The following is a 72,089-nucleotide window of genomic DNA, read 5'->3' on the forward strand; positions in this document are numbered from 1 at the left end:
CCCCCCCCCCCGGTGGTGCTTAACCCTAACCCCCCGGGTGGTGACACTAGGAGTAATCCATTTATTGGTGGCAGGCTTTGACAGTTCCATGTAACTCATTTGTTTAAAGGGAACCAGAGATGAACGTTTCACACAAAATAAACATATCAGTTGATAGCTTGTAAAGAATAAATGCTCTACCTGATAATTTTGCCGCTCTGGTGTGCCTTTTTTAGTGTTTTTTATCCATTATTGCTCCAGGAAAAATCAAATATGGCCGCCGGCTCATATCCCTTCTCCTTCTGGGTTATCAGTTGTTCTGGATGTGCTGTCTAGGCTATATGAGACTATGCTGCTATCTAGGCTAAATGCAGCCTTTCATCTATGTGCTTTCATTTTGGTATGATATCTGCCTGTAGGAAGTGTCTCTCATAGGAATGAAACTGCCGTTATTATCAGTATCTAGTGCACACAGAGCACACAGGGATCATATTACAGCCACAGAGCTTCTCTCTCAGGAGCAGCAGCCTCTCCCATATCATCACAGCTCTCAGTATGCAAAGCAGGAAATCTAAGCCAGGAGAGGGGAAGGCTTGGGCTTGAAAAGACTACACAGAAGAGTGACTCAGCTATAATGATTCCAGGTCAAACCTCGACTGAATAGTCGGTGGATTCTTATCACAGTTGCTAATAGACTAATTAAGCAGATAACAATGAAACTAAAAGCAGGGTAGGTGTTTACTGTCATGTTCCCACTGATAAATGTAATAAAATACATGAGGGTGCTTCATCTCTGGTTCTCTTTAAAGCTAGGCATATGCCTTCAAGATGCAGCATACAGTTTTAAGAAGTAGTAAACAAGCAATAGCTACCTCATATTTATTATTTACCACCTTGCTGCATGCTCACTCAATATTAGATGAGATCATATCTTGGCAGAGATCTAATGTCTAATGTGCCTCACAGGCGCTAGCTTTGTACTGCTCACACAGCACTATAAGGCTATGAAGCCCTGTTCTCATGCTGATCCTGCCTTTAGCCCCCCCCCCCCACACACTTACCCTTTTCCCAGCTCCGTAGTCTGCTTGATCTTACAGACAATGCCATTAAGCATTGATTAAGGAGGCCTATTTTTTTTTATATATTTACATTAGATTAGATGTATATATGAAATGTTATGTTTAAAGGCCCGTAGAAACACTCTCAACCAAACCGCATTTATTGTCGTCTGATTGTGGTCTGATGAACAACAATCAGGCATGTGTATATGTGACAAAGAACAAGTCGACCCACTGATAACAGGCGGTTTGCCCAATCCATCCGGCAGATTGACTCACATGACTGTTGGGCTGATATCATGCAGTTGGCCACATGTGTTGGTGTTTTTTTTAATGCAGCTATGTTGTGCAGTTTTTTGCTTCGCTTGCGCACACAGTATTTAAATGAGCTGGTCATTTAGTTGGCTGATGTGCAGAAAATACATGTCATGTCAATGGTTTGTTGTGGTGTTGGTCATGTTGCAGTGTTGGTCGTGCACTTTGTTGGACTTGTGTACAAGCCTTAAAGCGGAATGAAACCCAGCATTTCTACTTTACTCTAAGGCCTGGTGCACACCAGAGGAGTTTTTCTGAGCGTTTTGAGTTTTGAAATCTGCTGCTAATGTTATCCTATGTGTCTGTGCACACTGGAGCAATGAGGTTTTATAAAAAAAACCATAGCATTACATTGGGAAGAGCTTTTAGAGGTTTCGCATGGAACCACTGAAAAAGCAGACAGGCACTGCCATGGTTAAATTCACACACAGGGTCATCCATGCGAAATCGTATGCGAATTCGCTGTAAAATTTGCATACAACCGCATGCGATTTCGCTCCTGCATGCGAATTCGTCCGCAGAGAATTGGTGGCAATTCCGCACCGCACTAGTGGAAATGCACCCTTACACTCCAAAGTTGGCAGCATCTGTAGAACACACTGGGCTTGATTCACAAAAGAGTGCTAATTGTTAGCACGGGGGTTTTCACGCGAATTTTAGCGATAAACAATAACGGTTTTCGCGCGCAAACGCAAATTTGTACGCGAAAACGATTTCAAGCGGAAATTTGCGTTTGCGGGTGAAAACCGTTAGCGTTTAGCGAGAAAATTTGCAATTGCGCACAATGCGAAAATTCGCGCGAAAACGGCCGTGCTAACAGTTAGCACTCTTTTGTGAATCAAGCCCTCTGTCTAGCATAATACCAAGTGGAAAAAAAAATCTAATAACTGACAGTATATTCGTCCTGCCAACTAGAAGATGCAAAAACACCAAATTGCACAAACAACTGTGAAGAAATCTCTTCTTGAAAAAACTGAATATGAATCTTTATGAAGTGAGTGAGTCAGGCAATACATGAAAGTATTTTAAAACAGATAACAGGAACAGCCATGCTCAAAACTGTTTATATAATGCTGACAGTTGTAACCAACCAAAATTACAATGTCAGGTTAAAGCAAATCATTGTGAGGGAAAAATGAACCCCTCTTTAAATGGAGATACCATAATCACCACTAGGAGAGTGTCAGGCTAATGATTCCAGACAAAATGCAACTGTAAGAAATGAGGAAAAAACTGACAATAATGATTTTTTAAGTTATACATTCTTTTAGTTATTAGAGTTTTGACAGGAATTGGGTAGTCAATAGAATACAACACCAATGCTTCCCTCTTCAAGTAACCACTTTCCAAAGAAGCTGAGAAGATCTGTAAAATTAACTCTTTCACTCTGCATGTCATTTGTTGCATTTTACAATCTGCTTTGAATTACAAATCGCAAAATGCAAGGATGCTGGATCTAGAACATAAATCACAAGTATCCATTAGAACGATGCTTTTGCATCACAAACATTAGTCCTGCTGCATCTTTAGAAAGTTTGTGCTTGTGTAGAAAGTATAGGAGCGCAGGAAAATCGTATCGTATAGCAAACTCTTTGCTCCAGCAACTTCATTTTCTTTTTACCTCACTTTGTTTTCCTCTCCTCTATCAGGAACCACACATGGAATTGTGCCATGCGACCCATTCCAAACGTGTGATAATTGCATCGCTAAGTGCACAGTATTAATAGAGAAAGTTGTAATTGCAGTGCGTTTACAATGCTGATCATGATTTTCAGTGTGAAACTGTGAAAACTTCTGTCTATAACGAGGTGACAATGGATAATAATATTTCCCTCTCTGTCAAATATGTTACCTCATAAGAGCAGCAATATTTTAATATTTTAAGCAAACCCGTCTCACTAATATTTTACCTCATAAGAATTAAAGAGAGATATGAACATGAAGAAAATGCCACTGTGCTTTACTGTATATTTCTATACAAGAGGTGAGGAGAAAACAACATGTGCAAATGCCTGTTTTTAAAGCAAACACTTCTTTCCCTATATATTACTTCATTAAAGGAAAGACATTATCATGTTAGGCCCATCAACCTGAAAAATAAATGGCTTTGACCAAATAAAACGCATAGGTGGTTAAGATTATTTCTGTTCATGACGTCAAACACTTAAAGTAAATGGGTAGCTGGAAAAAAAAACAGATACTTGCCTAAGGAGAAGGAAGGCTCTGGGTCCTTTAGATCCTTTAGCTCTGGGTCCTTTCACGGTCCTCGAACTCCAGGGCTGACTCCCTCGGAAGCAGCATTCAACCATTTGGTGAAATACCGCTCTCTGCTGCTGCAGGAGGCTTCGGAAAGTCTTTGGGAGCCTGTGTTCTCCCAAAGATGGGAGGGTCCATACTGCGCCTGTGCTATCATGCTCTTTCTCGCTCTCACACATGTGCAGTATTGAGCCGCCCGTCTTCGGGAGCACTTCCGAAGCCTCCGTGATGGGGGAGCAAGCGCTGCAACGAGGGTGAACTTAGGTAAGTATCTGTTTGTTGTCTTATTTTTTAAATTCCTATTAACTTTAAAGGACAACTGTAAACAGTGTGAAACACTGCCTCAATATGTGTATTTTCTGGTGAAATGCTGCCACATTACCATTGTTTTCTGGTGAAACGCTGCTGCATTGCGATTATTTTCTGGTGAACCGTTGCCACATTACGAATGTTTTCCTGTGAAACACTGCCGCAATATGTGTATTTTCTGGTGAAACGCTGCCGCATTACGATTATTTTCTAATGAAACGATGCTGCATTACGATTATTTTCTGGTGAAAAGCTGCCGCATTATGATTATTTTCATGGGGGGTGCCACGGGGGAAGGAGGCACAGGTTTTCTCGCCTCGAGTGATAAAATGCCAAGAAGCACCCCTAACTGTAAGGAGATATGGAGGCTGACATATTTTTTACCTTTAAACAATACCTGTTGCCTGGCTGTCCTGCTGCTCCTCTGCCTCTAATTAGCCATAGACCCTGAACAAGTATGCAGCAGATCAGGTTTTTCTGACATTATTGTCAGATCTGACAAGATTAGCCCATTGCTTGTTGCTGGTGTTATTCAGACACTAGTGCAGATCATTGTGGGCTGGTCATGATTTGAGAAAGGACCTATCATGGCCCGAAACGCCTGTGCGTCATCCTTGTGTACAAACCCACATATGGATTTTAAATTCTTTTAATTGAGCAACAATAAAGAAATTACTTTGATGGTGCGGATCATATGGAGCAGACCGCGATCTATCCAGCAGTCCTTCGCGATCTACTGGTAGATCACGATTGACGCATCGGGCAGTCCTGTCTTAAAGAGGACCTAAACTTAAGCATAGGAGTGTAGGAAAACACAGAAAAACTATCCCTGTTTGTTTAACAGGCTGTATAATTCTCCTTATCAAGAGGTAAATAAATCACTGTCATTTGAGCTGACACCTCTGCCTGGACTGTGCAATTCAGAGGCTTTATACACAGGAGGTTTAACCCCCCTGGCATTCTATTAAGATCGCCAGGGAGGCAGCGCAGCGCTATTTTTTAATATTTTTATTTCTATCATGAGGCTAGCCTAGCGCTAGCTACATGATGCCCCCCTCCCTTCCGCATCCCGCCCACCCCTCCGATCGCCGCCGGCGCTATTACCCATAAGGAAATCCCGTTCTGAACGGGATTTCCTTTAGGGCTTCCCCCGTTGCCATGACGACGATCGTCATCGACGTCGTGACATCATCCGGAGTCCCGATCCACCCTTCAGCACTGCCTGCCACTGATTGGCCAGGCTGCGCAGAGGTCTCGGGAGGGGGGGGACATCGGTGGCGAGCGGCGGCGATCGTCCACAACACGCAGCAAGCAAAGTGCTTGCTGCGTGTTTTAAAAAAAAAAATATGAAAATCGGCCCAGCGGGGCCTGAGCGGCGCCCTCCGGCGGTAATGGACGTAATAACTCGTCCATACCGCTAAGGAGGTTAAAGTGAACCAAGCACCATTTTTAGCACTCAGGGAATCTCAATAGCAAATGAAAAATGCATGCCAACAATATGTCCCATTTTTAAAATAAACTTCCATTTTACCTTTATTGTACACTTAAAGTTTAGCACTTAAGTTTTATTAGCCTATTTTAGCAGGCCTGAGGTCCAGCCAGTCAGCAGAGATTTCAGGCAGCTAAGGACTTAATTAATTGTTTTATTGTACTCATTAGCAAGAAGTAAACAATACCTTTTCATCAAAAGAGCAGGTGGGTAATTAGGACAAATTATTCAAAGAGCTTATCTAGTGGGAATGTGTGAAGATAGCATCTTTGACTTTTGTAAATAAGGAAGGCAAAAAGAAGAGGGGGGAACATGGCAGCTCCTATAGCAATTACAAGCCAGCAGAATTTCCAGTGAAAGAAAGGGTGCTTAGTTCCCTTTAACCCTTCATGTGCTCTCAGCAAACAAGGAAGTAACAGTTCAGCACCATCTCTAAATAGATCTGTAACAAAGAAATGTGGTTTTTTTTTCTGTAGAGGATATTATGATGTTGCTTCTGTTTTAGGGCAGAGAGCAAGTCCTGGGTTTAGGTCCGCTTTAAGAATATAATGTGGCATCTCAAGCAAGGTATGAAATAACAGGTAGTTTTAACCACATAACGACCGCCTAACACCGATAGGCGTCGGCAGGTCGAAGTGGTGTTTCCATGGAAACGCCCGCTTGTTCGAGCAGCCGTTGTTCCATGTCAGTTCACAGAGGGTGTCTCCGTGAACAGCCTGCGAGCCTCCGATCGCGGCTCGCAGGCTAATTGTAAATACGCGGGGAAGAAATCCCCACTGTTTACATCGTACGGCGCTGCTGCACAGCAGCGCCATAAAGGAGATCGGCCATCCTCGGCCTCTGAATGGCCGGAGATAGCCGGCATCTGATAGGCTGAAGCCTATCAGAGGCGGCGCAGGATGGATCGCCGTCCTACTATGCCGCTCACAGCAACGACGGGAGGGAGGGAAAGGGTGCAAGCTTGAAAATCGCTGCGGAGGGGGGCTTTGAGGAGCCCCCCCCCCCGCACTCGGCCACACAAAAAAGGGGGGAAGTCTGGTCGCCCTGCCTCACTGCTGATCTGTGCTGTAGGCTGGAGAGCCCACGCACCACAGATAGCACAAAACAGCCCGGTCCTTAAGTGGTTCAAGTTGAAGGGTGGAATGATAGCAAGACCAGCAAGTCTACTTATGTTTATTGGCAAATACATATATACAGTTAGTCCCCAATTAACTAAGATAGGGACTGTAGGTTTATTCTTAACCTGACTCTGTCCATACGCCAAATGCCATCTATGCCATCTTTGCACCCATACCTCCTCTATGCCCCCCCCCCCCCTTCTGTGCCTCCAGTGTCACCCTCTGTCACCTCTGTTCCCCTGTGCCTTCAGTGATCCCATCTGTCCCCCTGCTCCATCAGTGTACTGCAGGAAAATGCCATTTTATTGGTTTAAAAAACATTTTTGCTATGTTTAAAATTGATTTTCTCAAAATCTGCATGTTCTTTCTAAAAACATATTTTTCACTTGCTCCTAAAGAATCAATTATCACATTTTCAGGCTGGGCGTATCGGCATATATTGAAGTCACACAGCATCAGCCAAGCATCTGCTAAGTGACCATGTAGCAAGGCATACAGTGCAATCATTAATTTGATATATGTCTGGGAGAACAATTCTTAGACAATGGCATGTTCTTTGTCCTTGTCATATCTGATAGATTACATATGTTTAGAATAAAATTAATAACATAATAGAAGATTGTGTGGGCGTATACATGAGAACGGGTACTACTGTCTTCAGTTACAGAAATAAGTAGAAACGTATAATTGTTAAACTTCTGAAATCAACAAGCCCAACTCTGGCAAACAAACGTAATTCTGTGCAAAATTGACTGGACTGAAAAATAAATTTTCCTTACAATAGACAGTCTGACTCTATTCTGTATGGCATTTGAATCCAATCTTTACAGCATAAAGAAAGGTGAGCATTGGTAAAATCTGCTTTAGTATCAGAAATGTGACAAAACCATAGCTCCTTTTGCATGTTCTGTTTAACCCATTGTGATGGTGAGGGATGAGACAAAAAGACAATTCCCCTCCCTGCCAGAAATGCCCTTCACACAGGAGTGTCTTCTATGGTTTATTATTGGTTTGTAAAGATAAAATTTACAAAATATTGACCCGCACACACACAAATCTATCTTTTCATACAACTAGTTATGTGACCATACAAATTCTAGTGAACAAATGATCAACTTCTTAACATCAAACTCTTGGGAAGCCACCATCTAACCTACCAGCTGTTGTATTCTAAGGCAAGTTTAGAAGGCTTAGTTAATGGAAAAGTATGTTTTTGGCTCGGGAGAAAACATGCAAACACGGGGAGAACATGCAAATTCTGTGTTCTAGCATTATGGGTGAGAGTGCTATCCATCATGTCACCCACTACACCATGATTCTGGTGGTGATACAATACAAAGCTACACACTTATAGGTCATGTACCACAGTCCTTTGAAAATCTTTCATGCCCTATCTACATAAATGTGACCTCAGTCCATCTATTTTCCGTTATTAAACAACCGAAAAATCAATTAGTGGGCCTTACTTTTAGGTAAAAGTACATTCCAACCAATCTGTTTTTTTTTTTAATCTAACATTTAATGTATTTATACAAAATACTGGCTTTAGCTGCCCAGAATTGAAGCCTCCCAGCCTGTCCTACACTTATACATCTGTCCTACACATATTAATTCTACCCCTCCAACCACCACCCCTATCGTTTCCTCTGATCCTCCAATACCCAATGCCCGTCTGCTCTTCCCTTTCCCACTCTCTAAACTGTTCTATGCCCAAAAGGGCACATATGTGATAGTTAGTCTTAAAGCACATTCAAGACACACTGGGTCATATTCTATTGCTGAACTCGCCAGCGCTAAGTGCTGGCGAGCTCTTAAATTAGGCGATCCTAATCCAATTTATCTTAAAAAGCCCCCCCCCCCTTCCCCCACGGAAAATAACTTGCTTGGGCTATATTATCACCCGGCGAGTTCTTTTCACACTATCCAATTACATTTTGCAGGTCTCTGGGAAGCAATACTTCCCGGCAGACGTAAGCGTTAGCTTAGACCTGCAAGGAGCAGATCTAAACATGCTAACTCACGTTGTCGCAGCTGTGCCAGTCTCCCTGTAGTAATTAACATAGCCCCGAATAACCTCCGCGCAAGTGCCACTCAGTAATTACAGTGTACTCTCACTGTAATTACTGTGTATCCGAGCCCCGGCAAAGCATCTTTGAAGCTCCTGCCGGGTCTCCCCATTGGTCCACTGTCTGGACCATTTTTATTGGCTCAGAAACTGGACCAATGGGGAGCCCAGGCAGGAGTGCATTTTCATAATTTGTTAATTTGCACTATTTAGGATGTTACCCTTCACATTTCTAAAACATAACTGAATAAATACTGTAGCTACACGTGAAATAGGAGAGAATACCACACAGGTATAGATACACAGGTACAGATATAGCCACCACTACAGGTCTCCTGATGCTACAAGTATTTTTGAGGTTACTGCTGGTTAGCGATACAGTGGCTCTTTGATTAGTGGCACGTATTACAGAGACACTGACCAAACTGAATGAGCAAAAGCATATGAAAGCGGACCCAAACCAAACATTTTTTTAATTCAAAATATTTAGTTGCACCACTCTGAAACATACAAAGATAAATAAACACTCCTTCAAGCCTATGAGCATTTCAGTGCATGCTTTTCACCTTTCTCTTTTCATAACTAGGGTTATACAAGTGGCAGCCATTAGCAATTCCTCCTTTGCCGGACACCACCTACTCCACCTGTCTGCCAGATTCTGTCCCGGCAATATGAAAGGAAGGGAGGAGTTCCTCCAATAAATGTAAAATATTTTATATTTGTCATCATGCAGCTGAAAAAAGGCTGCTATTTATTATTATAATTTAGAAAATAGATTTTATTTCTGAAATCTTGTATTTTTAATTTGGGTCCACTTTAAAGAGAATCTGTATTGTTAAAATCGCACAAAAGTAAACATACCAGTGCGTTAGGGGACATCTCCTATTACCCTCTGTCACAATTTCGCCGCTCCCCGCCGCATTAAAAGTGGTTAAAAACAGTTTTAAAAAGTTTGTTTATAAACAAACAAAATGGCCACCAAAACAGGAAGTCAGTTGATGTACAGCATGTCTACACATAGAAAATACATCCATACACAAGCATGCTGTATACACCCTTACTTTTGTATCTCAAGAGATCATTGTGTGTTTCTTTCCCCCTTCTGCTCTCATGCACTGAAGTTTCAGGCTGCTTGTTTCTTCCTGCAAACAGCTTTGCCCTTGTCTGTAATCCTCAGTATGTGAAAGCCCAGCCAGCTCAGAGGACGATTTATCCAGCTTGTAAAAGATAAGAGAGAAGAGAGAATCTGCCATAATCTAAATAACACACAGGCAGTGTGCAGAGAGTGGCCTGGAGGGGGAGATTCATCACAGAACCACAACACTGAAGAACTTGGCAGCCTTCCAGACACAGGCCGACAAGTCTGACAGGGGAAAGATATATTGATTTATTACAGAGACTGTTATAGTAGAAAGTGCTGCAGTGAGCCAGAACACATTAGAATAGCTTTTGGAACTTGTAGGATGATAAAAAACAGGATGCAATTTTTGTTACGGAGTCTCTTTAAGCATTGCATGGCGTCTCTGAGTCTCTGAACAGCTGAAAAACATTGGGCTTGTGCCTTCTCGTTATGGACAACACATTCCATATCTTTCACTCAGCAACCCTGAACAAGCCTCTCTGACTACAGAGGGTGTGGTGGACCGTAATAATTCTCTTTCAAAGAGTTTGAGTAATTCAGCTATTTCTCCCGAGCTAGAAAACATCTCCCTGCACATGTGTTCTCTCCTGATGCATGTTATGCTCTACTTCTTGACCAGCATGATTTCAGCTTGTGTTAGCTCATATATGTCCTGTCATCTCCCCAGTCTCAGCTGGAAATGACACTCCTCTGGAGGGAGGGAGGAAGTGCTGCCCTCTTTACGGAGCAAATTAATCACAGTATTTCAGTCTGCCCAACAGCTGTGCATAACTTCATCTCATCTGTACACAGAGCATCTGCTAAGGTAGGTAGCTTCATAACATAAACAGATTAGATACGTTATTTGTTTTAAGCCATTATCCCTTAATTTACATAGTTTCATAAAAATCTGTTTGGTCGAGTAGATGATTCAATTATTTACTTTTTCCATTCTGCATTTTTCCAGCCTATTGTTGACAATAGCTCTCTGCTTGTCTATTACTATCCTACATCTCTTTCCTGTTTCATTTATTTTTACAATGCTATGTGGCTACGATCAGAGTTTTCGTTGCGGGGCAATGTAACAGACACATAGTAACGAGGAACGTTGCACTGTAATGTGAAACCTATGCAACATTAACAGTGCAGTAACAGCGGTGCGATCTCACAGAGTTTACAGTGAAGCATACTTTTCATTGACTATATGCTTCACTGCATGTGAGGCAATGGACGTATAATGTATGACGAGACTTTTCCATTCCGTTGCGCTCCTGTTTTTACAGGGAACGCAATGCAACTCTCACTGTGAATGTAGCCTAAAAGACTGGGAACACAACAGAAGGATGAATGTTTGCCTAATTTCTGGTCACTGTTAGCTGCCGGACATTTCTCATTTAGACCCAAAATAGGTCATCCAAGAAGTCCAAAGATCACCAGTTTTCATATTTGCATTAAGGCAAGGAAAGGATGATTTCTGCAGCTAGGGACATAAATTGAGGTTAATTTATTTTTGGATGACAACATTTTGCTGAATGATGGGTTTCTTTGTGACAGATGCTACAGATTTTCATCTATTCAGAGTTAATTTTAACAACTTCACTGAGCAGTTAATACATTGGCAAAGCTAAAATCCTAACGTGTGTGTATCACGGCCAACTATAATGAACGATGACCACAGGCTGATAGAAATATTACTGCTAGTTTTATTTAATGCAGTGTCTTGTTAAGAAAAAAAAAACATTCAGAGGCCCATAACTCCACTTTCCCAAACGTAAAAAAAATTTCATCAAATCACTTTCATATAGTTCAAGCATTATAAAGGGGAATTCTACCATAAACCTAGGTGGGCTCTGCACAAGTCTTTTTTTTTTTTTTTTAGATGAATGTTAAAATTGATCTTTATATATCGTTCATCCAGCTAAATATTTCTGAAAAATTCAGCAAGCTGGAGTTGTTTTTTTTTGTTTGTTTTGTTTTGACTTTTTTTTAGCCTTAGCAGTAAACTATGTCTTTCTGTTGCGATGTGTTTTCATGATCCTTTGCATATATTGCATACAGTAGTACATTGTGGAAACGTTTTCAGTAAAAACATATCAGCTGTTTGTTGTGTTAAAGCTCATTGTGATTGATTCAGTGTAAACCAGACCTTACTCAACACCTGTATTGACTAGAAGCAAACTTTAACATTCCTATCTTCCAATTTCTATAAGGGCTCTTTTACACAGGAGGCTGAGCTGCATGCTTGTCAGACATTTCAGCCTTTTGTCTGATCGCCACTGAGCACTCTCTGGCTGCAGCATAATGGGAACATTTGTAACCAGGATTCCAGCCACCCCCCCCCGCAAGAAATCATATCATATCACAGCTTTGGCCACACTGAGCTGTGACATCATGTGAGGGATGCCTCTCCACTACCTGTGCAGAGTGCTAGAAAGCATCCAGATGATGTAAAGGAGCAGCAGACAGGCAGGGAATTTGCCACCTGCAGGTGTCCATGTGCCTTAAGGTGCGTACACACATGCGACTATAGTCGTTTGTAACGATCGTTCCCCGATCTTTACCAACGACGATCGTTACAAAAAACGAACCACCGACTATTAAGGCAAACGACGAACGAGCCAAATCGCTACAAAAGAAAGTTCTGTCTCGGCGGATTTTAACCAACGACGATCGTTACAAAAAACGAACCACCGACTATTAAGGCAAACGACGAACGAGCCAAATCGCTACAAAAGAAAGTTCTGTCTCGGCGGATTTTAACCAACGACGATCGTTTGCAAAAGTAGTACATCGTTGGAAACGATCGTTCGTACTAGGCTTGACATGCGCATTTCACTATTTCTCCATGGAACTTCTCATTTTTATGCGCAGGCGCAATAGTTGCTTTCTGTGATGTAACGTTCGTTCTAACGATCAGATCGTTACACACATTTTAAAACTACCTTTACTTAGGTCGTTCTTTCATCAATTAAAAGTTCGTTCGTCGTTCTTAACGAACGATCGTTGTCGCATGTGTGTACGTAGCATTAGAAGCACAGTGGAATGCTAATGTTTTATATGCGCATAAAAACAAGGTAATCAAGCTGAAATAAATGTTTCAATTAATCCAATGTATTAGAAAACAGAAGAAACAAACAAAAAAATAATAATTTGGGCATCTCTCTCTCCCTGCCATTGAGCAGCTCTCTCTCCCTGGCCGTACCCCCTGCCGCTCCCCCGCCTCCCTGCATGCTTTGAGAGACGCACTGTCTCTCATTGCAGCATCGTGACCTATAGGTCACAAAAGTGATAGTGAGCCACTGCAGCCCACAGGAGCGGCGGGGAGCGGAGGTTTTTGCAGCTATCTGATCCACTCAGCCCCGCGGATCAGGTAGTCTTCTTTTTTTTTTTTTTTTTTAGCTCACCTCGGGTTCTATTTAAGACTTTTTTGTTCTCCAACCTTACCAGTATAGCTTTGCACTTCATGTTATTGTCCTGCTGCGCCCAGCATGGGCAGTGGAGAGGTAGCCACTGCATTGAGTCACCTCTGAGTGTGGGCGAGGCTACATTTGGATGAGACTCGGTGGGTTTTTTTTTGCTGCTGGGTAACTGCACCGCATGTGGTTAGAAAGAATGCCCATCCAGCTGCATTGATTTGAAGCTTGAAGATGCTAGGTTGCTGACAGATGGGAACCTGAACTGCCAGACAAGCACACAGTTCTGCCTCCCATCTGAAAGAGGCCTAAAATAGAGTGACCAGACGTCCCGGATTGCCCGGGACACGTCCCGGATTCGGGGTCCGCTGTCCCAGGTTTAATGAGGTCCCGGGAAACGTCCCGCTTTCAGCAGCGGGACGTCCCGGCCTCGGGACTCTGGCCACTCTCTCCTCAATGAACTGGCAGCGGCGTCTATAGACGCCGTGCCAGTTCATTGCCTGCAGCCCCGCTCCAGCCTCCTCTTCCGGTGTCTGTTTCCGACACCGGCAGGTGAGCAGGGCTACGGCAAGATGGCTGCCGAAGCCCTGTACTGGAGACCTATTTGTGTCTCCAATACAGGGCTTCGGGCGCCATCTTGCCGTAGCCCTGTCAGCGCGGGAGAGAAGAGCAGGAGGAACAAGACGGGTCCGGGACGGAGCAGCGCGCCAGAGGCCGGACACTTCTGCCAGGTGAGTAAATCATTGCTTTCTTTTCCAGGTGAAATGTTTGCCCGCATTAGGTTTCTTTTCCAGGTGAAATGTTTGCCCGCATTGTTTCTTTTCTAGCGAAATGTTTGCCCGCATTGCGTTTCTTTTCTAGCGAAATGTTTGCCCGCATTGTGTCTTTTCTAGCGAAATGTTTGCCCGCATTGTTTCTTTTCTGGTGAAATGTTTGCCCGCATTGTTTCTTTTCTAGCGAAATGTTTGCCCGCATTGCGTATTCTTTTCTAGCGAAATGTTTGCCCGCATTGTTTCTTTTCTAGCGAAATGTTTGCCCGCATTGTTTCTTTTCTGGTGAAATGTTTGCCCGCATTGTTTCTTTTCTAGCAAAATGTTTGCCCGCATTGTTTCTTTTCTGGTGAAATGTTTGCCCGCATTGTTTCTTTTCTAGCAAAATGTTTGCCCACATTGTTTCTTTTCTGGTGAAATGTTTGCCCGCATTGCGTTTCTTTCCTGGGGAAATGTTTGCCTGCATTGTTTCTTTTCTAGCGAAATGTTTGCCCGCATTGTTTCTTTTCTAGCGAAATGTTTGCCCGCATTGCGTTTCTTTTCTGGTGAAATGTTTGCCCGCATTGTTTCTTTTCTAGCGAAATGTTTGCCCGCAGTGCGTTTCTTTTCTAGCGAAATGTTTGCCCGCATTGCGTTTCTTTTCTGGTGAAATGTTTGCCCGCATTGTTTCTTTTCTAGCGAAATGTTTGCCCGCAGTGCGTTTCTTTTCTGGTGAAATGTTTGCCCGCATTGTTTCTTTTCTAGCGAAATGTTTGCCCGCAGTGCGTTTCTTTTCTAGCGAAATATTTGCCCGCAGTGCGTTTCTTTTCTGGTGAAATGTTTGCCCGCATTGCGTTTATTTTGTACCGACATGTTGCCCGCATTGCGTTTATTTTGTACTGACATGTTGCCCGCATTGCGGTTATTTTGTGCTGACATGTTGCCTATTGCGTTTATTTTCTGGTGTCCGGGGTAACTGTTACTACATTTATTATTTAATGGTCATAGATGGCTATGTTTGCTGCTCTGTGGTTACGGTATACTATTAGCATCACACAGTTTCTGCACACCCATGATGCAAAGTCTCGTTTGTCCACATCATGGCGTAAACACTGCTTTCTTCTTTCTGCCTCGCTGTTACATCATTACGTTAGCTCCGCCCATACAATGTCATGGCCACACCCATTTTTTCGGCGCGGCAACCCCCCCCCCCCAGTCTTCGCCGCTGCGCGCTCAGTCCTCCCCACTTTTCGACGCGGCGCACACGCGCCCCGCCCCCCCCCCCCCACGCCCCCCTCCCCGTCCCAGGTTGGACCCACAAAAATATGGTCACTCTACCTAAAAGTCTCAAAATATTGCACCACATCTCACACATGCTCTGTTGTTGATGCACTGTATCAGAGCCGCCAACAGGGCAGGACTGCCAGTTGTCAGTTATGGGCCCTGCAGTGACTGGGGCCCGGCCCTCTCTCTGCTGAGTAACATACATTTAACTGTTTCTAGGCTCCAGCAGTGTGTACTGAAAAGGAAAAACAAAGTATAATGATCACCTTTCATTCGGAAAACATGTAAATGCATTATGACTGTTGAGTCCAGCTGGGGATACCGTGTTCAACATGAATATCCAAAAAGCATCTCTTTGTAACAGAAGACGGTCCCTATCCCCCCCCCCCCCCCCCCCCTCCCCCTCTCCTGGGTGGTGGTAGCTGTTCATTTACCATCCCACTCAGGATGTGGGTTTGATGCTGCTGTTCAATTACCATCCTTCTCAGGGTGCGGGTTTGATGCTACACACTTTCAGCATAAGAGTGCAGCAATATGCTGGGCAGTTCTCCCGGTGCATTTGAACTGTGGAAATGGGGGGGAAATTAGCACACTGATGACACAGATAATTGATTTCTTATTGCTTCCTTGTAAATGACATATTATTACTGGGTAGTATGTTAATGGATTCTAGTTTTTATATAAGTTTTGTTTCACTGTGGTGACATTATCTGTACTGTGCCTTGACAAAGTGGACCCTGCGTGGCCCTGAAAAGATCGTTGGCAATATGATCGGATGTGTATGGTGATGGAACAATAAATGCAAGTTCCTTAAAGGGAACCTAAACTGAGAAGGTTATTGATTTTTCCTTTTAAAATAATACCATTTGCCTGACTCTCCTGCTGATCCCGTGTCTCTAATAATTTCAGCCACAACCCCTGAACAAGCATGCAGATCAGGTGCTCTGACTGAAGCCAGACTGGATTAGCTGCATGCTTGTTTCAGGTCTGTGATTCAGCCACTACTGCAGCCAAAGAGATCAGCAGAACTGCCAGGCAACTGGTATTGTTTAAAAGGAAACATCCATATCCCTCTCAGTTTAGGTTCCCTTTAAGAGTGTTACTTGCTGGTAGTAGCTGCCTCTCCTCTTTTCCTCTGTCCTCCTGCCTTCTCCTGTTTTGTTCAGTATCCAGTGACTGACATCTACTGCCCTCCCTGCACCATCAACTTCCTCTGTGAGAACTCCTGTGATCAGATCCAGGAGCCGTTCCTTCAGTGGGTGAGCCAGCCAGAATACTGAGCCTTTTCTTTATGCTGCCAGAGTGAGAGGTAGCACCATGATGTTTGAAGTAATGTAATGCCTGGTCAAACCCAGCAAACACACAAATATGAAAGGGGCTATTTTTTCCTGTGCTTCAGAGGAAAAGGTGGGGAAAGGGAGAGAGAGCTAAAAGATGTGTGGCAGCCCAGTGGAGAGTAAAATGTAATAATATACCCAGTGGGACATATGCCACACTTAAAAGGAAACTCTTGGCACCATTGCTCCTGGCATATGAGGAAATTGAGACATCTCACTAACTTATGTTGTGGATAGCCATAAAATATTCGCTAGGAACTTGGCCTCCGAATGCTATATTTAAAGTGAACCTGAGCTGAAAATAAAGTGATGACATAAGGAGTTCTATCTATCCTCCTACTCCTGAAAATGTTTTAGAAACCCACAGTTTTATTTTCTGTTTAAGAGTTGAAAAAGTAGAATGGCACAGTCTTTTATACAGTCTGACACAAAACTATATACATTAACTATTTCATTTTTTATCTATCCCCAGTGCGCAGAAGCTATTTTGTACGTGAAAGAGTTTTATGGCTGTAATGCCTTATCAATGAGGATAATGCAATAGTCTGACTAGGTTCCGAGAAGATAGAAACTGTCACTTGCATGCCTGAATGTTTAAAATTTTCAGGCAGAAAGAGAAGAAAAGGAACACAGCCTAGTTATATGTATGCTTGGTACTGTACATACTGTACATGTTTATCTCACCATGTCGTATGCCAGCTCAGGTACCCTTCAAGGGAGGTTAAAGAGACCTTTTTTTTAAAGTTCCCATGGAGATAACTGAACCTTGCAGTTGGGAGTATGGGATAGTTCCTGGTGGTTGTGAATACAACCGCTGAGGTTCTGGAATGAGAGATACCAGGAGCCCAATGGTGCAGCATCGTTAGATGAGGTGGATGATAAATAGACTAGTAAATTATACTCACAAGGGTGGGTTGCACTCTTGCAACCACCGACAGAGCCTATGGGAAATGAACCATTTCCGTTCAGTAACCCAGATTGGCTAGGCAGGTACTGGTCGGTCGCTCTCCTTAGGTATTTTGACATGTAGTGTACAAGATACTACCCCAAAGAGTTGGACTATAGCTAAAAGACTTGTAGGAGGAGCCCAGAATTTATTTTGACTTTAATCATATAATGTAAAAGTAATTATATCTTACCTCCACCAATGAACAAACCACATAGGTAGAAATAATTTTAATGATGCACAACAAAGACAACGCTTTTCACGGGCAGTGGCCCGCTTTCTCGGGTCAATAAAAAGTTCCTAAGTGGGGAGCGGTTGCGAGTATGGGCACCTCTTTTAGATGTTTAGAAGAGGCACACACACTTGCAACCGCTGCTGACTTAGGCACTTTTTATTGACCTGAGGAAACGGGCCAGAATCCGTGAAATGCATTTGAACCTTGCAGTTACTCTTCCATCAGTCTCATACAGATGAAGCATAGCACCAGCATGCTACAGACAAGGAGTGGGGGAAGCAGGAAGTTTGGGCTCTGCCATAGGCTTTATGCTCACTATTTGTAGACACGATTTGCATAACGATTTGCATAACGAGTGGCTATTTATCGAGCATCAGGAAGGAGGTTTGCAGCGGAGGGGCATGGTTAAGGTTAGGCAGTAGGAAGGGGAATTTTGAGGTTAGGCGTCAAGGGGTGGTTAGGGTCAGGCACTGGAGGGGGTACGGTTCTGTGAGAGAGTAGATTTAGGTTTAGTTGTAGTAAAATATTGGTAATATTTCGCTATTTCTTTGCACCCGAAATTCCTGATGCCTTTATTTCGCATACATGGGAGTGGGAGCAGTCTGTCACTGAGCAGGGTTAGGAGTTTACACAGAGTGCATGACAGTCTGCCATGAGGGGTCCTAATACCCTAATGAAAGGCTAACTCATTTGATTAGCTCTGCCCACGATTTCTACTTTTTGCTAAGAAGTCATGAAAGAAGGATAGTTTGGTTTAACTGTAACATCACTGTAAAACATGAGCAACGCAATAAAAACATTCCTACTGACAGTTTTAATATTCTTACCATGCACATAAAATTAGCAGTTTGTTGGCCAGAACAATAAACATTCATAATCAACTGTATGCAGAAAATTCCTCTAGTGGACCTAAAACTCTGCACTACATGGCTAGATGTTTGAAGTGAAGACATATGCTCAGAAATGTGTTCCTAATATAAACGCATGTAAGCATGCAGAATAATCTTACATTTTTAACATTATACTTGTTCAGAAATATGCATTTTGGCTGCTTATCAAGAAACTGATTATGTGATTTACTAACAGAGAAGTGTACTACCTTTCTTCACTGTTAATATCCAGTTATGAGCGGAGGAGCTCACGTTTTTCCAATATATTCTCTAAAATAATACCATATTTGTTGTCGACACAAGAATACTTCTCTTAAGATCATTTAACTGCCCTATAATTCTCCTTTGGTAAATCACACTTATAATCAAATGTTTAAAGAAAATCCAGAGATAGTTTGCTATTTTAAACCAAACTCAGTGACAAGCTATTAAGACCAATTTGTTCCTGTGTAATTCCACAAACTCCAACGAAATAAGCAAATCCATATGTGCAAACGCTATAGCGTAATTTACTATAGTATGTTTTTATTCATATTCCACTTAAGCTAATTTATTCAGACAGGAAATGCCCTTCATTATGCTCTAGATATAGGTGAATATGGATTCCCTGTGCTAAATGACAATGAAACACTTACATAATTTGTTTATACTAGTAAATCACCATGTATGGAGTCCTGGTTTAATGATATTAAAATAATTAATAGAAATATGTGGAAGAATTTAGCACACACACAAGAGGGAACATTTCAGATTCAAATATAAAATACTCTGTTTAGATGCCAAACTTTAAGCACCATGAGACACGCTGCCGCCTACAAAAACATGACTTTGAATAGATGCATCATGATTTGAGTTTGAGAGGTGAAACCTACATGACAATTTTGTTGTTTAATAGATTTCAGCAGGAAATCTATTGGAAATCGGTCAAACGACAGCGTTGCACTGCAACACTATGGGCCATCGATCTATTGCCACTCCTGCCCCGTCCCTAATCAATGGAGAGTTTCCATCCTGTCCGAACGATAGTTTTGATTGATTTTTAGTCTCAGTTGATCTTAATTATGATCAATCGGACATGTTTGGGATAGATTTCTGGCAGAATCGATTAGAGAGACTGAATCTGCAGGGAATTGAACTAAAAAACTGGTAAGTGTGTGGCTACCTTAACAAGATATATGTTATGTAAGTTTAACTTATTCTAAACAACACGACTATCCAGTTACAAATGTGAAAAAAAAATCTAAACAGTCAAATAACAGAGCAATGTTTACAGTGGCTTGCAAAAGTATTCGGCCCCCTTGAAGTTTTCCACATTTTGTCATATTACTGCCACAAACATGAAACAATTTTAATCAATGAGGCATGTATCATCATTATTTTGCAAAGGAGAGCACTAATTGATGATCTGAGGACTTAAAATCCCCCCCCCCCCAAAAAAAATGGCTGTCAATTAACATCAGGCCTAGGTTCCAGACAGCGGTCGTGCAGCCCACTTTGTGTCCAAAGTCCAAAGTGCCACGTACAAAGTGTCACGTGCAAAGTGCCACTTGCAAACACGTGCAAAGTGCCACGTGCAAAGTGCCACGTGCAAACACGTGCAAAGTGCCACGTGCAAACACGTGCAAAGTGCAAAGTGCCACGTGCAAAGTGCCACGTGCAAAGTGCAAAGTGCAAAGTGCCACGTGCAAACACGTGCAAAGTGCAAAGTGCCACGCGCAAACACGTGCGAAGTGCCACGTGCAAAGTAGCACGTGGCACTTTGCACGTGGCACTTTGCATGTGTTTGCACGTGGCACTTTGCACGTGTTTGCACTTTGCACGTGTTTGCACTTTGCACGTGTTTGCACTTTGCACGTGTCACTTTGCACGTGGCACTTTGAACTTTGCACGTGTTTGCACGTGTCACTTTGCACTTTGCACGTGGCACTTTGCACGTGTTTGCACATGGCACTTTGCATGTGTTTGCACGTGGCACTTTGCACGTGGCACTTTGTACGTGTTTGCACATGGCACATTGCACTTTGCATGTGGCACTTTGCACTTTGCACATTTGCCTCAAGCCTCTGATTGGCTCAATGAGGTCAAGTGGTGCCGGCCTGGGTTCCCCTCTGTGATTGGTTGCTAGGGCTTCTGCTGGGAGCCCTCTGATTGGCTCCAGGATGTCATCACCTTAGTTACAGTATTTCAGATCCGGATACTCGCAGATATCCGGATTATGCACCCAACTATCCGCAGATAGCTATCCGGATTTGGGCCCAGCTATCTGGAATCTGGATCCGGTCGGATAGGCCTAAAAAGTTTGGATATCCGGGTTACCCGGATATCTGGAATCCGGATGAGCAGCCCTGATGAAGAGAAACAAGTAAAAATGAAGAAGGCGAGGATCCTCAAGTAGCAATCAGGAGGTAGCAGTTGGTACGTAAAGAAATTTAGTGAAAACATTGAGCACATGAAATAAACATAGAGAACTATTATTTACTAGTAGACCTAGGCCCGTTTAAAACTACCTAAGTACTTGATGTAGGTGGTGCGGAGCTGAAGACCTAGAGAACTGGTGAGGGATTCAGAAGTGGTTTGGGGAATATTTGGGCATAGTAATTCAGACTTATCTAGGTTTAGTTTGAGGCCAGAGATATTAGAAAATGATTTAATGATAGATAATAGGGATTGAATGGACGTGTGTGGGGATGAAAGGGTAAGGATGACGTCGTCTGCAAAAAGACTAGTTTTATAATTATGTTGTCCTATTTTAACACCCTGTATATTTGTTGAGCGTTGAATAGTGTTGGCTAGAGGCTCCATTACCAGGGCGAATAGGGCCGGGGACAAAGGGCAGCCCTGCCTAGTACCTCGTTCAATGTGTATCGGGGGGTTGAGAGCTGAGGGGAGTTTTAAAGTGGCTAAGGGTGAGGAGTATAAATTGCTGATCAGGTTGGAGAATTTTCCCTCAATTCCGAACTTTTGGAGCGTGGCTAGAATAAAGGGCCAACTAATGGTGTCAAAAGCCTTTTCCATGTCTAAGGCAAGTAAGGCTTTGGGCATCTTTTTGGAGTTAACATAGTGAAGAATAGAGAGAATTTTTCTGACATTGTCGGATGCCTGACATGAGGGAATAAACCCCACCTGATCTTTGTGGACTATGGAAGGGAGGAATTTATTTAACCTGGCGGCCAGTAAGGAGGTGAGAAACTTATAGTCTAAGTTGAGTAGGGAGATAGGACGATAATTTTTAATTAGTAATGAGTCTCTGCCAGATTTAGGGATTAGGGTTATAGGGGCTTGGAGAAATTCCAAAGGGGGTTGCGCTCCCTTCATTAAGGAATTAAAAGATTTGGTCAAAGGCTGGACTAATTTGTCTGCATATTTTTTGTAATACAGGGAGCTATAGCCGTCCTGGGGCCTTGCCTGCTTTAAGATTTTTAATGGCTTTGAGTACTTCTTGCTCCGAGAAAGGAATGCTTAACAATTGGTTATCAGCAGAGGATAGGAATGGGAGAGGGTGCTCATTAAGAAATTGTTCTGTATTGGAGTAAGGGGAGGTGTTATTAGAGTCAGCATAGAGGTTTTGATAGTATTTCTGAAATGTTTGGGCTATGGAATCTGGATTTGATGTGATTTTACCTGAGTGATCTCTTTTTGTTGATATTTTGTTGATATTTTGCTGGAGACGTAGCTTCCTGGCTAGCCAGGTGTTGGGTTTGTTAAGCTGGCAAATGGCTTTAGCTTTCGTCCATCTAAAAGCTCTTTCAGTTTGGGCTGAAAGCAGTATATCTAATTGAGATCAGCTATTGTTTTTTTAAGATATAAGGATGGCCTCTGGCATTAATATGTGGAAGGGATATGATTTTATGCTCAATATTTTGGATGGCCAGAGATTTGGCTCTTTTGGCTTTAGATGCTGTTCTAATTAGGAGTCCTCTTATGGCTGCCTTATGGGCTAACCATATAGAGGCAGAAGAAGCTTGATTATTGTCATTAATTTCAAAATACTCGCCAATAGCTGCATGTACCTGAAAAGCTATGTCGTCCCTAAGTAGAAGAAATTCATTGAGTCTCCACGGGGTCTGGAAAACATTGGGGAGAATGGAAGTAAAGGTAGTCAGAGCAACATCGTGGTCAGAACAAGAGCATGTCACATGGCGAGCATAGGCCAGTTGGGGCAGGAGTGAAGAGGTAGCTAGAATCATATCAATACGGGCATACGAGTTACTGTATGAGCTGGGGAATAAAAGGTGTAACCCCTAGAATTATGGTTGCATTCTCTCCCAAGGTGTCTGCCAAAGAGTGAATAGAAAGGATATCTTTAAGGAGCGTAATGGTTTTGCGGGAGGTGGAATTGAAGTGGGGTTTGGATCTGTCCACGATGTTGCTCATAACCGCATTAAGATCGAACGTCCATATCAAAGTATCAAAAGACAATACCAGGAGTTTGTTACAGAGGGTTTGTAGAGTATCAAATACTTGCTCAGAAGGAGCATAAAGGTTAACAAGGCACATTTTTTTGTTCATTAAAAGTCCCTCTAGGATAAGAAATCTCCCCATGGAGTCAGCGTAGTGGTTAGTGACTGTGATGGGGAAATTATTATGGAGGAGAATAGCAAATCCTCTGTTTTTTATCGTCCGAGGACAGAAAGGTTCTATTGTATGACTTATGGAAGAATTTGGGGGCTGAGTTTTTGGTAAAGTGGGTTTCTTGAAGGCATATCACTTCGGGGGAGTGTCTAAAGTAATCTGTGAATGCCTTTTTCCTCTTGGTGGGACTATTCAAACCCCTGGCATTATGAGATATCATGCTAAATGTTTGCATTGGGAATATCAAGGAAGTGCTAATAAGAGAGCAATAACATCATAACATTGAAAAATCTCAAAAATAGGCAGACCTGTGAATAATGGTAGAAACATTAAACCATAAAAAACCTTAAAACAACATAAGAGTTTTCTAGCAACATGCCAGGAATAGTAAGCCAATCAGGATAACCGCACATATTAGTTGTGAGGGAATCCGGATGAGCAGTTGAGGCAGCAACATAGATTCGGGGTAACAGGCCTGTAGTAGAAGGCTGAAAGAATATATGAAAAACCATATGACTGGACCATGTCAGCCTATGGGAAACTTGGTCAGGAGAGTAACCCAAGAGGGGGAAGAGGGGTGAAGACAACCTGGGCAGTTCAGGATGGTTAGATAAAGCAGGTTGGGGAGAAGATGCCTGGTTGTCTGCAGTCCCGCTCTTCTGTCAAGAAAAGAGGTTCCCAGGTCTGGGCATGTGAGAATAGTATGTCCAGATTACTGATTCGAGGTCGAGGGACTATTGGAGGGGACCTCAGACCAAATTCTCCTAGGATGGTTAGACCTAGGGGGGTCTTTGCAGTGGAGCTGGAAGAACAGAGTAGTCCGGCTGTAAACCCAGAGAGACCAGGGCTTTGGCAGCTTCATCCAGCGAGCGGCACATGAAAGATTTAGAGTTGTGCTGGAAAGAGAGGGCAAAAGGAAAGTTCTATCTATACTTTATAGCGGCCCTAGACAAGTCTACTGTAGCTGGACGTAGTTGTCTTCTTTTGGCCATTGTAGTAGGAACGAGATCTGGATAAATTTGCACAGAGTCTGGGACTCCTGGGAGCGTGGTGAGGTTTCTTGAGGCCGTAAGGAGTAGGTCCCTGGTGTCTTCTTGTTGAAACTTAAGAATGACATCCCTTGGTAGATCTGGGTTACTGGGCTTGCCCAGGGAACGGTGAATGTGGATCATGCGGAAAATAGCAGGGTCCATCTGGGGAAGGAGTGCAGTAAACAATTTGAGAGCTGTGGGTGGAAAGTCTGTGATTGATTCAGGGAGACCGCGTATTCTAAGATTGGCTCTCCTGCTGCGATTTTACAGATCTTCCAATTTTAGTTCTAGCGTTTCAATTTTTAGGGATTGGTTGTCCATGGTAGCCTTGTCCTCGTTGAGAGTTGTGACAATTTTGTCTGACTGCTTTTCAAGGACGTCAACCCTAGTGCCCAGGTCATGCAGTTGCTTGGTAAATTCAGTGACCGCATCATGGTGTTCAGCTCTAAAAATCCTTTGGATTTGTTTAAACATATCCTCAATGAAGGGGCTCAAAACTGGGTGATGAGAATCCATTTGAGGTGAGAGCTGAGGAGAAGCGATATAGGACTGGGCCCCCGAGCTAGAGGTACAGGGAGAGGCCTGTGAGTGTTGTGATCCTCCCGTGATAGGGGAGCATGGAGCAGAAGATGGCTGCGGCGGGCTGTCAGCAGCGTGGGAGCCATAGAGTTCTGTGCAGGAGAGGTATTGCCTACTTCCGCTGCATAGGTAAGTGGGGATGTCTGCTGTTGTGGCCCTGCAGTGGGGGAGCATGGAGATGTCTGTGGAGCGGGTCTTGTTGCGTAGCATCAAGATTGATGGTGATGGAGGCCTTCTAGCGGTGGATTTTTCGCTCCTTCCCCTCCTGGACATCTCACGGGTCACCTCCCGTGAAAACTCAGCTGTTCCGGCTGGTAGGGCTGCAGTTTAGGGCCTGTTTTTCCCCCGATCTGAACGGAGCTTAGGCAGGAAACATCCTTCCGCTCTGGCGTCCGCGCATGCACCTCGTTATTAAAGCGGAATGAAACCCAGCATTTCTACTTTGCTCTAATAGATTATTTACAGCATATTATATACAACCAGCATTTTTTTTTACCAGAACTGCATTCAAAGGGTTAACACAGGCTTTAGAAGCTTCCCTTCCAGCAGAGCTGGCAGCTTCTGAAACTTTACATAATGTTATCTAGTGTTTAATTGTATCAAGTGAGAAATGTAAACAAAGCCTTCTCTCACACTGCCAGCTCTGCTAAACAAAGTCAGACGAGCATACATGCTTTCTGATGCTTTCTGATTAAGTTAGAGGATGAATAAAGCAGTTAAATAAAATGCAGAGGCAGCTCTCAGAGTAAAATGAGTGTACTTTAGGAATGTATAATTTCTAAATGAATAATAATACTTATGCACAAAAGCAAATATGCTAACTGTATGACATATAAAAAGTAGGAAAACATGTTTTTATTGAATATTATGTCAGAGTTTTATACTGCTTTAAAGGAATACTTAAGTGAAAAAAAATATATATATAAAATATATATATATACGCTATAGCAGCATAGAGGGTGATATAGCGGCTGGGAACACGGAGAATCACTCGCATTCCTAGCCTGTCGACGGCTGTCGCCGAATCCGGAAGTAGCCGACGGCGGGGACAGGACGATCGGAGCGGGGCGGCGAGGGCACCATACAGCTTCAGGGGGCTGAGGGATGCCCCAGGTGAGTAAAGATCTTTTTTTTTTCACTTAAGTATTCCTTTAAGATATTTAAAGCAGGCTTAGGCTAAAAAAAGATTTCCAAAGCCTTGAAAATCCCACGGAGCACTGTTCAAGCAATCATTCAGAAATGGAAGGATTATGGCACAACTGTAAACCTACCAAGGCCGTCCACCTAAACTCACAGGCCGAACAAGGAGAGCGCTGATCAGAAATGCAGTCAAGAGGTCCATGGTGACTCTGGACGAGCTGCAGAGATCTACAGCTCAGGTGGGGGAATCTGTCTATAGGACAACCATTAGTCATGCACCGCACAAAGTTGGCCTTTATGGAAGAGTGGCAAGAAGAAAGCCATTGTTAACAGAAAAGCATAAGAAGTCCCGTTTGCAGTTTGCTACAAGCCATGTGGGGGACACAACAAACATGTGGAAGAAGGTGCCCTGGTCAGATAAGACCAAAATGGAACTTTTTGACCAAAATGCAAAACGCTATGTGTGGCGGAAAACTAACACTGCACATCACTCTGAACACACCATCCCCACTGTCAAATATGGTGGTGCCAGCATCATGCTCTGGGGGTTCTTCTCTTCACCAGGGACAGGGAAGCTGGTCAGAGTTGATGGGATGATGGATGGAGCCAAATACAGGGCAATCTTGGAAGAAAACCTCTTGGAGTCTGCAAAAGACTTGAGACTGGGGCAGAGGTTCACTTTCCAGCAGGACAACGACCCTAAACATAAAGCCAGGGCAACAATGGAATGGTTTCAAACAAAACATATCCATGTGTTAGAATGGCCCAGTCAAAGTCCAGATCTAAATCCAATCGAGAATCTGTGGCAAGATCTGAAAACTGCTGTTCACAAACGCTGTCCATCTAATCTGACTGAGCTGGAGCTGTTTTGCAAAGAAGAATGCGCAAAGATTTCAGTCTCTGGTAGCTGGTAGAGACATACCCTAAAAGACTGGCAGCTGTAATTGCAGGAAAAGGTGGTTCTACAGAGTATTGACTCAGGGGGCTGAATAATTACGCACACCCCACTTTGCAGTTATTTTTTTTAAATGTTTTGAATCTTGTATGATTTTCGTTCCACTTCTCATGTGTACACCACTTTGTATTGGTCTTTCGTGTGGAATTATTAAAAATACAATTGATTCATGTTTGTGGCAGTAATATGACAAAATGTGGAAAACTTCAAGGGGGCCGAATACTTTTGCAAACCACTGTATATGCTAATATCAGTTCAGCACGTGATCGTTTTCATAATTTCACAGTCCGTAAGGCCTGTCATCCCTACCACCCATACACTTGTGATCTTATTGTCCACTATAGCAGGATTTTCAAATGCTGGAAGGTCTCACAACTTTCAGAGATTAACCACTTGAGGACCACAGTGTTAACCCCCCCTAAAGACCAGGCCATTTTTCTGTTAATAGGCCACTGCAGCTTTAAATCCTCGCTGCAGGGCCGCACAACTCAGCCCACAAGTGATTTCCCCCTCCCTCTTTTCTCCCCACCAACAGAGCTCTCTGTTGGTGGGGTCTGATTGCTCCCCCAGTGTTTTTTTTTTTATATATATATAGATATTTTTGTTTTGTTTTTTAAATAAATGTACCTATTTTTTTTCTAAAATCCCTCCCGCCCTCCAACTAGCCAATCACGGCGATCGGCTCTCATAGGCTTCAGCCTATGAGAGCTGAGCGCTCTCCTGTGTCCGAGGGGGACAGCCGTGTCACACGGCTGTAACCAGTACAGCGCTGCCTTAGATCGCAGCGCTGTACAGCCCAATTAGATAGCGGTTTCGCCGTCTAACAGTCCCCGGGCGGTGATTGCCGCTGGGAGACTGAAGGCGTAGCTCCGTCTTCCAAGCGGAGATGCGCGCGCATCAGCGCGCACGATCTCCTGCTAGCCCCATAGAAGGCCATTCACGCCGACCGGCGTGAAGTGGTCCTGGGGCTGCCGCCGCATTCACTCCAATTTTTTTAATTGGTTTAGCAAAACACTTTACTGAAAAGGAATACTAAGGTTTTCCCAGTTGCAGGCAGGAAACTACACATAAAGAACATCACTTCACATTTCCTTACTCACATATTCCACAAATTCCATGAAAACAAGGTTTGCTTTTATACGTGATTTCTTCATGAAGGAAGCACTGTAAACAGACTGTCATGTTAACCACGCCACAGCCTAAATGTGTATATACAGCTTCCAAAAGCTTCTGTTTCCATTCCTCCTGCACATTATTTCAGAAATAAAACAAACTTCAGATTAATAATTTTATAACAACTCTTCAAAAGGTTTCCATATTCTTATATTTTTCTTGGAAAAGGTGAGAGCGGGAGTACTATAGTACTAAATGATTATGTCTGATAGTGTTATGAGAGGTGCTACTTTGGCTACCTATACTGGGGTGAGGGGTAGGTACTCTGGCTACCTGTACTGGGGTCATGTCTGTCTACCTATACTGGGGCATACTACCTAGTACTGGGGGGCATCTCTGGCTACCTAAAATTGATGAGGGGGTGCAATGAAGCCTTTCTAATTTTTTGAGGGGGGTCCAATCAAAACTTTTCTATGAGGCCTCATGAATTCTAACTACACCCTGGTTCTGTTGTATGCTTTTTATGGTCAGATGGTGAGCAAGGAAAACAAATTACTCTCCACATGTGTACTTAGTATGGGAGAGTATTATCTATGCTGCATTTACCAATGGAATATGTTTTGTATTGCTCAGTGCAAGTGTCATGCAGTAATAATTTTTATTAAGCTTTACGGGCAGTTGATGATTGTGGTTTAGGAAGTCAGTAAGTCTGACTATGTATGTATTCTTAGCAGGCATATTAAGCGAACAAAGGAAGTTTTTTTAAATATAAAAATCAGGCCGGATCCACACTATAAGCACTTTTGTGAGCGCTTGCGTTTGATTAGCGCTTGCTGAGCGCTTCTTAAAAAATTGCTCCAATTCACTTAGATTAAAATCATGGTAAAAATTGCTGCGATCGCATACGTTTTTTAAACAAAAGCTTTACCTGCACTCCCTTCATAAACCTGGTTCCATATATACGTTTTGTTCTCACAGCTAAATAATACTTAGACATGATAAACATGGCAAAGAAGGTCTCAAATACAGGGAAGGTTAGTTCAGGTTTGCCTTAACATAGTGGAATTTGGGGGTTGCTATACGTGTGATTATGCATCTACCCTCTGCAATGGTGCGGAGGTCAAAGTGTAACTGTCCAAAAGCCTAGAAGTCTATATATGCCTGCATGCCATGCAAAAGTAGAAAAAAGCCACTCTAGCCACACCGTAGAAAGCCCAGCGGGCCGGACTTTGGACATGCCTGCTACAAGAGATGGCCGATGAGATAAAAAATAAAATCATTTTGACTTCAATTCAAATTTTGTGCAATTGTATGCAGCTTGATATTGGACCAATCAACATTGACAGGAAGTTGTTTGAAATTTAAAGCTAAATACAATTTACATGAAATGTGAATGTGAGTTGAAATTATTTCCATCTTAATTACCATCTCAGCTCCCTATGAAGTAGAGAATCTAGCCACTTCCTTTGGAATGCAGCTTAAACTTGAGGCCAGACAATTGATACATTTTATACTTTACGAAGATCTGCAGGGAAACTACTGACACCAATTCCTAACCACTTCTTATCTCTGCACAGAAAATTACCATTCTTGCAGCACATTCCTCATGCTTCAAGAATTTTGACTTATTAAATCCCTTTGTTATGCCTGCACCTTTTCTTACAGCTATCTCTGGGGGATGTACTTGCAGCGTCAGCATCTGTAGAGTGCAGGCTCATTGCACCGAGTACATTCATGCATGGACAATTAAAGCTTTTACACAACTCCTCTTGGTGTCAAAGAGATCTCTAAGTGCATTAGCATGAAACAATCTAAAGCCAGCTATTGGTGGTATTAACGATGGAAAATGTCTTGTTTTTTTTGGTCACCCTGAACATACAGTAAATAAATTCAGATGTTGCGTAGTACCAGGTGATATAAGGTATTCCTATTATTGAACAGCATTTTTTTTTCTTGGGGGGGTGGGGAGTTATGCTAATCAGCCAACATTTGTTAATCATGACATTTACTGCAAAGTGTAAAACTTCCAGTCTCATAAAAATAGATAATATATTTTATAAAAGCACCACTTAATCTTCAATAACATAATTCCTGACACAAATGTTACAGCATAAAGTCACCACTTCCTCAAAGGCTAAATATCATCAATCTCTGATGCATCATAACCATTTATATCTACAATAAAGAATGAAGTAAGGATGAAAAACATAACAACATTCAGCTATGAAATATGCACAAGCATAAAACAGACCAAACTGTAAATTACTTCTAGCTATTTATTATTTCTACTTTAGCCGATAGGTTATCAATATGTGTAGATTTGTGATTATATTTTCGCACTTTAGCACGCCCTGTGCACTTGTCACTTTATCTTCCCTTGACGAAGATTCCCGTTATGAGGAATTGAAACATATAGGGTTTATGTATATAGGGTGGTGCTTTGTATAATCTACTACTCAGGCCATATGCAATTAATTTGTTCTCCTGATTTTTCTCCTAGGAGATAATTATTCATCTTTTATTTAACCTCCTTGCCGGTCTAATTAACGCTGGCAAGGAGGCAGCGCAGAACTTTTTAAAAAATTTTTTAAAATCATGTAGCGAGCCCAGGGCTTGCTACATGATAGCCGCTGAGCGGCGGCATCCCCCCACCCACTCCGATCACCTTCGGCGATCAGAGTAAGCAGGAAATCCCGTTCAGAACGGGATTTCCTGCAGGGCTTCCCCGGTCGGCATGGCGACGGGGCGGGATGACGTCACCGACGTCATGGACGTCGGGACGTCACAGGGAATCCCGATCCGCCCCTCAGCGCTGCCTGGCACTGATTGGCCAGGCAGCGCAGGGGACTGGGGCGGGGGAGGGGCGGCTCGGCGCGGCGGGTAGCGACGAATCGGCGGGTAGCGGCGGCGATCGCATACTACACGCAGCTAGCAAAGGAAAAAAAATTATGCAAATTGGCCCAGCGGGGCCTGAGAAATCCTCCTGAGCAGGTTACCCCGAGCTGAGCTCGGGATAACCGGCAAGGAGGTTAAAAAAAACTTTTCAGCACTTTGCAACTGAAGAAGTACCAAAAAGTAAGTGAGAAAGTACTGTCAAAATTATTTTGAGTATACTCTTGCTTGCTGGTGGTTTAAAAGGCATTTTATTGACAATTAAAATAAAAAAAACTAAGGAGAAAAAAATTAATTGCATATGGGCCTCAGTGTGTTAGGTCATCAATCCTAGTATACTCTCTATAACGGATCTATAATAACGAAACTCAGTACCTATCAGACTGTTTTCACTGTACTTTTGTGTCATTATTAGCAGCTTTCTTACTTCATATGTCAGTTTTAGTTTTCCAATAAAAGTTATGTTTTAGCTATTTCCTTCCTCCATACAAGGTTATCATCTTGTTAATCTATTTATTACATTACCCAGAGCAAACAGAGGTTCAAATTTTAAATAATTTAAATGGTAATGGAACATCAGAGATTACTGATTTCTGTGGAAGTGGCCTTGTGCTGTGAAATACACATCAGGCATTATTGGATTGGAGATTGCACCAAACATAATGCTTTTTATGGAAATTAACATGTTTTATATATGACTGGAACATTTGACACTTTGGCATAAAAGAAAAAAAAAGGGGGAGGGGGGTGGGTGGGTGTTAAAAAAACTGAATTTTGACAGAGTAAAAAAACATTGGTTGCACTCTACGAACATTGATTAGTATTGCTGAGTCAGGGATCTTTCCCCAGAGCAAAGTCTGTTTTTTCTCAAGTGGTGCCACCATTCTTGCATAAAGATGGATTACACATATTAATATGTGATACATAGGTAGTAGAAAAACCTATTCCCATTTTGACTGGATTTTTGTATGGCAAGTATGATTGGGCAAGTTGATTAGTCACTAAAAGGAAACAGATTTGCAGTAGCAAGTAACACTGGAGCAACATGTGTAAACAGGAACTCCATACAACAGCTGGGTGTTTAACAAAATGACGATTATGGTTCAAAGAAGAGGCAAGCCATCAAAGTGTTGTCAGTGCTAATAGAAAAGGCAAGAAGGAAAATAAACTCTGCTAAGGGTTACAAAATCCAAAGTTCAAAGTCAAAATGCAGAACATAGATGTTGTCATGAGTGACAGCTTAATTGAGGCAGGTCAAATTTAAGCGTCATCAGGACTAGCAGTTAGTTAGTAAGTAGGTGAATCAAAAATAGGGAAGAAATCACACCCACAGGTTCATTGTATACTTAGAAGATATAAAACAAAAAGTGTGGACCCTGCTTCCCTTTTAAAAAAAATGTCCAATATACTCTAGAGGTCTCACTGGTAGGTAGGGGTAATAGTGCACCATGATAGTATTAGCAGTGGTGTAGCAATAGGGGTTGCGACCGCCAGGGCCGGGCCGAGGCATAGGCTGGAGAGGCTCCAGCCTCAGGGCGCAGTGTAGGAGGGGGCGCAGAATTCATTCAGCTGTCATTCCTAATTGTGTTTGAAGCAGAAAGAAATAAGAAAAGGGGATACATGGCAGTGACTGCAAGCCCGATAACTAGATATTAAGGTGTTGGGAAGGTTGTGGGCCCTGTGGCACCTTTTAGTCTAATAGCAATCAGTGTGTGACGGCTGGGGTGGCAGGGATGGAGGGGCGCACTTTGGTGTCTCAGCCTTGGGTGCTGGAGGACCTTGTCCCGGTTCTGGCGACCGCATCGGGGCCCTTGGGCCAGAGGGGCCCCATGGAGCCCTCCCTCAAATACAGTATTAGTTCTCTATTGGTCCTGTGCTGTTAATAATCACTTCTATAGATGCTCTAAATAGTTGCAATCAATAACAAGCTGTTCCCCATCCCCTTCTTGCACCTCTGACACTGTGGTTGTCTTTGGAAGGTTCTGGTGCGCCATATCAATTGTTATGTAAGGAGTGCTTGGGGGGCCCCATGTAAAACTAGCACCGGGGCCCAGAGCTCCTTAGCTACGCCACTGAGTATTAGGTGTGATAATAGTCTAAGTGAAAGTCTGAGTAGTTACTGTCCTTATCAACATGCCATTCCTTGCTTTAGTACCCCAGTAAGACTTTTTTTTTTTTTTTAGAAAGAGGTTCATGAAGCAGATGAAGGGAGGTAGGGGATTTCATTGTAAAACTTTAAATTATAGCTCTGCAACTGCAATCCAAAGAATGACTGTGATTTTTGTGGGTGCTAGACCCTCATAAGTAGGTTTTGTTTCAGTCATCCTTATGGAAATCACTGATCATTTTTGGCTACCAGCAATCTAGCATAAATAATCATGTCAGGATCCGGACAAGCCACTCCTCGTTTTCTGATACCAGTATGACCTTATAGGCTTTAACCTGCTTGGCTGGCCTGATCATCCCTTCAAGAAAAAAAAAGAAAAATAATTAAATTACACCAAAGCACAGAGATAAAAATGTAAATGGACATGGGAAGGAAACATTGGTTACAGACACAATGGTGCAAACACAAACTAAGGAGAGGACATTTAGGATAAAAGGAGGAGAGGAAAGAGAGCACACATAAAAATCCATTACTCTGTACCACATAACTGTAAATGTTGTCAGTTCAATTAATTAAATATGTAATTATTAGCCTTGAGGCTATCCTCTTGGGAAGTCTATGTCAAGAGTGCTACGCAAATGTTCATTTTTAAAATAGTCTTATCTGTGTAATATGGCACAGTTCTTTCTGGCATTCGTAATGCATTACTTCCTTTCCTTCCTATGATAAAGGCTGTTTATTGTGTGTTTTGCAACAGCCTGGCATTAGTCCATGATGTTGTAAGAGAAAAATGCTCTGCTTTGGGAATTCTTTAGTTTAAAAAAAGGCTAGATCAGTGAATGAGTGGCATTCTTCCACTGTCTAGCTTAGAAAAAATGCCTTTTCACAGGCTAAATAAATATTTAAACTCTGTAAATCCTGCCTCCTATAGTTTTGCATACCACAGATAAAAGCGTGTGGCACACAATTTTCATTAAGATTTTTATATACACTAATAAGTATGCCTATTTATAACTTTAGCGTTTTAAGAAATTGTTTATGTGTCTGAATGTATTAATTTAGATACTAGCATCACTGGCAGAGTTGGGCTGAAGGTGAGTCAGGCAGAATAATTTGAGTTTTTCAAACAAAATTTGGGCAGTAAATGAAAAACAAACAGGCCTTACATTTCGTGCTTGGTGGCAGGGCAAAAAGAACAGTGTAGCACAAGTCCTACCTAGTCTTAATGAATGCTTCAATTCAAGAGCTGTCTAAGCTCCACTCTGAGGGCCCATTCACACTGGGGCGATTAGCAGGCTTTTTAAAGCACTAACGCAATATTAACTATATGGCAGTGATCTCACTGCCACAATCGTCGGCAATTCACGATTAGTGCTGATCGCTAAACGTGCTACCTGCAGCATTTTTCGCAATTACAATGCTGATTACAAGTGCAATCGCTCAAAAATCGTAAGTGTACTGTGTTTCTTTCTGTTAGTCGTGGAAAAATTGCCGGAGCTAAACGCTAGTCCAAAGTGCTAGTGTTTTGCATTTGCAAGTGTGAATGGTCCCTGAGCCTGATTCACTAAACTAAAAGATTACAAATTATAGGCCCTCAGCCTACTACAAATCGGTATGATCACTGGATGGGCTGTATTGCCCAATGACTTGACAATGATATGCAGAAAAACATTGACTCTTGTAGCTATCTGCACATCAGGAGCTGTAATCAGTTCCACAAAAACAATGTGTGTAACTGCTGGCTATTGCATTTTTTTCTTTGGCAGGCTTTTTATTAAAGCAAACCTTACTTATTTGCTTACTTATCTGCTGTGAAATCGTTGTGCAAACACTGACTGAACGATCGATTTCCGTCCGAAATCGATCGTTCCCATCGATCTGTCCGCGCGGAAGATTAAGCTCGGGTCGGGAGTGAGTCGATAGCGGCGTTCGAATGTCTGACGACCGACGCTAGCGGAAATACATTACCTGATCCGGCCAGCGCGTATCTCCGCCGTCCCTTCTCCGCTGGGCTCTGGAGGGCTCCGGCAGGCTTCACTTCTTCCTGACCCGACAGGAAGTTTAAACAGTAGAGTGCCCTCTACTGTTTAAATTTCCCCGGACAGGAAGTAAAGTGAAGCTGGAGCCCAGAGCGGAGAAGAAGACAGCGGAGACCGGGGGACTCGTGCCGGCCGGATCAGGTAATGTATGCGGGGGGGGGGGGGGGGGGCAGCGGCAGCTCCACAGATTGTGAATTGGTTTCAATTCATAATGAAATCGGTTCAAAATCTCTTTGCAGTGCAGGTAGCCAATAGATCCCTCTTTGATCAGATTCGATCACAGAGGGATCTATCTGCTGGTCGATCTGGTGGCAATCGACCAGTGTATGGCAGCCTTTAGAAAAGATAGATCCAATAAAAAAAAGTAAGTGGGGGGGGGGGGGGTCTGGTTTGTATGTTTGTTAAGACTTCCTTATCTCCAATCCCCGCTGCTCCCCCGTTTATACATTACCCAGCCTGGATCCAGAGATTGGCGCAGCCTCCCTGGACAGCTCCGGTCTTCTCTATGGGGAGGATCGCACATGATGTCATGACGGCACCGACATCATGATGTCATGCGCAAACCCGATCCTCCCTATAGAGAGACTGGAGCTGTGCAGGGAGGCTGCGCGATCGCTGGATCCAGGGGGGGGGGGGGTTTAATGTATAAACGGGAGGATTGGGGGATCACAGGGGAGCGGCGGGTGCCCGACACTTTTACTAGCTAGCCTAGTGCTAGCTAAAGGCTTTACAGTCATTTGGGACAATTATTTTATTATGGGGGACTCCTGGGGCCACAGAGCGGTATGCCCGACACAGTGTCAGCCATACCACTAAGGAGGTTAAAGTGGACCCAAATTAAAAATACAAGATTTCAGAAATAAAATCTAATTTCTAAATTATAATACTAAATAGCAGGGGTTTTTTTTAGCTGCACGATGACAAATATAAAATATTTTACATTTATTGGAGGAACCCCTCCCTCCTTTCATATTGCCGGGACAGAATCCGGCAAACTGGTGGAGTAGATGGTGTCCAGCAAAGGAGGAATTGCTAATGGCTGCCACCTGTATAACCCTAGTTATGAAAAGAGAAGGGTGAAAAGCATGCATTGAAATGCTCATAGGCTTGAAGGAGTGTTTATTTATCTTTGTATGTGTCAGAGTGGTGCAACTAAATATTTTGAATTAAAAAATTTTTGGGATTGGGTCCGCTTTGAGTTCAATATCTGAGAAAAACATATTTTCTGCCCCTGCTCTATGCAAAGTCCGTCCATAGCAGGCAATTCCATTCTTGTCACTGGGTCTGCATGGCCAGATGGGGAGGTTTATGATTATTTTTTGAAGAGGGGTGGTACTGCACTGTTTTTTTTCTTTTAGAAATAAAATAAAAAATGATAAGGATATTTAGAAATTTAGCACATGAACAAAGCTTTAGTATCCTTCTGCCTCCATTTTTAAATGCGTATGATAGTAAATTTGCATCAATTAGAAATGTTTTGTACACTGCACATTCATTCTCTTTACAATAGTCATATGAAAAATACCTCTCCTTGCTCCAGTTCGCATTTCAGTTGCATGAAAGCATAATGAAGATTCACTAGTAGATGATTTTCAGGACTCTTGGTTACAGTTATTATGATCAACAGAGGACCTGTTGACACTGGTACTGGTGGAAAGTGGCTATTGGTCTTCATAGAGCATCCCACAAGGGTCCTTGGGCCACCTTTCCTAGTGGACAATGGACTACCTTGCTGCAAGTATCCACCAGGTACAATCCCTGAGAATTATCCAACTAAAGACAGAGAGAACAGTGCAGTGGTCTGTGCAGAGCAGAAGAAGGATAGGACTGGATACATAATTTGGTGTGGAGAGAAATAAGAGGGAGAAAGGCCAGGAGTCATGGTAGGCAGCAAACCAGCAAAAACTAAAGACAGGCCAACAGATCAGAGCTAGGTGGCACAGAGACCTAGTTGATAATCAAGCCAGAAGTTGGGGCAGGCAGCAATCCAGGGAAAAGGTCAAAATGCAAGCAAAGGTCAGTAACAAAAGCGAAGATTGATCAGGGTCAAATACAAGCTGGATCACAACAGGAAATCTATCAAATAGAGCACCAAAGGTCAAGTAGGAACAGATTTCTTGACAAGGGTCAGGAACAGGAGGAACAAGGTATACAGGTTAGTAATACAGGTTGCAAGGGGCCAGGATGCGCAGAACAAAACTTTGATGAAATATCCGGTTTCTGCTGAACAGGAAAGGAGCAGTTGAAAAGTCACGGCCAAAAATGGGCGCAATTGTTATTTATCGATATATGTAGGTGGAATTGTTATTTATCGATATATATGGGCATAATTGTTATTTATCGTAATATGGAAAGCCATTACGCTATTTAGCGAGCGGCTGCAATTAAATTGAAACTTATCGTATTATTGGTAGCAGGGATCAGGGGGTGTTAAAGTTAGTCACCACTAGGAGGGTCTTAGGGTAAGCCACCACCAGGGGGGTCTTAGAGTTAGGCACCCCCAGGGGGGGCTTAGGGTTAGGCACCACCAAGGGGGGACTTAGGGTTAGGCACCACCAGGGGGTCTTAGGGTTAGGCACCACCGGGGTGGTCTTAGGGTAAGGCACCATCAGATGGGTCTTAGGTTTAGGCACGACCAAGGTGGTTTTAGGGTTAGCCACCACCATGGGGGTTTTAGGATTAGGCACCACCAGGGGGGGTCTTAGGTTTAGTCACCACCAGGGTGGTTTTAGGGTTAGGCACCGCCAAGGGGGTCTTAGTATTAGGCACCAACAGGTGGGACTTAGGGTTAGGCACCAGCAGGGGAGGGTTCTGTGTGAGAGTAGGGAGAGGTTAGGTTATAGTTAGGTTCAACATTATCAGTAAATTTACAGATAATGTAATACCGCAATTAAATCGTTATTTACCATTTTATCGATTTTGCTATTTAACTTTGCGCTCAAATTGTTATTTACCGATATTGCTAGTAATATCGTTATTTAACGTCGCGCCTAAATTAGCTCGTGACTTATTCAAATGTATACAACAGGAAGTGCTTAAATGAGTTCTTTGTCTCTGAGATGCAGAGCAACTATGGAAAAGTGTTAATGCAAGTGAGGTCAGGTTAGGAACAACAAGCCCAGAAACAAGGCTGCTGAAATGTATCAGGTGTTTCAGCAGAGCTTGACACACCTGCAGTGCATGCTGAGGCAGAAACATGGAGTAGTTCAAATCCAGGGAGAAAACTAACAGGACCCTTGTTATATTGAAAAGTGAAATTTCCTGGCAGAGGGCTTATTTTTTTCTAATATTACTTTATTACTGATTTAGTCAGTGTTTGCCCATTGTAAAATTTTTCCTTGCCCATTCCTCTCCCTGATTTACGTTTTGAAATTTATCACAGATGGCAACGTCTTTACTGCTGGCAGCTGCATCTCTGCAGAATGTCTATTTACTAAACATTCCAAAGCGAGTAGAACAAATACCTGATCTCCTAGAATGCTCTAGAAGGAGAATCCCACAAACCTAAACAGCCTAAGCTGTGACATCACTGGGCTACATACTAAAATGCAGCAATACATAGATGCAGGGCCGGGCCGAGGCATAGGCTGGAGAGGCTCCAGCCTCAGGGCGCAGTGTAGGAGGGGGCGCGCAATTCATTCAGCTGTCATTCCTAATTGTGTATGAAGCAGAAAGAAATAAGAAAAGGGGATACATGGCAGTGACTTCAAGCCAGGCAACTAGGGATTAAGGTGTTGGGGAGGTTGTGGGCCCTGTGGCCCTCTTGGTCTAATAGCAATCAGTGTGTGACGGCTGGGGTGGGAGGGATGGAGGGGCGCACTTTGGTGTCTCAGCCTTGGGTGCTGGAGGACCTTGTCCCAGCTCTGCATAGATGGCCACCCTGGCAGGGACAAGATACCATCTAGTAAGCACTTTGTAAGCCGCTTCTACAGTACGCAGATTATTTCAGCATTTGGGGACCCTGTTCGAAGTACTTATCCAGTCGCCCCTGCTTCTTTGTCCATTGGGATCTGTTTCCCACTTACTTACATATGCATGCATACCTTATTCCTTATACCCATTTCTATACACTATTTGAAGGGACTGCACACCACCATACATTGTGGTTCAAGCTAGTTAGATAACTGACATTTCAACTATTACATCACCCATTTTGTAGATATTGCTGCTTCCTTCTATATATGATAGGCAGAATGCTCACTCTCTTATATTTGACACGTAATGTTTCAGTCATTGTTTGACAGCATCTGCCATTATCTTAGCTGCACAGAACTGACCGCCTCTCCAACAACAGCTATGCCACTGTTAGCCATGGGCAGACAGTGTCACCCAGTGCTTTCTTCCTACCAGATTCTGCCACTTTCACTATTTTATATTTTTGTTATGACATTCTACCCTACACAATCCATGATAAAGTATTGTTTACTTGAGCTGTCTGGCTGTTTTGCTGAAGTTGTTTTCTATGTAATTATGCAGAAGGGAGTGTCTATACTACCTCAGTTTTATATTTTCTCAGCGACTACACCCTTTCCAGTGTGCTCGGTGCTGGTTTACATTTGGTAAGTTTCTTACACATTTTACTTCTTTACCTTTATCACTTTCTCAGTTGTAAAATGCATTACATTTATTATATGAGATTTGAGGCTTATAAATTCTGCAGGGCTCAATCGGTGGACTGCATCCATCAAACAGTATGTACAGAAACATGCTGTTTTCTATGTGAAGCAACAGTACTTTGCCACTGCTTATTTTTTTACTATGTAAGTTGGAAAGTGGACAGGGAGATGTATATAATAAGCTCTTGAGTCACGAGGAGCAAAGACAGTTTTGTATTTCTGTCCTCCACAAACTCCATTTGTACCATAACAAATGGTAGTATTACACTTTCCTGCATGGTAAACGTTCTTAAAAAGGCTTTCATTTGGTTTTGAACCAACCCTGGCACTTTCTCAAACACAAAATATAGTATATACATTCTGCTTTTGGAAAGCACGTTTATTTTGTTTTTCAGATGTTTCCAAATAAACCATTTTGTACTTTCCAAAATACAAGGGATTAGGGCCCTTTTCCACTAGCGCGATTGCGTTTGCTGAATCGCAAAAGTGCAAATCACTAGCGATTTTAAAATCTATAGGGTTTGCTAAATAACATAGGAATCGCGGTAGGTTATCTCCACTACCGTGATTCGATTTTTACACAACCGCGTTCGCGCGGCGGAGCGATTATTGCCGCGATTTTGCTATACCCTGCAGTGCATAGCAAAATCGCAAACGCTATCGCCGGGGGAAAAAAAGGATTTTGCTGAATTGCAATCGCTAGCGTTTAGCGCTAACGCTAGCGATTGCAAGTGGAAAAGGGCCCTTACAGTTTTCTAGCTGCCACACTTTCTGTAAACTACCCTGGCTGTAAATATGAGGAACAAACGCTGTTTTTGTATTTTGTTATCAATTCTGCTAATAGAAGGTAAATAAGTATTTACAAGCAATTAGAGAATGAATCTACCGGTATGTGTCTAAGTGACATATTACGCCCCATTAAAGGAAACAAAAATGAATAGGAGGAAAAAAAAAGAAGTTTGAATACAGATGTCTTTGCAATGATTTACATACATATATATATATACAGTGGTGTGAAAAACTATTTGCCCCCTTCCTGATTTCTTGTTCTTTTGCATGTTTGTCACACTTAAATGTTTCTGCTCATCAAAAACCGTTAACCAACATAATTGAACACAAAATGCAGTTTTAAATGATGTTTTTTATTATTAAGTGAGAAAAAAAACTCAAAACCTACATGGCCCTGTGTGAAAAAGAAATTGCCCCCTGAACCTAATAACTGGTTGGGCCACCCTTAGCAGCAATAACTGCAATCAAGCGTTTGCGATAACTTGCAACAAGTCTTTTACAGCGCTCTGGAGGAATTTTGGCCCACTCATCTTTGCAGAATTGTTGTAATTCAGTTTTATTTGAGGGTTTTCTAGCATGAACTGCCTTTTTAAGGTCATGCCACAACATCTCAATAGGATTCAGGTCAGGGCTTTGACTATGCCACTCCAAAGTCTTCATTTTGTTTTTCTTCAGCCATTCAGAGGTGAATTTGCTGGTGTCTTTTGGGTCATTGTCCTGCTGCAGCACCCATGATCGCTTCAGCTTGAGTTGACGTACAGATGGCCGGACATTCTCCTTCAGGATTTTTTGGCAGAGCCTTCCAGGTCCTGAAGCAGCAAAACAACCCCAGACCATCACACTACCACCACCATATTTTACTGTTGGTATGATGTTCTTTTGCTGAAATGCTGTGTTACTTCTACAACAGATTTAACAGGACACGCACCTTCCAAAAAGTTCAACTTTTGTCTCGGCGGTCCACAAGGTATTTTCCCACAAGTCTTGGCAATCATTGAGATGTTTTTTTAGCAAAATTGAGACGAGCCTTAATGTTCTTTTTGCTTAAAAGTGGTTTGCGCCTCGGATATCTGCCATGCAGGCCGTTTTTGCCCAGTCTTTTTCTTATGGTGGAGTCGTGAACACTGACCTTAATTGAGGCAAGTGAGGCCTGCAGTTCTTTAGATGTTGTCCTGGGGTCTTTTGTGGCCTCTCGGATGAGTTTTCTCTGCGCTCTTGGGGTAATTTTGGTCGGCCGGCCACTCCTGGGAAGGTTCATCACTGTTCCATGTTTTTGCCATTTGTGGATAATGGCTCTCACTGTGGTTCGCTGGAGTCCCAAAGCTTTAGAAATGACTTCATAGCCTTTACCAGACTGATAGATCTCAATTACAGTACTTTTGTTCTCATTTGTTCCTGAATTTCTTTGGATCTTGGCTTGATGTCTAGCTTTTGAGGTGCTTTAGGTCTACTTCTCTGTGTCAGATAGCTCCTATTTAATTGATTTCTTGATTGAAACAGGTGTGGCAGTAATCGGGCCTGGGGGTGACCACAGAAATTGAACTCAGGTGTGATAAACCACAGTTAAGTTATTTTTTAACAAGGGGGGCAATCACTTTTTCACACAGGGCCATGTAGGTTTGGAGTTTTTTTCCTCACTAAATAATAAAAACCATCATTTAAAACTGCATTTTGTGTTCAATCATGTTATCTTTGACTAATAGTTAACGGTTTTTGATGAGCAGATACATTTAAATGTGACAAACATGCAAAAGAATAAGAAATCAGGAAGGGGGCAAATAGTTTTTCACACCACTGTGTGTATATATATATATATATATATATATATATATATATATATATATATATATATATATATATATATATATACTGTATTCTGAAGAAGATAAAGGAAAAAACAAGCATAAAAAAGATGGAAGTAAGGAAATAGAAGTATACAGAAAAAAGAAAGTAGAATCCAAATCTAGTTCAGAAGAACGAAAATAAGTATACATATGAAAAAACAAGAAAAGGACTTACATTTTATAAACTATTTTTAGTGTATTTAGTTCAGATAACATTTTAGTTATTAGTGCTTAATTGTAAATACTGTAGGTAGGGGGTCAAAATACCATTTTATTTTTTTATATACAAGGAGGTTGACATCTAGGGATCCTTTTATTTTTAAAGCTGGCTTCTAGATTCTTCTATAAGTCCCTGTCAGGGCCTAATCTCACACGCATGGGGTAGTTACCCCAAGTCTTCCTAGACACCAAGGAAGGTGTTTGCCTTGCCACCTCTTTTGTATGGTACCCCTTAATTCTATGGACTATGTAGGCTAATCTTGCCCAGGGACAAACACGCTGGTAGGCTATGAATTACCTGGTGGCTATCAACCTGCATTGTAACAAAATGTTAATAAGCCTTGTGGGGGAAGGCTAACACTCTATTTTTTATTTAGAAAAAAAAAATCTTACAAATCTTAAAGAGGAACTGTAATGACATATACTAGAATGCAGTAAGTTATTCAGGATACCCACTTCTACATTAAATATCCTGTTTTCACTAGAAACCTTTCCTATGGCTAAATATTGTACTGTATATTAGTATGTAGCCCCACCCTCCCACTGAGGCTTATCCTAGACTTTTATTATGTGGAATTCTTTCCACAAGAGAATTCTGGGATGCACATCCACAGCAGCTCTGCATGCTATTTAGCAAGCAATCACTGCCACCTTTTCCAGTATCAAAATATAGTTAGCAAAGTTCCCTACACTATAGCAGACTGCATGCCATGCCATGTGTGCAGACTGTTTTGTGTATTACATGTGCATTTGTAATAAACTGCTTATTAAATGATTCCTGGTTCTTATTATTGCTGTGTATATTTTAAAATGCACTAAAAAGATAGTGTGCAATTGGCAGTTTTTGGCATTTGCACTACAAATTTCTTTACTGGTTAGTTAAGCATGTGAAAACTTTAAGATTATTTGTCAGCTGAGGGAAAATTATTATAGGGTTTATACAGTATATTGTTCTTGTCTTTGAATGTGTTTCCACCTACACTCAGGAAATGTGCTAGAAAGTAAATTGCCTCAACAATATTGTCCATTGGAGTGCTATAATAGTGCAGGTACTGTCATCCAGTGTCAATAGCTCCACTGACTTTACAGGTCTCAGGCTAAACATTCAGTAGGGTCAGCGTTGCATGGATGATAGGAGTCTTGAGCATGGACCCCTACTGATCTGACATCTGCTACATACATAACAATTTTATAACATCCTTAGTAATATAGGTCATTTTTTGAATAGTTTCTTCCAACTTCACACAACACATTTTGTCATTATGAGTATGTGCAAGTTTTCACATATTTGAGAACATCAGGGCCATTTCTTTTTTGAATGTTTTCAATTCTTTATTATAGCCTATGGTGTTCTATGTTTTCAAAGTTTTATTTGACGATCTACAAAGTGGTGATCAGTCACTTTCTGTAAATATGATGATTGTGGATTTTTATTGTGTATTTCTGCTAATACTGGCAATAATACACATGGGTGGTCAGGCTGAAAAATGGTGATCTTTTCAGCTGATTGCCAATGTAAGAAATTGTTATAAAAACAGCTTATAACACACATTTCTGGTTATAAGGCTTATCATCACACTTATAAATAGGCCCCACTGACACTGGAGAAAAATATTTAATGAAATATACCACACTGGTTTTCAAAGTATTTTACTGAAACACATTGCCATCATTTGGGAAGGTTTAACCAACTTCATCACTGTGGGGTTTTGCCCCTTATGGACCAAAGCAATTTGCACATTTCAGTGTTCTTCCCTTTCATTCGCCAATAACTTTATCACTACTTAGCACAACAAAAATTATCTATATCGTGTTTTTTTTCGCCACTAATTAGGCTTTCTTTGGGCGGTACGTTTTGCTAAGAATTATTTTATTCTAAATGCATTTTAAGGGGAATAATAAGAAAAGGTTCCAAGTCCCAATATGTAGATAATACACAATTCACTGTAAGAAACTCCTTCCAAGGGCATTTGAGCAGAGAAACCATTAGAGAAAAATTGGTCACTTGATTGTTAGTCCAAGTATCCAGGACCTAAAGAACAAACACTGTCCTCCAATAGATTCCGCAGTGACAAATATAGGTATATTCCAGATCCAAAGAAGACCACCACAGAGTGATATCTATATCAGTATCAATAGAGGAGAGGAGGGACAAAGAAATCAGTCCACCAGGATATAATCCTTTTGCAGGTGCTGTCACAGTATTATTCATACATGGACACCACAATCTGGAAGATAGGGTCAAGTTGACCAGCTGTCAGTCCCTATTCACGTTCTAGCATGGACCAGAAGGGGAGATCAGTGTTATAACAATGATGACACAGTTCACGTGGTGGGTACTTCAAAATGACATGCAGATATACAAATATTCACATATCCCAGATCGATATAATGCAGCATATAATCCACCAGGATTAATCCCCAAGCAGCAGCAATAGATATTGGTAATGCAGTCACGTGATGGATACTTAAAAAGATGCACAGATATGCAGGCAGGATATATTATTGTATTCCAAGTTGATATAGTTCAGCATGTAGTCAACCAGGATAATTCCTTAAGCAGCATCAACTTGAAATGGTATAACTTGAGATTCTAGCAGGCAAAAGCAAATGCATGGACTCATAGAGTGTGCATCTAGTGCAAATGCTATTCCAAAGAACATATAGTACACATTCATCTGCTTGCTCCAAGGAAAGTACAGTTCATAAGCACTTAAGCTGTGTATCCAATAAAGGAAGATATACTCATCCAAGCAAGTTGTCACAGCAGTGTGTTGGCGTTATCCAGCTAGAACCCGAGTGCTGCCACCCACGTGTGTGTCTGGTCAGAAGAGACCTGTTGAGCCGACCGGTTTCACTGGTAAGGTTACCAGCATCATCAGGGCAGGCTCTGTAATTTTCTGTCTGTGGGGAAGAAGCCGGCCTAGAAATGATGCTGAGCGGCCAGAAGACGCCGTCCCGCCCCCCACCAGGCCGCCCACCCCGCCACCCACGTGACATGGAGGACGAGTGGGCGGCGAGAGCGGGAGGCGCGACGCGTCCACATCTCCGCGTGTACGCATCGCCTGGAGCTCCCTCCGCGGCCGCTGGTGGTATTGCGGTCAAACAGGGAGGTGCAACGCGTCCATGTGTACACATATACGTGTCACCTGGAGCTCCCTCTGCGGCCGCTGATGGTAATGCGGTCAGACAGAAAAGGGCAGCAGGGTCGTGCTGGAGCGCAGTGGAAACGCAGCGCTCCAATGCTGATGTAAAAGGAGATGTTGGGCCTATGGGGCGTCGCAAATGCGAGCCCCAAGGCCCCCCAGGCCGCCCAAACTCCATCACCCCACGGGAAAACACAAAATCCAACGGCCTCACTTGCCAGCCAAAAGGAGACAAGAATGTAATGATTGGGAAGGGAAAGGGGGAGATTGTACCTGCTATCTCCCCACCGGAATAAAGGGATTTTAAGAAGTGGTGCCCCGTTTTCTTCTTCTACTCTACTTGAACATACAACATTTGTGGATGTGCACGCTCTGTGTCCCAGCCCGGTGGTCTGCCCTGCTGCATTTTGTGCCAGGTACTGTCATTTTCTTCTCTTATGACCTTTAATGCCTAGTACACACCATACAATTTTCTGTAAGATTTTCTGTTATGCCTGGTACACACGATGCTTTTTTTTCGGTCAATTTTTCATCCAATCGATTTTTGATTCAATTTTCTGATCAATTTCCAAATCGATTCTGTTATCTTTTCTTATCTATTTCCATTCACTTCTATGAGAAATCGATCAGAAAAACGATCTAAAATAAGATTGGACATGTCGGAAATGATCTATCGAACCATCTATCTAACACAACATTGTATGATGTGTATCTAGCATTAGATTTACCTGCCAGATAGATAATTTGCAACATGTTGGAAATTATCTATCTAACCATCTATCTGCCTAGCAATTAAGCATTGTTCTACTCAGCAGGAGATAACCAGAAGACAATGCACCAGAGATAATGACCAGTCTCTACCAGTACTTTACAGAAAATAATCTAATTACAGAAAATCTAACAGAAAAATCTAACAGAAAAATCTAACAGAAAATGGTATGGTGTGTACTAGGCATTAAGGGATAACTGCTCCCAAACTCACTGACAACACTATAACTTAATCTATACCAGTAACTCTCCCGACTCCAAAACAAAAGGAGTAGCAATACTGCTTAACAGACATCTCCCTATTTCGGATGTAGAGACACTAGCCGACGACCAGGGCAGATACCTACTCCTAAAGGGCCTGATAAATGATGAAAAACATACTTTATGCTCAGTGTATGCCCTAAACATTGAGCAGATTCCTTTCATATTGAAATTCCTTGAGAAATTTAGTTCCTTCCAAGAAGGACACACCATCATTGGAGAAGATTTCAATGTGGCCCTCAATCCTAGCATAGACACGTCTCATGGAAAATCCCTTCTATCTTTTCAAAAACTAAATAGGCTACGTAAAGCATTTCAAGAACACCAATTGATTGATCCTTGGAGAATTCTAAATCCAAAGGTCAAAGATTTCACTTACTACTCTTCTGCCCATGAAATTTACACAAGAATCAACTATTTGCTTATCTCACATGGTCTCCTCTCTGATGTGTATAAAACTGACCTAGGCATGATCACATATTCTGACAATGCCCCTGTCACAATTCAGCTATGTTGCACAGCAAAAAAAGAAAAAAACATTCAATTGGAAATTAAACCTCTCTATGCTATCAGATGAGGAAACAGCACACAAAATAAGCACAGAAATTGATAGTTACTTCCACATCAATAACAATGATGACACACCCATAACATGCATATGGGAAGCGCATAAGTGCGTGATTAGGGGACTGCTGATACAAATAGGTTCGAAGTTAAAGAGGCAGCGAGAGGGAGATCTTAAAAAACTGCTTGACACCATACACGTTAGAACAGAGACATAAAAAACAAGACCTAGAACAATTAATGAACGCCAGAGAGTCGGTCATGAAAATTATGAGGACCAAATCCCTACAGGCAGAATATCGGTGCCAAACTGCTTTTTATATGGGAGGAACAAATCAGGAAAATTGCTGGCCAGAGCATTGAAAGCTCAGCAGCAGAGAAATTATATTCCACAAATCATAGATAATAAGTCGCAGAGACATGTCCGTAACGAATCCATAGCGAGCACGTTTAGGAACTTTTATTCAAAACTCTATAACATACTGGGAGAGTCTGGAACAACACATACTGTATGGAACATCTCAAAGCAAAAATGAGACAATATATCACTGAAGCAGATATGCCGACTCTAACAAAAGAGATGATAGAGGCGCTTGAAGCACCAATTACCGAAAATGAGATTTCCCAAGTAATAGCACAAATTAAACCCGGAAAAGCCCCAGGGACAGATGGCCTGCCAATAGAATATTATAAAAAGTTTAAAAATATACTAATCCCACAGATGTGCAAAACTTTTAATAAAATAGCGAACCCAGATACTACAGAAACATTCCCGGTACAGACTTTAGAATCACATATTTCGGTCATACATAAACCAGGGAAGAATCCCTCTGCATGCCCCAGCTATAGGCCAATCTCTTTATTGAACCTAGACCTCAAAATATTCTCCAAAATCTTAGCCAACAGAATGGCAGAATGGATGGGTCATCTTATACATTGGGACCAAGTGGGATTTATCCAAGGAAGAGTCGGCAGAGACAACACTATAAAAACACTTAACGTAATCCAGTCTGCTCGAAAAGGCTACTGTTGATGCTTCTCTCAACAGATGCTGAGAAAGCTTCGGACCAGGTAGACTGGTCATGGATGATAGAAGTCTTACAACACATTGGAATAGGAAATGGAATGCTTAATAGTATCAAAGCACTCTACTCTCAACCAACAGCCTGCATTAGAGTAAACGAGTACCTTTCATCTCCGCTGCGGATCGGAAATGGGACACGACAGGGTTGCCCATTTTCACCTTTAGTCTTTTAACTGGCTTTGGAACCCTTTCTATGCCACATACGTAAAAATCCAGACATAACTAGATTAACTATTAAAGATCAGGCATGCAAAATTGCAGCTTACGCAGATGAATTTTTGTTTTACATCACTAACCCTGTTGTGTCCTTGCCCAATCTGCTAGCGGAATTCCATAAATTTGGAGAATTCTCCCTTTTCAAAATCAACCTTGAAAAGTGCGAGGCCCTTAATATTACAATCCCACAAGATATGCAAAGATCCTTAGCAACAAATTTTCCTTTTAAATTGAACAAGGAATGCATCACCTATCTATTATGTACACCAGACATTAGCAACATTTTCTCAAAAAACTTCCCTCCTCTAGTAGAAACATTGCCAGCTGACATAAAGAGATGGGACAAGCCACAATTTTCTTGGCTGGGCTGAATAGCCATCATAAAAATGAATGTTATGCCCTGACTCCTCTACTTGTTCCAGACTCTCCCAGTTCTCATTCCAGTCTCATTCCTCAGAAGAGTACAGATGATCTTTAATAGATACATCTGGCGCAGTCGGCCCCCTAGAATACACAAACGGATTTTACACCGACCTCAGCATGCTGGGGGCTTGGCAATCCCAGAAGTACTATCATGCCGCAGTCCTGACGCGAATAGTTGACTGGCATAGACACTCCGACATCAAGCAATGGGTCAATGTAGAACAGTCCCTCTCTCGCTGTCCTCTTATTAATCTGCCCTGGTCGTCTGCTCATCCAAAACAATCCTGGACTGAATCACATCTAGTTTATGATACCCTTAGAGTGTTCTCTAGAACGCGCCAACTTCCAGAACTTTCTCCTTGGCCCACTCCTCTAATTACGGCACTACACTATCCTGAATTTGAACAAGGATGCTCATATAACTACCTAGGTCAATGGCGAAAGTATATATCTTGTAGAGCTAAAGACCTTTGCCAACAGTCCGGCTGGACCTCACTCACAGATCTTAGGATCAGGTTTGCCAATGATCATCTTGACTGGTGGGGACACACTCAAATCACACATTTCTTACAACATTAAGGAGTGAAACCAAGCACAATCGGGAAACAGAATTTGAAGCCATGTGTCAGACTGTAGGCCCAACCCATAAAACGCTCTCTATGATATAATCTATGCTAGTCAATCAAAATGTAGACTCCCTCTCATGCTTTTCTGCCTGGAAGAAAGAGCTAGGGGAGACATTCTCTATTACACAAAGATCAAAAATGTGGTATCGGACACTACTAAACTTAGTTCGCATATTCCCAGACAAGGATCCTAACTGCTGGAAATGTAAATCTGCACCAGGATCATTGTTGCACATACTATGGGAGTGCCCTCTCCTGGTTCCCTTCTGGCAGAAAATTGAAACAGCGATCAAAGAAATGACCAATAGAGAAGCACCATTTACACCCCAATTTTACCTCCTTAACCTTAACCACTGGCGAATGAAGTCCTACAAAAACATCGGTAGTCAGACATATTCTCAGTGCAGCCAAAACCCTAATCGTGAGGGCATGGGGCACCATTAATATACCTACACTATCTGAGATGGCTAAAGAGCTAGACCTGATATATGACCTAGAGAGCACCATATTGTAACGGTTGGGTGCCGCAACTCAGATGTCTGATTATATGGTGATCTGCAGAATCACCAATAATGCAGACGCTATACTTGATTATGTGGTGATCTGCAGAATCACCAATAATACTAGTATAGCCACAAGGATGCTATGAGTGTAGTTCTTGGTGCAACCGTAACTTTAATAGTTTTGCGAGACCTTACCAGAGGAGCTGGTAAGCCACTATCAGTACACCGACTGAATAGATTAGACAAAACCTCCCCAATGGAGCGGGGAAAGGTACCAACAGAGAGTACAGAAAGAGACTGATTAGTCCTTACCAGAGGAGCTGGCAAGGAACTAGTTAAACAGGTAGCAAGAGAAGCTACGCTAGACCTTTCCAGTGGAGCTGGAAAGGTAATACAAGTGACTTGGATAGTTTTGGCTAAACCTTCCAGAGGAGCTGGGAAGGTACTATCAGTCACTAAGCAACACCTCACCAGTGGAGCTGGTGAGAATAATGAATAAATAACGAGTGCCCATTAGTGGAGCTGGTGAGGATAAGGAATAAATAACGAGTGCTCATCAGTGGAGCTGATGAGCCTCAGAAATCAATAAGGCTAGGCCCCTTCAGTGGTGCTGGCTGGCACTAGCTGAAACTAATAAAGGCTAGGCCCCTTCAGAGGTGCTGGCTGGCACTAGCTACAAGGCACTGCTAAATACGGCCAGACCTCTGGGGGTTCTGGGAACGTACTTACAGATACGGTAACTGTATAGTTTGGCAAAAAAACCTTACCAGAGGAGCTGGCAAGGTACTATCAATACGTACAAGAGTACAAACCCCAGCAAGCTGGAGATGCAGTTACTGTGGAGATAGAATCTCCCGAGGAGCGGGTGATTTAGACTGTACTGCAACCTAGTGATCATCTAGGGAGCAGGTGTTACAAACCATACTGCAACTAATGATCACCTGAGGAGCAGGTGATTAAGACTGTACTGCAGTCTAGTGAACTCCTGAGGAGCAGGAGTACAAACAGTACTGCAACTAATGATCACCTGAGGAGCAGGTGATTAAGTCTGTACAGCAGGCTAGTGAATACCTGAGGAGCAGGAGTTACCAACAGTACTGCAACTAATGATCACCTGAGGAGCAGGTGATTCTATACTAGAAATCCCTCACCAGAGGCTAGGCCCACTGGTGAGGACAGAGAGGTCAGACAGGCTAAGTTCGGCAACAGAGAGGTTAGCAACAGTACAGAAATCGTAAGACGGAAGAGTAATCGGTAATCAGGCAGAGGTTCAGCAACTTTAAAGGGATACTTAAGTCTGGGTAAAAAAATGAGTTTAACTCACCTGGGGCGTCCCTCAGCCCCCTGCAGCTGATCGGTGCCCTCGCAGCTCCGCTCCGATGCTCCTGGACCCGCCGGCGACGACTTCCGGTTTCGCCGTCACCGGCCGACAGGCATGGGAACGCAAGTGATTGTTCGCGTTCCCAGCCACAATAGCACCCCCTATGCGACTATTGCGGCCTTCTTGCCAATACTTTGATCACACACACTTTATGTACTTAATTGAGTATCTATAGGATATCAAGCTGGACCACTGGACCCTCTGTTAATAGTTATTGTTTATGTTAATATCTACTTTATTACATGTGAAACGATTGGTTGCAAAGTATAATATAAACATGCATGTTAGTCATAATGATTATGATGTCACTATTATGTAACACATGCCTGTTCAAATGAAAATATGTACCTATGATGCATGATGTGATATTTCTTATTCTTATTGTACAACAGTTGCATAAAATAAAGTATTTGAAAAAAAAATTTCCCTTTATGGTGATATATAATATATATATATTTTTTTTTTCAAATATCATTTTGTTTTCATTTTTTTTACAAGTGTTTTATTTTGGTAACTATGGGAGGGGAGGTAAGGGATTAATTTATGGACTATTTTATGTATTTTTATTAAATGTAATGTATGTAGGGTGCATTTTTACTATTTGGCCACTAAATGTCCCCCCACTTTATTTTCCTGTGCGTACTGTTAGTACGCTAACAGGGAGTAATGAGTGTATGTTTTTATTTTCAGAAACTTTTGGAAATGTCTGTGTATGGGCACATGTAGGTATGCATCCGTGAGATCTATAGAAATGAGCCAACCTTGCTTCTGCACAGCCTTGATTATCATTTGCAGTGACTCCATCTTGAATCTTATAGGCTGCATATATGAGAGTTTAAGACTCTCAAATCAAATATCGGTCTTAGGTCTCCTGTCTTCTTGACCACAAATAGAGGTATCAGTGGAAAAGTGCATTTAAGCCAGACATTTAGGAGCTAGAAGCGGTAAGCCGGGGCTCAGCTCAGGCTGGCTGAAAATGCTGCTCCCATTGATTTCCTGGGTCCCGCGCACGATCAGAAGACCCAGGCTTCTCTCCCCGGCCGCTAGGATTTCCTTTATCTCGCTCTTGTTCCAGGATCTCAGTGGCCAATCAGGATGGCGAAGCGGTGTGACGTCAGGCGGCATGATGTCCTGGGCGGTGGCACAAGTGGACCTGAACTCAGTGGCGTAGCTAAGGAGCTGTGGGCCCTGATGCAAGTTTTACAATGGGGCCCCCCAAGCACTCTATACAGAACAATTAATACGGGGCACCAAAACCTGCCAATGGCAACTACAGTGTCAAAGGTGCTAGAATGGGATGGGGAACAGTTTGTTAATGATTACCACTATTCAAAGTATCTTTAGAAGTGATTTTTATGAGCACAGGACCAATAGAGAGCTAATACTGCAGTTAAGAGAGGGCCCTTCAGGGCCCCTCTGGCCCAAGGGCCCCGATGCGGTCTCTACCTCTGCACCCCCTATTGCTACGCCCCTGCCTGAACTTTTGCACAGGGCAGAAGGAAAACATAGATAAATATGCCCTGTATGTATACAGAGAGTTTAGCCTGTCTGATCCCCCATCTGGACCCCGATCTGGATAGGGCAGAAGGAAAACAGAAATGCGTCCTGACCCATAAATCCAGACAGAAATGCACTGCCAGGGAGGCTAATGTTATTTACTGCAAGTCTCGGTTATAAGGTGGTGAAAAGGGCACCCAAGTTTTTCTTCAACCATAAAAGGGCGCCATTTTATAGCTGAGATTTTTTTTTCCGGCTATAAAAAGGCGCCCTTTCATAGCTGAGAATTTTTAGGGGCTATAAAAGGGCGCCCTTTTGTAGCCGAGATTTTTTTCAACTATAAAAGGGCACGGGATAGAGCCAAATTATTTTTTCAGCAGGAAAAGGGTACTGGATATAGCCAAGATATGTGTTTCAGCTATAATAGGGCGCCTGATATAGCCAATATTTTTTCAGCTATAAAATGGTGCTGGATATAGGCAAGATTTTTTCGGGGCTATATAAATGCGGCTACAATATTGGTTGTATCAGCAGGTGACTTAATTTGGTTATGTAAGTTAATGTGGTTATACCAGTCAATTTAGTTATATCAGTACAAAGTAACATGTACAGTATGTTTGACATGAAATGCGGCGAAAATTGGGCACCACTATGGGGGAATAAAGGGACTCAGAGACGACTAGATAGATTTATACATACCTGGGGCTTACTCCAACCCCATCCACATGGATCGCTCCCACCCCACCATCCTCAGCCGCCTTTATCGCCGGTACCTGGTCTCGTAACTACCACCAGACACGGTCAGTTGTACGCATGTGCCTGTGCAGTACGGAGGGAGTACAATGCGCTTGCGTCGACTGGTCCTGAGTGACCGAAGTGATGGGACCCGTACCAGCAATAGAGGCGGCAGAGGACGGTGGCGTGGGAGCAATCCATGTTGATGGGGCTGGAGGAAGCCCCCGGTATCTATAAATCTTTTATTTTTTTCGTCTCTGAGTCTCTTTAAGGTTAGGCACCACCAGGAGGGGTTAGGATTAGGCATCACAAAGGGGGTCTTAGGGTTAGGAATCACCAGGGGGAGTTTTAGAGTTAGGCACCAACAGGGGGGTCTTAGCGTTAGGATTAGGAATCACCAGGATGGGGGGTCTTAGGGTTATGCACGACCGGGGGAGGGTCTTAGGATTAGGCACCACTAGGGCGGTCTTAGGGTTAGGCACTACAAGTGGGGGTCTTAGGGTTAGACGCCACCAGGGGGGGGGGTCTTAGGGTTAGGCACACCAGGGGAGGGTTCAGTGTGAGAGTAGGGAGAAGTTAGGTCATAGCAAACACTATTTTCAGCTATATCACTTTACTTGGCTTTATCACTTTTCTCAGCTCTATCACTTTCCTCAGCTATATCGAGTGCCCTTTTATAGCTGAAAAAAATCTTGGCTATATCCAGCACCCTTTTATAGCCGAAATCTCAGCTATATTACGCGCCCTTTTTTCCAGGCATCCTTTTCAAATGAATGCGCAAAAAGAACCCTATGAACCTTTTCTCTAGCGCCACTGGTATGATTGCCTGTTTCTCTAACAATTCCTGCACATATGTTTCCAAGACTAATTTCTTGTCTGCTGACTTGGGTATATTGGTCTGTACAAAATATGCTTGTGGGGGTTTCGTTATAAATTTCCATGTTTGACCTTTTTGCAGAGTCCAAGCAGCACAGTGGCGTAGTGGTTAGCATTCTCGCCTTGCAGCACTGGGTCCCCGGTTCGTATCCCAGCCAGGTCAACATCTGCAAGGAGTTTGTATGTTCTCCCCATGTCTGTGTGGGTTTCCTCCGGACACTCCAGTTTCCTCTCACATCCCAAAAACATACAGATAAGTTAATTGGCTTCCCCCTAAATTGGCCCTAGACTATGATACATACACTACACGATACCTACATAGACCTATGACTATGGTAGGGATTAGATTGTGAGCTCCTCTGAGGGACAGTCAGTGACAAGACTATATCCTATGTACAGCGCTGCGTAAATATATAAATACTAAACAATAATAATAATGAATCATTTTTTATTTCCTTTGCCTACACCGTGACAAAGTCTCTTAGCCTTGCCCCCACATGTTTCGGGTGAGCGGAGGATACTTCGGAAGGACTTTTGATTCTGTGTACTGTTGTTATTTGTTCTTTGTTTGGCAAACTTTGCCAAATTAGATTTTGTACTCTGCCACTGCCACATCCTTGTCTTCCTATAATCTCTCTTCCTCTACCAAACTGAAAACATTTTCTGCGTGGCCACCTGTCTTGCGGGATGAGACCTGACTTGCCTCCTGTAACACTGGCAATGGCACTGTCCATCTTGCTACCAACTAGAGTTTGTCCGTCAAGTGGGATCTTACACCAGTTCAATTTAGAATTTGTGTCTGCTGACCTTGGTTTAAGCCACATAGCCCTCTTTGCCGTCACATTGAACAGTATGGCTCTTGACAAGGCCTGAACTTCATCTATGGCGGCGTCTCCTATGAAGTCAGCCGCCATTCTATATTCTTCCAGTGAAGTTATCAAAGTGTGTTTGTCGCAGTCATCTCTAATTGCTCCCTCTGTGTTGTCAGACCAGACTCGTATGGCCTTCGAAACTGACGTAAGAGCTATAACCAGCCAATAGGCCCTTCCTACTGCTGTGTAAATTTTCTTTAGATTCTGATCCATTACTTTCTAAGGGATCTCGGAAATAACACTCAATCTTCGATCAGGAGTGTTATATGCTTAGCAAGCCTCATTACTGAGGCATTCACCATTGCTGCGCTATCTAGCTGTGCTGCTGCTGTATCTACTATTGGATACAACTTGTACATCCTGTTCATTAAAGGAGCTTTCTTCTCTAGTTTAAACCATTTGTCCTGAATAATCTCATTAATGCCGGGAATACACGGTGCGTTTCCGCGGCTCGATCAAGCCATTAAATGGCTCAATTGATAATTTCTGACGTGTCCGATCACCCGCCGGATCGATTCCGTGCTCGATACCGTGGGCGGGACAATAGAAAAAGATAAGGAAAACGAGCAGAAGATAAGAGAATCGCCCGCTGGGATGAGCGGGAATCGATCCGGCGGCATAATCGAGCAGCGGAAACGTCCCGTGTATTCCCAGCATAACATCTTCCATGAGTTGGAAGAAGGAAGTGGTTCTCTTCAAAAGAAGGTAATATCTTCTTACCTTCTTTGGCAGTTCTTCAGTGTCTTCCCCTTGAATCGCCTCTTTAACCGCCTTTGTTTAAGGTTGCAATAACTCAAAATTTAAAACAAAATTTACGATTTCCTCCTCATCTATTTTTGTATTTGCAGCTGCAGCACTAGTACTGGGTTGTGCTGTGCCTTTCTGTTAGGACTCTTGTACAATTTCCTAACAAGTGATTCTATATCTTGCGATACTTGCTGATCTTCTCTGGCCAATGTAAAGAAGCAGCCTCGCATACCAATTTCTCAGGAAAGGGTGCATCCTCACAAGCCCAAATCTAACATTTCCTTTCTCTCCAGGAATTTGTCTCTGACATCTTTCTGTCTTGAAGACCAATGTCTAGATTTGGAAGTATATCTACTAGCTGGTGCTTTCCCCTTGCCTTTAGATGTAGATGCTGAATTGTAAACAAGGCTGAAAAGAGAGGAAGAATATGTACAGTATATGCCACCTTTACTATAGTGATTTTAACGGGCTCTTACCTATTATCAGAGGTCTGATCTCTGTCTTGAGCAGCAGCTTCCATCTTCTTTTCCAATAAGAAACTGGAAAAGCAGTGGAAAACTAACTCAATACAATGCTCACTAAAAACCAAGCCTATATACTGATTTACAACAAACTGCACGTTTTGAAACAGAACTAACCTTACCAAATACAACTTTAGTATGCCACACTGCCATATATTGCTTGCTTGAGCCAACACCACTGAAAAACATATACATAGATAAACTACCAATTCTGCTATGCACCATAAATACATTATACTGCACCTGCAATTCTAATGAAGAGACTCCACTCCACTCACTTCCTGCATCTGGCCACAATCGCCTTAATTCCGGTATTTGGCACGTGCCACAGCCGCTCACTTCCTATACCAATTCTTTCCCTCAGAGATGAACCGATAAAGGGAACCTGGTTTCCATCTCCTTTATAGCTTCTAGCGGGGTCATAACAGCAGGGAAGGAGTAACCCTGCATGGTTGGCTACTAGAAAGCAGCGAAGTAAGAGCAAAACAAAAAACTGTGGGAAAGGACAGAATAAAAAGCATTAGAGGGAGGCGCAGTATTCAAATTTATAGTTACCGTTCTGCAGGGTTGGGGGAGGAGCTAACCTGTTGTATGCTGACATGGATTCAGAAAGAAAAATAGTTGTGTGACTGAATGCTGTTTTTTATGAAAGGGAGCTTGTAAACTGAAGGAATGTCACTAAAACAGCAAAAAACGTGGCAGAATTTGCATGTATAATCCATCTTGTGCCTTGTTACTTTTAAAAGGTTAAGTTACGTACAGACTTTATATGATTTCACCTCAACTCTCAGTAAACAACCCTATGTGTGCACACATCTGCAGTCCTCCACAAACACTGCTCACAGGAATACTGATGTGCAGATGTGATTTTCTTGCTTGCTTGTCACTGTATTCTCCCTTTCTGTGGAAATAAACAAGTACGCTCAGCCAAGCCAAACTGCATGTAGGTTTTATATAGTGATTTCACAACTAATTTAAAAACAAAACATATCTGTAATGATCTGCTCTGCTGTCTGCACAGGCAGGCAGCTTTTTGATCATTTTTCAGGTCTGTATGCTGCAGGTCCCTGGAAAGGAGACCTGTCTTCACTCTGCAAGTTTCAGAGTTGCTGATCTGGTGAGGGATTTGCATTCACTTATCTGGCTATTGATAGCTCTGCCTCTCTTGAAGGCTTGCAGTATAAATACCATTTCCTCCCAGAATTCCCTGCTGGTCATAAATGTTTGGTTCTGCTGGACTTACCTTGAGTTACAGCCCTTCTGCTAATTGTTTGCTAAATATTGTCTTAGAGTAGTTATCCTTGGGAGTGCACTAGCATTCATTCCAGTGCAGTCAGGTTGTTTATTATCTGTATTGCCTAGTTCTGTCTTATCTGTTGCGATTGTACTTTCTCCAACGTCGGCTGACAGTGAATCGCTCTGTCTGTTTGGATCGCATTCGCCCTAGCGTTAGAGGCGGTGGATCTCTCTGTATTCTGTCTTGGAGTGTAAGCCAGAGCCGCGGTTGCTACTGGTTGCTCCATCTGTCTGTCTGTTTGGATCGCATCCGCCCTAGTGGTAGAGGCGGTGGTTCCTTCTGTACTCTGTCTTGGAGTGTAAGCCAGAGCTGTGGTTGCTACTGGTTACTCCTTCTGTCTGTCTTGTCTGGTCCGTGCGATGGTACTGTCGCCAGCAGTGGCTGACAGTGAATCGTTTTGTCCTGTTCCTAGATCGCATTCACCCTAGTGTTAGAGGCGGTGGATCTCTCTTGTCTGAATCTTGGAGTTTAACCTTAGCTGCGGTTGCTACTGGTTACTCCTTCTGTCTGTCTTGTCTGGAACGAATGTTTGCTGTTGTCTGGGTGAGGCAACCGATTAGCAAGCGTTCGTGTTCTCTGTTTGTTTTCATTTTTCGTGTTTCATTTGTTAGTCAGGGTTGGTACGCTTTGTCGCTGTTGCGCTTAACGTGCGGTGACCGTGCCTTGCAGCGCTTTGTCGCTATTGCGCTTAACGTGTGGTGACCGCATGTAGCTAGTCCTGTCTGCTCCTTCGTGTTGGATTACAGTTTGTTATTGGTTCTGTCTTTATTCTTCCAATGATCTGTCTTTACTCAGTCTTGTGTCTCTTTTAGCAATTGCCATTCTTGCGATTGCTTTTTCACTTGGTCTTCGCTGTTGTGTGTCCACCGTCGCCGGGTGGCGACTAGATTGGTGGACATGCATACATTCTGTCTCTGTGCTCTCTCTCTCGAGAGAGGCTATCTTGCCCTGTATTGCTTCACTTCGTACAATTTCTATCTGGCATCTGTGGCAGTGCAGAGGATTTGTTCCTCTGCACTCCGCAGCTCCATCTGCCGGTTGGAATTCCTCTGTACAGGTGCATTTGCACCCAAACTGGGTTCCCTTTTCCAAGCGCTTGTGGAGGATTTCCGCAGTGTCAGCGAACATGTTGTGCGCTGACCTCGGAGATAATTCCACAATCGTTACAATATCTAATTGAGGTTTCTTTTAATGTCATTTCTTATAACAGCATAACTGTATAAGAAATTAATTGTGTGAAGTAATATGTCATATTGAAGTTAGTTTACTTTGTCAAATTCATATTTTTGTTAAACATGTTATTCATTTCTCCACAGCTCCTGATCTCATATGTAAGATGAACTTACTGACTAACAGTTCCTTTGATGTCTTCGACAACTATACTTATGAGTACTACGACTTAGAGGAGACACCACATGATGCAAGAGAACCACAAGCAGTCCACATAATATCTATTGTGATCTATTCACTGGCATTCCTACTTGGAGTACCTGGAAATTCCATGGTTATCTGGTTCACTGGTTTCAAATGGGAGAAAACTGTTAGCACACTCTGGTTTCTTAATCTTGCCCTTGCAGATTTAATCTTTGTCCTGTTCTTACCGCTACATATTACTTACGTGGCTACAGACTTCCACTGGTATTTTGGAAAGGTGTTCTGCAAACTCAATTCCTTTATTGCGATTCTAAATATGTTTGCCAGTGTTTTTTTCCTCACGGTAATATGCTTGGACAGGTATGTGTTTTTGGCCTGTCCAAACTTTTCAAATAAACATCGAACACTCGCCAAAGCTGGCATTGTCAGTGGGATTGTATGGGTAACTGCTACCTTTATTGCTAGCCCTGCCCTATACTACAGAGACACTACTGAGGTTGGCAACTCAATCACCATTTGCTACAACAATTTCCATGAAACTGACATTTCCATTAAACTGAAGACCCACATGTCACTTACTCTTATAAGGTTCTTCATTGGCTATCTTTTTCCTTTGCTAACAATGATTATATGTTACTCAAGCCTGACCATCAAGCTGAAATCACAGAGCAAAAAAGAAAACAATAAATTCTTCTGGATGGTTTTAGCTATTGTGGTGGCATTTTTTATCTGTTGGACTCCTTATCACATATTTAGTCTACTGGAGTTAAATGTCCATCACAATGAAGCATTCAGAGAATGGCTTACAGTTGGCATGCCTATTTCAACCAGCATGGCCTTTGTTAACAGCTGTATTAACCCAATCCTTTATGTTCTGATAAGCAAAGTGTTCAGGGAACATTTAGAGGCCTCTGTTGCAGAAATATTTAAGCATACTATACGGGACATCAGCCAGACTGCTGCAAAAAGTGAACAATTGGTGGATTCTGAAAATAATCCAACAGACTGCGAAACAGTTTCCTGAAAACCAAATATGAAAAATATGAGCTTACTTATTTGCTCCAATATATCAGACACCTTTGACTAATGAAGAAATATAAGAAGATCAGACTTTTTAACCATTAGTATTTTGTCATTAAACATTCATTTCAAAATGATGGGACATGAACATTATTGGTCATTATCATGGCTTTATTTTAACTGGATATTGTGAATTTAAATAGGTTTAAATGCATGTTTAAATATTGTATACAGTTATACAGTTACACTCCTTAGTCTTGAACACTGATGTGCACTATATGAAGAATATTAAAAAATAAAACATATTTTTGGCATCCATCAGTTAGTAATACTGTATAATTGTGAGTGCCTCCTATAGATTTTATCTAAAATATAATTAAGCCCAAGCAATTTAGGGTGTAGTCTGTTATTTAGAAAAGGAACATACAGCAGAAGATAAAATTAAAATGGCTACCATATAATAGCTTCTTATAAAGCATCTTTGCACAGTTTGGCATTTATATTTGTCAGTTTGAGATAAGTTACACTGCATAAGTTGCGCAAGATGTTTATGCTTGTGAATGGTTTGAAGAACTTTTGTATTACAGCTCACAAAAGCTTTCAGAGCAGAAAGCTGGCTGGTATGCGCGACGTCACGCGATGGCACACAATGGGAGCGAATGAGACTTCAAGTGATCGCGGTACTTTGCTCGGGAGTCCTAAAAAACGATTTCAGGGAACTAGGAGACTAGGAGAAGCAAGGAATTCCAAGGTGCTGTTTTCCGAAATACTGCCAGTGCCACGTGCTTCACCAAAAAGGCAGCAGAAGCTTAGGGAGTTAAATAAGTGGCTGAGAAGTTGGTGCAGGAAGGACGGGTTTGGGTTCTTGGAGTACTGGGCAGACTTTTCAGTTGGCTACAGGCTCTACTGTAGGGATGTGCTACACCTAAACGAGGAGGGTGCTGCTGTGCTGAGGGAGAAGATGGTTAGCAGGTTGGAGGAGTTTTTAAACGAAGACCTGGGTGGAGGGGGGTGGGAGCAGATACTACATGGGTGTTAAAAAGTGTAGATAGTCAATGGGATCCAGGGAATATAGAGGCTGGAGAGGGGGTGTGGGGAGGTCGAAGAGTGAGGAGGGGAAGAACCATAAGGAGGTGATTAAACCTTCTACTCCGTCAGTATGTGCTACAAAAAATGTAAAGTATGGTGGTAATAATATAAAATGCATGCTAACCAATGCTAAAAGCCTTTCAAAGAAGATTGGTGAACTGGAGTTGCTGATGAGAGATAATGACTATGATATTGTAGGTGTAACAGAAAAATGCCATGATTGCTAGCCATGATTGGATGGTAAATTTGGAAGGTTATAGTGTTCTTAAGGGGCCCATACACTTATACTATTTCCCGCCGATATACAGCAGATTTGATTACTGTTATCGAATCTGCTGTAAAATCGTTGCGCAAACTCTGACTGAACAATCGATTTCCGTCCGAAATCAATTGTCCCCATCGATCTGTCCGCACGGAAGATTTCGCTCCATCGCCAGCTGGTCGGGAGTGCGTCGATATCGGCGTTTGAATGTCCGACGACCGTTGCTAGCAGCAATACATTACCTGATCCGGCCAATGCGTATCCCCGCTGTTCCTTCTCTGCTGGGCTCTGGCAGGCTTCACTTCTTCCTGTCCTGACAAGAAGTTTAAACAGTAGAGCGCCCTCTACTATTTAAACTTCCCCAGACAGGAAGTAAAGTGAAGCTGGAGCCCAGAGCGGAGAAGAAGACAGCGGAGACCGGGTGACTCGAGCCGGCCGGATCAGGTAATGTATACAGGGGGGGGGGGGGGGGGGTATGGTGGCAGCTCCACAGATTGTGAATTGGTTTCATAGTGAAATCGATTCAAAATCTGTTTGCAGTGTAGATGGGTTCGATAGACAATTTCTGACAAGTCCGATATTCCTTCCGATAGTCTTTTGGGTCAATTTCTCATAGAAGTGAAAAAGTGGAAAAAGATAAGAAAAACAAGCGGAAGATAAGAGAATTGAGCTGAGAATTTAGTGGAAAACTGAGGGAAAAACGTATCAAGTGTACCCAGCATTACACATCCAAACTCCTCTTCCACCTAGTCATTGACAATATGAAGTAATCAGGGAGAATCTGGTAGGTGGCACCAGCTAGCCCAGCTCGGATATTCCCTTTAAGCTGATGCATAACAATCGTTACCCGATCAAATCAATACTGAGCAAAATTCATTTCAGCTCAAGGGAGTTTTCAGGCATTATAAGGCAAAATAATCTGACTACACTGGCGTAACTCTAGGGGATGCAGCCCCTGCCCCTGCGGGGGGCCTGGGAACCCTCCAGGGCCCGCTTAGGTCCGTTTTGTGGGACTGGAGGGGTCACAGCACGAGCACAGCACATCGGCGGGGAGGGGGGACAGTCCACCCCCTCACCTCGGGCTCCCCTCCAGTATCTATTATCAGTGGCAACATCCGGGCAGCAGCAACACATACCTCCATTGCGGAGGTCTCCGATCTCTGACACTACTTCCTGTTTAAACAGGAAGTAGCATGAAGCACTGAGAGATCGGGGACCTCCACGATGGAGGTATGTGTTGCTGCTGCCCGCCTGTTGCCACTGATAATAGATGCTGGAGGGGAGCGCAGAGAGGAGAGCCCAAGGTGAGGCGGGGGGAACTTTCCCCCCTCCCCGCCGATGTGCGGCCATGCCTTCCTCTCGTGCTGCGACCCCTCCAGCCTCACAATATGGACCCTGGGGACAGGGGATGGGGGGCCCCATCTAAATTTTTGCATGGGGGCCCGATGATTTCTAGTTACGCCCCTGTCTGACTAGTCAGAATCCAGATACCATTTCCATTGCTTAAAACAAATGAAGGCTTCCCTATCTATAAGGATTGGAAAGCACTGCACTCATTTATTTCATAAGATAGCCTTAATAGGGTCACTGCAGTGTAAAAGAAACTAAAGATTGGACACACAATACAGTAAAAGGAATACTATCGATGTATGCATTTATTTTTAAATGCTGTATGTTGTAGCACACATTAGGGCAAGTACTAGGAGCAATTTGATTCCTCACACAGCTGTTCCTCTCAGCTGTAAAATCCTCCATCAGTTTTGGCGTCAGTGTTGGATACAAAATGTATCTAAGGGCCTTTTTCCACTACCCTGCGATTTGCGATTTGCTTCTGATCGCAAATCGCATGGTACATTAAACTAATGGAAACTGCAGCAGCAATTTCCATTAGTGCGATCTGATTGCGATGCGATTTTGGTCAAAGCGCAATCGTCGTCCTGCCGCGTTTTGTATGCGATTGAGCTGTACTATAATGAGTATAGTAGCTTAATCGCAATCGCAATCGCATAGTGGAAATTGAAACGCGATTGCGATCGCGATTGTAATCGCGATCGCAATCGTGATCGCGTTTCATAGTGGAAAAGAGCCCTAATACTGAGCTCCCAGAGGGCTAGTCCATGTCTCTGCACAGGGGAGTTGCTATCAACTCCTCAGTTTATAGTTTAATTATCACCTTGCTGAAAGAATCTTATTGATGTGGTGGTAAGGGGTTAAAAATTCTAGCAATGTGTGTTTATTTATCTTTGCTTTTCTTGACTGATAAGGACACTAATAATGCTAATTGTAGACAGTGGTCTGCCCCTCTCAGCAGCTTGTAAAGTGGATGCAGCCTGGAGTGAATCACCTCAAGCAGACAGCCAGTCTGAGTGTAAACACAGACTAGTGTTATAGCTAGTTATATTCCAGCAATATTACAGCTCATTTAGTTACCTGTTACCACCTTAGATCAGCATATTTCTCCTCATGTCTGCTGCATGCTGTGAGTGACACAGTGAAATATATTTGTGAGCTGTGTGACAGAGTAACCAAGCAGCTCAGGGTGACCCAAACTACTATGAGAACTGTGTGAGAAATGAATTTTTAAGCAGGGATAGCGGGAGAGACCTGAGTGAATAAATAAAGTGCCCCTAGCACTAGTGGTAATGTGTACACTAATATAGAGTATTAAAAAAAAAGTTGTTTCAATCGATAGTATTCCTTTAAGTAATATCAAAATAATTCATTCCAGTCTGGTCAAACTTTCACAGAAATGATTTGGATTATTGTAAATGCATATGTGTAGCTGTTTGTCTTAAAGGGAGTCTGAAATTAGAGAAATACAGTGGCTGCCACGTTTATTCCCTTATAAACAATGCCAGTTGCTTGTCTTATGTGTTGCTGTTCTGCCTCTAACACTTCAAATCACTGGGCCAGATTGAGCATGCAGATCAGAAGCATTGACTCTGGCTGTGTGACCCAAAAACAACTAAAGTTTAACCACTTGAGGACCACAGTGATTAACCCCCCTAAAGACCAGGCCTTTTTTTGTGAAAATGGCCACTGCAGCTTTAAGGCCAAGCTGCAGGGCCGCACAACACAGCACACAAGTGATACCCCCCCACCCCCTTTTCCCACCACCAACAGAGATTTCTGTTGGTGGGGTCTGAACTCCCCCAGATGTTTTTTTTGTAAATAAATATTTGTTTATTTTTTTATTATTTTTTAAAAATGTTTAAAATAATTTTACATTCCTCCCTCCCTCCCTACCCCAGTCAGCCAATCATAGCGATCGGTTGTGATAGGTTTCAACCTATAGGTTTCAACCTGCCGATCGCGCCTGTGTTTCCCAGGGGGACAGCCGTGTCACACGGCTGTCCCCCGTACAGCGCTGCTGCTGATCGCAGCACTGTTCCTGCTAATTAGACGGCGCGCGATCTCCTGCAGTAGCCGGCTCCTGGACTTGATGCCAATTGGCGTTAGGCAATCCTGGGGCTGCCACAGCGTCCACGCCTATTGGCGTGACACGGTCGTTAGGTAGTTAAAGTGTACCAGAGCTTGTGAAAAGAAAAAGTTTTATACATCCCTGAGGCTTCCTCCAGCCCCATAAGCTCGGATCGCCGTCCTCCGCTGTCTGCATCTTCGGGAACCGGATCCCATCACTCGGCCAGTCTATGCAGGAGAAGTGCACCCTCTACGTATCTCTCCAGCGGCTGCTGGAGAGATAGGCAAACAGCGCACTTCTCTTATGTCAGACTGGCCCAGAATAACAGAAATGACGGGACCCGGTATCAGAGCTGCAGACAGCAGAGGACAGCAGCGTGGGAGCGATCCGAGCTTATGGGGCTGGAGGAAGCCCCAGTTAGTATGTATAAAACTTTATTTTCACAAGCTCTGGTTCCCTTTAGACACCTGTGTGATTTTTAACTTTTGGATTGCCTGTTTTTTTTTTTTTTTTTATCAAGACAAAAGTGCACTCCACTATGTGAAGTGTCTTGACCACCATGATCTGGAAAGTTTAACAAGGATACATTTTAAAAGATATTTTATCCTTTCTATGCTAGTTGCACCTGTTTCTTGACTAATCTTGTTCAGTAACCTAGGGTCTAGCAACCTTTTAAGGCAACCATACACTGGTCGATTACCACCAGATCGACCAGCAGATAGATCCCTCTGTGATCGAATCTGATCAAAGAGGGATCTATTGGCTGTCTACACTGCAAACAGATTTTGCATCGATTTCACTATGAAATCGATTCACAATCTGTGGAGCTGCCGCTGTCGCCAGCCCCAGCATACATTACCTGATCCGGCCGGTACGAGTCCCCCGGTCTCTGCTGTCTCTTCTCCACTCTGGGCTTCAGCCTCACTTTACTTCCTGTTGGGGGAAGTTTAAACAGTAGAGGGCGCTCAACTGTTTAAACTTCCCCTGACAGGAAGTAAGTGAAGCTAGCCAGAGCCCAGCGTGGAGAAGGGACCGCAGGGACAGTGGGGACGCGAGCCGGCGGAACAGGTAATGTATTGCCGCTAGCGTCGGTCGTCGGACATTTGAACGCTGCTATTGACGCATTACCGACCCGCCTGCGATCGAGCGAAATTTTCCGTGTGGACAGATCGATCGATTTCGGACGGAAATCGGTAGATCGCTCAGCATTTGCGCATCGATTTCACAGCAGATTTGATAACAATGATCGAATCTGCTGTCTATCGGTGGGAAATCGAGCAAGTGTATGGGTACCTTTACACTCAGGGGAGGACTGGCCAGGGGGGAAGGGGGGAAATTTCCCCCCAGGCTGCCTCTCATTTAATGATTTAGGGCTGGTACAGTGCCTGGTACATGTTTTTGTATAAGGTAATGTGAACCACTAGGCTGGCCGAGGGAAATCAATGCCTAATTACAGGGTAATTAGAGGGTGGGCATGTTGGTAAATATAAACAGCATGATGCAGAGCAGAGGCTTGTCTGCAGGGTCCGTGGGAAAATATCTGTCTGATTTCGGGTTGAAATTGGTTGAAAGTATCGATCTGAGATGCTGGGAAATCTCTGGCTGATGTGGTTGATCGAGTGCGATAATCACAAACAATGAATGCGACGGAAACCCTGGCCGTTGTAACTCAAAATGTTTTATGTGCCCCCCCATTGCCAGTGCATTATACTTTACCTGTTACGCTGTCCCTCATGTGTCCTTGCTGTATTTGCCATGCGACTTTTGGCATATAGCACGTGGGGCACGTGTGTGATGTAATTTAGGCCCGGGCTGCTGTGAAAATGGGCCTCTAGTTTGTGTTTTCCCTCCAGGCCAAAAGGTCCCAGTCCTCCCCTGTTTACACTGTATGTGGAGATGGTAGTGCCTCAGATGTATGCACAGTGCAAGGCTTTTTTTTTATGTCAAGTACAATGTCAGATTGTAGGAATTCTTGGATGTAAGATGTGTATCTCCACTTTCACTAACAGAATGACACTGCATAATGCATTGATACTCGGTTTATATTTATGGTTATTAGATTACTTTTCCAGTTCTGTCAGCCAGTTAAGATTTTTGAGACATGCTAAATTATGTTTCTTTTCAGCCAGAAATAACAGCTATGGGTGCATTCCACATTTGCATACCCCTGTGCTTCAGTAATATAGGCTATTGTGCTTCTAGTTGCAATGAATGAACATTACATGACATTGAACATGATAATAAAAACAACAACAATTGGAAAGACTATCCCCATAAAACCGCACCACACTTGTATAACAAAATGACAAAGCTTTATTCATCAAATTACAATGGATACCAAATGTTAAAATCAATTAAAAATGAACGTCCAAAACACACCATTCAGTATATATTATGTTATAGTAATATAAATGCAATATTAAACGCTTCTACCATAGTCTACAATGAAAGTGAGAACCTCCCCTCTAGGGCAGCAAGGAAAGTGCTAGTGCATGAAAGGAGGAGATCCCTGTGATGCATGGGAAAATAGTGATACTAATAGCAGCAAAAGGAAAAGTGACTGGTGCATGGAGCGTGATGCAAGAGGATAGTGTAAGTGGAAAGTCCCACCAGTGGAAGGGCTGGACAGAGCCAGCAAACACCAACAAGAAACAGTGAAGTGAAAACCCTGTGGCCAAGCTTACCAAGGAGGAGGTTGTACTGGAAGCGCGGTGTGCTAGGAAGAGCCTTCGCGATTCGCCGCCGACTGCGGCTTCTACTTGGCATGAAATGAGCTGAACGCCTTCCGTCTATGTAAGGAACGCGTAATAGCGAGGGGCGGGACAGGCAGTCAAAGTCTCGCATTATTTGTGCGTGGCCACGCACATAGGATCAGATCCAGCGCTGAACTCAGCGCTGAAATCCGTCCCACCCCGGAAGTCAGAAGAACTCGAGGTAGTCAAGGAAACTGGGTAAACAATGCTAGTAAGCGTGCGCATGCCAGAAGGAAGCGAAAGAACACTTGGAGACCGGCACTGAAGGCTCGCAGTGTGCGCAGATTGTGGTGAAGAACAGAGAAACTGTCTGACCTACATAACGACCTTATATTAAGTTTATCCAACTATGAATAATTATACATAAATACCAATTACAATGATCCTGAGAACAAAAGGGCAAACCCATCCCAGCTCCAGAGGCCACCTGGTGGTGAACTTGCAGAGTAACAATGTCAGAATACAATCCATACAACACCAGGATAGAATGAACAGATTAACTCCCACAAAAAGTGGGGAGAAACAGGCTATAGAATCACAAAATTTATGCAACCATCCCATTAAATGAATATAATCCAATAATTATCCGAGTTCCTTGTAGATGGTACGGTCTATTCTATCTTCATATGCCACAGATCGATGTTAATGATTCAAGTGAATGAAACTCATGTGTCCACACTGTACAGAAATAAAATAAAATAAAATAAAACAAGGATTAGGGCTCACACACACATAATCTCCAGCAATATTCCCTAGGTAGCACTCAGAGTGTAAAAAACCCCCATCTCCACACCAGAGCATACACATGTGACAAAGGAGAGGGTCTACTCACCAAGACCCTAAATTTGCAGAATAAACATTATATGCATCACTCAAATAACAAACCACTCTGCAAGGTGTCACCCATGTCAGTGAATGGAACACATCAGCCGGCATGCAGAATCATTACAGAGTGGAACAACAACTGAGCGTATAGGAAAGGTGTCAAGCACGTGTCTACTTACTGGACACTACACAGAAAAGGTGAAACACATGTAGCACTGACACTAATAATCAACCAGATAAAGACTTTGTGAGAAATATGTTAAATCTAATGTAGGTATCCAAGAAAGGTAAATTCTTCATTTAAACCTACCGGTGTAAGAGTATCCAGCTCGTAGATCCATCTTGTCTCCTGACGCAATAAGGTCTGTGTGATGTCCCCACCCCTGGAAGATAAAGTGACATGCATTAGTCCACACACTTTCCAACTGTGATGAAACGCGGAAAAGCCGCTGTCTCTCAAGCCGAGGCGGCTGTTTCCGCGTCCAGCATGGCGTCACAACGCGGAAAAAACGCCGCATGCCGCTTAGGCAGAGCGGCGGAATCCACATTGGGAACGGCGGAATCCGCATTGGAGGCGGCTCCCGCACTCAGTTCACTGGATACATTGCAAAACAGTACTGGTGTGGCTGGGACTGATAGTCCACCAAGATTCAGACTTACACGCGCGCGAGCACAGAGGCAGAGTTTAAATAGCAGTTAGAAGGGTGTCGGCTGACCAGCTGGGTCAGCTGACAAATTCCACTGCTCCCATTGGATCAGCAATTAGGGAGGTCCTGGAAAGGTCCTAGCGTATATATACTGCTGGTTGTTCACTTGCTCTTTGTCTGGCGTGCGATCACACATGTGGGAGCACCCAGATCCGTAGTCAGATCCGCAAGTGTGCCGGGACCAGCTGGAGCTGTAATCCTACACTTAGCTAGATTCTGTTGATAGCTAAAGTACTAGTTTGATTGTGATTATTTGTTATGACTTTTGCCTGCCTTGACTACCCTCCTGAACTCTGATCTTGCACCTCGATATTTCTGATACTCTGTTGCCGAACCCCGGCTCATTCCTTGACTCTGCTTCTGCCTCCTGATTTTGTACCCCGATATTTCTGATACCCCGTTGCTGAACCCTGCCTGTACTTTGACTCCGCCTTTGCCTTCTGATCTTGTACTTTATCTGTCCGTGTGTGTACGACCTGGCTTGTCTGACCTCGAGAACCGACCTTACTGTTAAAGGCGGTTCCTCGCTCTGTTAGTGATCCTTCCTCCTGAAGGTTACTTTCAGTCTGTCCTTCCTACTGTCAGTCTGACTCCTCCCGTCTTGGAGAGCTCAGGTCTGCGGAAGGAATCTGTGCAGTACTCCTTGCTGCACTGAGGCCTAGTCCTCAAAGTGTTACTGTTATACCAAACACTACACTCTACTCAGGTGAACAGAGGTTAGCTAGTATATCGGATTATCAGTGATACTGCAGATCACGTATAATCTGGTATACATCTGTATTCCCAGTGATTCTGCAGATCACTGGTAATCAGGTCCTCTCTGTGCTTCACCGATCGTTACAGAACGCCAGACCAAAAATACTGATGGACGCACGAGCTGACCCTCTGTCTGTGCTTGCCACTTCGGTGGATAACATCCATCAAGCACTGGGCCAGCACAAAGCCTTAATTGATGCTCTTAAAGGCTCTGTGCAAACCCTTCAGACGTCAGTTGATTCGGTGCGATCCCCTCCTAGTGATGACATACGTATGCCCGTACCTGATAAGTTTTCCGGCCACAAGTCTGACTTCCGGAATTTTAGGAGTAGAGTGTTGTCATATTTCGAATTGAGACCCCGATCATCGGGGACTGAGACCCAACGGGTGATTTTTATTAAAACATTGTTAACCGGTGACTCCCAGACCTGGGCATACAATCTGCCTCCCACAGATACAGCTCTGACCTCAGTTGAGGAATTTTTTAAGGCTATGGCCGTGATATACGACGACCCTGACCTTGCGGCAACCTCTGAGCGGAAGCTCAAACTTTTGCGCCAAGGCAGAGGGTCGGTCGAGGATTACACGGCAGAATTCCGTAGGTGGTCCGTCACCGCTAGATTTGACAACTTTGCCCTGATAGATTACTTCCTGTCTGGGTTATCGGAGGAGGTCTCCGACCTAATGTTAACTGTACCTGAGCCCAAGACAGTTGATCAGGCCATATCATCGGCCATTCGAGTTGATCGCAGGCTACGTCATCAGAGGCAAGCTAGTGGCAGTCACCGTGTCAGGGTGACTTCGTACGCGGCACCATCCGCTACTCCCCTAGTAACACCTTATCCGCCTGTCTCAACCTCTCCGGCCTTGCCTCCGCCCGAACCAATGCAGATTGGTCGAGCGAAACTGCCCGAACAAGCCGGGAAACGAGTCTGCCTAGGAGTAGTGGGGGGTGACACCCTAGGCACGCCATTCTCACCCCAAAAAGAGAAAAGATTGCTTCTCCCCTGTACGATTACATGGGATAATAAGTCTGTAGCCACTGAGGCTTTTATTGATTCGGGCTCAGCGGCTAATTTTATGAACACTGTATTTGCTCAGGAGTTGGGTATTCCTCTCACTCCAGTGAGTCCCCCCATTCAGGTCACGGCAGTAGACGATTCCCCTCTGCAACGGAATCGTTCCCTGTCACAGACACCGCAGGTGAAGGTCACCTTAGGGGTACTGCATGGGGAACATCTACAGTTTTTTGTATTGCATATGTCAACCTCCACTATCATCCTAGGCATGCCGTGGTTACAAGTCCATTCTCCACAAATAGACTGGGCTACGGGTCAGATAACCAGATGGTCCGATCATTGTCACCAGCACTGTTTAGGGAGGGTGACTTTGGGCCAAACCAGGGTTCAGGTGGAGGGGGTTCCTGAACAGTACATGGAATATGCTGACGTATTCTGTCCCAAGGCAGCGGATAAGTTACCCCCACATCGCCCTTTCGACTGTCCCATTGATCTCCGTTCCGGTTGTGTACCTCGCCGGGGTCATTTGTACAATCTGTCAGGGCCCGAAAAATTGGCCATGCAGGAGTACATCCGTGAAAATTTGGCCAAGGGTTTCATTCGCCCGTCCCGGTCCCCTGCTGGAGCAGGGTTCTTTTTTGTCAAAAAGAAAGATGGAGGCCTGCGACCCTGCATCGATTATCGCGGTCTCAACAAGATTACTGTAAAAAATCGCTATCCGTTGCCACTGATAGATGATTTGTTCACTCAGATTACGGATGCTAAAATCTTTTCTAAGCTAGACTTGCGGGGCGCGTACAATCTGGTGCGCATAAGAAGGGGCGATGAGTGGAAAACGGCCTTTAATACACCAGACGGGCATTATGAGTACCTGGTGATGCCCTTCG

At 43.1% G+C, this 72,089-nt stretch overlaps 1 protein-coding gene across 2 annotated transcripts; it reads left to right on the forward strand.

Moving 5' to 3' along the window:
• The first annotated feature begins 10,271 nt into the window (after positions 1–10,271).
• On the forward strand, positions 10,272–60,675 carry CMKLR2 (chemerin chemokine-like receptor 2). Of its 2 annotated transcripts, none has more exons than XM_068246927.1 (2): positions 10,272–10,535; positions 59,293–60,675. In XM_068246927.1, the coding sequence occupies exon 2, from the start codon at positions 59,313–59,315 to the stop codon at positions 60,372–60,374; it is 1,062 nt and encodes a 353-aa protein (XP_068103028.1). In that variant the 5' UTR covers positions 10,272–10,535; positions 59,293–59,312; the 3' UTR covers positions 60,375–60,675. The 2 variants fall into 2 exon arrangements, with proteins under 2 accessions (XP_068103028.1, XP_068103029.1); XM_068246928.1 differs by lacking the exon at positions 10,272–10,535 and adding an exon at positions 39,533–39,550.
• Positions 60,676–72,089: the final 11,414 nt, after the last annotated feature.

The sequence above is a fragment of the Hyperolius riggenbachi genome, chromosome 7, assembly GCF_040937935.1.
Source record: "Hyperolius riggenbachi isolate aHypRig1 chromosome 7, aHypRig1.pri, whole genome shotgun sequence".
NCBI lineage: Eukaryota > Metazoa > Chordata > Amphibia > Anura > Hyperoliidae > Hyperolius > Hyperolius riggenbachi.

Bases quoted from the DNA above. Each gene is read 5' to 3' on its own strand.
- CMKLR2 (XM_068246927.1), top strand. From the start codon at position 59,313: ATGAACTTACTGACTAACAGTTCCTTTGATGTCTTCGACAACTATACT.